General features: G+C 46.1%; 1 protein-coding gene and 1 non-coding gene across 3 annotated transcripts; both read left to right on the top strand.

Moving 5' to 3' along the window:
* Positions 1-4,330: 4,330 nt before the first annotated feature.
* Positions 4,331-37,416, top strand: LOC144509339 (prolyl endopeptidase-like). Of its 2 annotated transcripts, none has more exons than XM_078238020.1 (15): positions 4,331-4,451; positions 6,969-7,043; positions 7,893-8,026; positions 10,209-10,339; positions 12,715-12,924; positions 14,391-14,512; positions 16,269-16,374; positions 17,992-18,183; positions 18,271-18,468; positions 25,912-26,015; positions 27,541-27,677; positions 29,495-29,589; positions 33,105-33,236; positions 34,389-34,545; positions 35,459-37,416. In XM_078238020.1, exons 1-15 carry the CDS (start codon positions 4,410-4,412, stop codon positions 35,748-35,750), a joined length of 2,127 nt encoding a protein of 708 aa, XP_078094146.1. In that variant the 5' UTR covers positions 4,331-4,409; the 3' UTR covers positions 35,751-37,416. The 2 variants fall into 2 exon arrangements, with proteins under 2 accessions (XP_078094146.1, XP_078094147.1); XM_078238021.1 differs by lacking the exon at positions 4,331-4,451 and adding an exon at positions 5,864-6,265.
* On the top strand, positions 16,901-17,099 carry LOC144509601 (U2 spliceosomal RNA). Its single transcript, XR_013500511.1, has one exon. It is a non-coding gene; the product is annotated as a U2 spliceosomal RNA (small nuclear RNA).
* Positions 37,417-72,089: the final 34,673 nt, after the last annotated feature.

Consider the following 72,089-nt stretch of genomic DNA (forward strand, 5'->3'; position numbering starts at 1 on the left):
ATCGCGCATCAGTCATCAAAGGTTGTTACAACTCACAGCGAAGGTGAAACATTAAATGGAGCGATCGTAGAGAGCGAGACCAAACGTGTATTTACCATTGTGTCTGCAGCGTGATTGTAAGCTGCAATATTCGAATAGACTGTTGTAATGCAACTTTTGACCACTTGATGTCACCATGGTCTTGGGGATTGCAGGCAGCCTGGCGAATGGCATGGTTACTATCCTCACAGGGTGCTGGATACTTTACCAGCTTCATCCCCCTCATCTCCATCACATGGTGCCTCAGTTAATCTCTGGTATCTTTGAGGTCAGGACTGTGACTCGTTATCCAAACCAACAATTCGATGCAGTTAGAAGCAAGTGTTGAGAGGTGGCACCTTTCACTGTTAAACTGAGACCCTGTGTGACTGTTTCTGGAATTCAGGTAATGTATAATATCCCATGTTGCTTTTCCTGGAGCAGGGGTCAGATACACAGTTAAAGCTCCCTCTAACTGTCCATCAAACTCTCTCAGAGAAGGTAAGGTAACAGTAAAGTCATCATAGTCCCAGATGACCATAGGTTGCTGGTGATCTAACCTGAGGATCACCACACTTCAGGCAAGGGGTAAGATTGAGACCTTCATGACAGGAATTAATCTTGGAATCATTGAATTCCTACAGTGCAGAAGGAGGCTGTTCGGCCCATCGAGCCTGCACCGACAACAATCCCACTCAGGCCCTATCCCTGTCACCCCATGTATTTACCCTGCTATTCCCCTGACACTAAGGGGTAATTTAGCATGGCTATTCCACCTAACATAGACATCTTTGAACTGTGTGAGGAAACGGGAGCACTTGGAGGAAACCCACACAGACACGGGGAGAATGCGCAATCTCCATACAGACACCCAAGGCCGGAATTGAACCCGGGTCCCTGGCACTATGAGGCAGCACTGCTAACCAATGTGCCACTCCACGCTGTTGGCATCAATCTGCATCACAAACCAGCCGTCCAGACAACTGAACTAAACCAACTCCCACCCTCAGAGAAGGTACAGCACAGGTTTGATAGAGAGTAAAGCTCTCTCCTCACTCTCCATCACATTCTCTCAGTGAAGATACAGCACGGGGTTAGAGAGTAAAGCTCTCTCTACATTGTCCATTAACCCTCTCAGTGAAAGTACAGCACAGGGTTAGATACACAGTTAAAGCTTCCTATACATCAGTGGTGTACAACCAGTGGCCTATCCTGTGAAACAATTTTTTAAAACGCATCCCTCAACCAAAGTCACGCAGATTATCGGATCATTATCACAAAGTGTGTGGGATCTTGCTGTGCATAAATCAGTTAACGTGGGGTCCACATGCAGCCCATCTGGGTTCTGAGCGCGGCCCATGAGACATTTTGTTGACCAATGCCCGCACACAAGCTTTCCACATTCCACTGATTTCCATCCAGGTAGTTTTTTTCCTGACGTTATGGATGAATTGATACGCAATTAAAGGCAAGACAAGTGAAGTGTGGTGACACAACATTGACTGTGAGAGCCGTGCGCTCCATCTGTATCCAAAATGTAAATATTTCTTTTGTTTTTATCATTTGAAATTGATGATAGTTGCGGCAACAGTGGCCCCTTTAAGGAGATGATCCTTTCCGGGGTCAGACCCTATGGAGAAGCCGCGTGGGAAGCCAAGCCAATCAGGGGCAAGGCTGTGCATCCTGCGATGGGGAGGAACCTCAGTTGGAGCCAGGGCGGAGAAGAGGGTAGAACTGTGTACTCCAGTTCTGTCAGACCCGTGATTATATATTATTAATAAACCTATTATTACTTGAAGCCACAATGAGTCATTTGTTACTTTGCTACAATAGTTTTATTAATATATGAATGATTAAGTATTTTCTATAACTCATTATGTAACAACATATTTAACCTTATTCATGGGGTCATGGTTAGTGAACAAGCCTGGTTTCAATCTTGTGGGCTACTGAGATGAAGGAGGGCCACTCATGCGGCTCACTCACCAGCCAAGGTTGCCCACCACCGCTTCAAACTGTCCCATCAAACACTGTAAGAGTTTTAACAACACCAGGTTAAAGTCCAACAGATTTATTTGGTAGCAAATACCATTAGCTTTCGGAGCGCTGCTCCTTCATCAGATGGAGTGACCATCAAACACCCCCAGGGCAGGTACAGAACAGGGTTAGATAGAGAATAAAGTTCCCTCTACACAGTCCCATCAAACACTCCCATGACAGGTACAGCACAGGGTTCGATACAGAGTAAAGCTCCCTCTGCACTGTCCCCAGGACAGCTACAGCACGGGGTAAGATACAGAGTAAAGCTCCCTCTGCACTGTCCCCAGGACAGCTACAGCACGGGGTAAGATACAGAGTAAAGCTCCCTCTGCACTGTCCCCAGGGCAGCTACAGCACGGGGAGATTTCATCACGTGATTTACCCCCACACTCCAGCCAATCATTGGGCCACACTGCCACCCTCGTGACACACTGCCTTCCTATACCAATCGCAAAGCAAAAAGACTCACTACCTGATTGGGTGACGACTGTCAGCCAATAACCTTTTCCTCCCGTTTTCAATATTTATATAGAGAAAAGTTCAAAGAAAATGACAACAAAAAGTATATTTTTAATGTCCCGATGATTTTTCTCCCAGTCGCTAACGGCAATGTCCTGGGGATTGATATTCAATTTCTGGAGACTCCAGGCCAATCCTGGAGGGTTGGCAACACTGCTTCACCCTGATAATAAAGATGCAGTGTGATTGAAGGGGCAATGGCCAGAGGGCAGTGCGGGGGGTAGGGAGAGAGAGGGCAGTGTGGGGGCCAGGGGGAGAGAGGACAGTGCGGGGGGCCGGGGGAGACAGGACAGTGCAGGGGGCAGGGGGAGACAGGACAGTGCGGGGGGCCAGGGGGAGAGAGGACAGTGCGGGGGGCAGGGGGAGAGAGGACAGTGCAGGGGGCAGGGGGAGACAGGACAGTGCGGGGGGCCAGGGGGAGAGAGGACAGTACAGGGGGCCGGGGAAGAGAGGACAGTGCGGGGGGCAGGGGGAGACAGGACAGTGCGGGGGGCCAGGGGGAGAGAGGGCAGTGCAGGGGGCAGTGGGAGAGAGGACAGTGCGGGGGGCAGGCGGAGAGAGGACAGTGCGGGGAGCAGGGGAGAGATGACAGCGCAGGGGCAAGGGGAGAGATGACAGCGCGGGGGCAAGGGGAGAGAGGACAGTGCAGGGGGCAGGGGGAGAGAGGGCAGTGCAGGGGGCAGGGGGAGAGAGGGCAGTGCAGGGGGCAGGGGGAGAGAGGGCAGTGCAGGGGGCAGGGGGAGAGAGGGCAGTGCAGGGGGCAGGGGGAGAGAGGACAGTGCAGGGGGCTGGGGAAGAGAGGACAGTGCAGGGGGCAGGGGGAGAGACGGCAGTGCAGGGGGCAGGGGAAGAGAGGGCAGTGCAGGGGGCAGGGGGAGGGCAGTGCAGGGGGCAGGGGGAGGGCAGTGCAGGGGGCAGGGGGAGGGCAGTGCAGGGGGCAGGGGGAGGGCTGTGCAGGGGGCAGGGGGAGAGAGGGCGGGGCGGGGGAGAGAGGACAGTGCAGGGGGCTAGGGGAGAGAGGGAAGTACACAGGGTAGGGGAAAGAGAGAAGGGTCTGGAGATTCTGTCTGACGTGTCTGGGCTCTGTTGCTACCGACTTTGAGACTGTATGGAGTCTCTGACTCCGTGGTTTAGATCTGGGTCTTGTCTCAGTCTCTGGGGATCTTGTCTCTGTGTTTGTTATTTCTGGGGTCTTGTCTCTCTCTGAGGGTCTGTCTCTGGGGTCTTGTCTCTGTGTCTGGGGGGTCTGTCTCTGAGGTCTTGTCTCTGTGTCTGGGGGGCTGTCTCTGGGATCTTGTCCCTGTGTCTGGGGGTCTGTCTCTGGGGTCTTGTCCCTGTGTCTGGAGGTCTGTCTCTGGGATCTTGTCCCTGTGTCTGTGGGTCTGTCTCTGGGGTCTTGTCTGTGTCTGGGGGGCTGTCTCTGGGATCTTGTCCCTGTCTCTGGGGTCTTGTCTCTGTGTCTGGGGAGCTGTCTCTGGGATCTTGTCCCTGTGTCTGGGGGTCTGTCTCTGGGGTCTTGTCCCTATGTTTGGGGGTTTGGTCTCTATCTGGCTGTCTCTGGGTTCCTGATGTGGAGATGCCGGCGTTGGACTGGGGTAAACGCAGTAAGAGTTTTAACAACACCAGGTTAAAGTCCAATAGGTTTATTTGGTAGTTTGCTACCAAAAAAACCTGTTGGACTTTAACCTGGCGTTGTTAAAATTCTTTCTTGGTTCCTGCACAGGCAGTCGCGGGCGGGTCTGTCACCCGGAAGAGGCGGCAGTAACGGGACACGAGGCGGAGTGGGACCGGCACCAGCACCCGGAGCTTGGACTGATTCCCAATCAGAAGCGATGGAGTTCAAATACCCAGAGCCGGAGAGAGAGCTGAGCAGGGTGAGGGGGCATGGGGGAGGGGTGAGGGGGGCATGGGGGAGGGGTGAGGGGGGCATGGGGGAGGGGGCGAGTGATGGGGGGCGGGGGCGGAATTGGGTGCAAAATGTGAGAAGTTCAGAAATGAAACTGAAAGTTGGGCAAGTTTCACTTTCTATTCATTGCACAGACTCAGGGAGCCGGAAAAACTGTTACAAAATTAAACTGTAAATCTAAAACAAAATAAAGAGTAAATGCTGGAAACATTCAGGAGATTGGTCAGTGTTTGGGTGTAAATCCCACCCCAGAAGCTGATGTGAAAGCTCGAACCCCAACCTCTCAGAGTTGTCTCGAAGTTGCTGAAGCGTCTGTGTCTGAGCTGCAGGGTGTGTCTGTGTCTGAGCTGCGGGAGGTGTCTGTGTCTGAGCTGCAGGGTGTGTCTGTGTCTGAGCTGGGGGAGGTGTCTGTGTCTGAGCTGGGGGAGGTGTCTGTGTCTGAGCTGGGAGAGGTGTCTGTGTCTGAGCTGGGGGAGGTGTCTGTCTGAGCTGCGGGAGGTGTCTGAGCTGCGGGAGGTGTCTGTGTCTGAGCTGCGGGAGGTGTCTGTGTCTGAGCTGGGGGAGGTGTCTGTGTCTGAGCTGCGGGAGGTGTCTGTGTCTGAGCTGCGGGAGGTGTCTGTGTCTGAGCTGCGGGAGGTGTCTGTGTCTGAGCTGCGGGAGGTGTCTGTGCCTGAGCTGCGGGAGGGGTCTGTGTCTGAGCTGCTGTCGGTGTCTGTGTCTGAGTTGCTGGAAGTGTCTGTGTCTGAGTTGCTGGAAGTGTCTGTGTCTGAGCTGCGGGAGGTGTCTGTGTCTGAGCTGGGGGAGGTGTCTGTGTCTGAGCTGGGGGAGGTGTCTGTGTCTGAGCTGCGGGAGGTGTCTGTGTCTGAGCTGCGGGAGGTGTCTGTGTCTGAGCTGCGGGAGGTGTCTGTGTCTGGGCTGCAGAGGTGTCTGTGTCTGGGCTGCAGAGGTGTCTGTGTCCGAGCTGCGGGAGGTGTCTGTGTCTGAGCTGCGGAGGTGTCTGTGTCCGGGCTACGGAGGTGTCTGTGTCTGAGCTGCAGGAGGTAGCTGCGTCTGAGCTGCTGGAGGTGTGTGTCCGTGTTGCTGGATGTATCTGTGTCTGAGCTGCTGCAGGTGTCTGTGGCTGAGCTGCTGCAGGTGTCTGTGTCTGAGCTGCTGGAGGTGTCTGTGTCTGAGCTGCTGGAGGTGTCTGCGTCTGAGCTGCTGGTGGTGTCTGTCTGAGCTGCAGGAGGTGTCTGCATCTGAGCTGTGGGAGGTGTCTGTGTCTGAGCTGCAGGAGGTGTCTGTGTCTGAGCTGCTGTAAGTGTCTGTGTCTGAGTTGCTGGAAGTGTCTGTCTGAGCTGCTGGAGGTGCCTGTCTGAGCTGCGGGAGGTGCCTGTCTGAGCTGCGGGAGGTGTCTGTGTCTGAGCTGCTGAAGGTGTCTGTGCCTGAGCTGCGGGAGGTGTCTGTGTCTGAGCTGCTGTCAGTGTCTGTGTTTGAGTTGCTGGAAGTGTCTGTGTCTGAGTTGTTGGAAGTGTCTGTGTCTGAGCTGCGGGAGGTGTCTGTGTCTGAGCTGCGGGAGATGTCTGTGTCTGAGCTGCTGGAGGTGTCTGTGTCTGAGCTGCGGGAGCTGTCTGTGTCTGAGCTGCTGGAAGTGTCTGTGTCCAGTTCCTGAGCTGAATGACATAAAGACATTGTGAAGTTTTTCACCATCAGGAAATGCGTGTGATTCCCAACTGGGTCTGTGCAATCCAAGTTTAATATTAGACTGATAGAGTTTTGTTAGGTGAAGTTTACAGAACCAAGGTGAGTAGATCATAGAATTCCTACAGTGCAGAAGGAGGCTGTCTGGCCCATCGAATCTAATCAACAGTCCTAAAGAGCATCTCACCCAGGCTCACCCTGCCCCATCCTATCCCCATAACCCTGTATATTTACCATGGCTAATCCATCTATCCTACACATCTTTGGAGTGTGGGAGGAAAGTGGAGCACCTGGAGGAAACCCACGCAGACACGGGAAGAACGTGCAAACTCCACACAGACAGTGACGGACCCAGGCCAGAATGAACCCAATTCCCTGGCGCTGTGAGGCAGCAGTGCCACTGCGCTGCCCAGATTAGAGCCATGATCTGATTGAATGATGGATCAGGCGTCAGAGGCTGAATGACTTCCTCCTGTTCCTGTTCTTGCTCCTTCTCTTTCTTGCATGCGTAAAACTTTCCCTTAAATACATCGATACTATTTGTTTTATCCATTCCATTTGACAGCAAGTTTCACCTTCTCACTGCTCTCTGAGCAAATAAATTCATCCAAAATTCTTTATTTAATTATATTAACGCCCCTTCTTCTGGACTGTCCCACAGGTCAAAACAATTTCTCCACATCCATCCCATCTTGGAACCCTCATTTCATCACTCTATCAGATTTCCTCCCTTGATGTCTTATCCCAGTTAGTGCGTTAAATGTTTTTTGTAAATGACCAAGATCCCTATTCCTGATTGTTCCAGGTGGATGATTACCATGGGATTAAAGTTCCTGATCCTTATGCCTGGCTTGAGGATCCCAACAGTGAGCAGACCAAGGTGAGAGCTTACCCAATCCATACTCTCTCTCAGCTATCTTTATCAATCCTCTTGTGCAGGTGATATTTGCACATCTGTAGACTGTACAGGATGTACATGATGTTTTGAATATATATTATCTGTGAGCACAAATGGTGTGTAGAGTATCTGATGTGTATTGTATATGTGGTGTGTAGAGCACATAAAGTCAGTATAGTATATTTGGTGCAGAGGGTATTTATGATGCCTACTTATCTTTTCTTTGGCCTGGTCCAGAAGCTGGTTTAATGTAGAAGCCTCTACATTTGCCCAGCAACATGCCTCTGACCAGCCTCAAGTGTCATAGAGATGTACAGCATGGAAACAGGTCCTTCGGCCCAACTTCTCCATGCCGACCAAGTTTCCTAAACTGAACTAGCCCCATTTGCCTGCATTTGGCCCATATCCCTCTAAACCTTTCCCTATCTATGTACTTGTCCAAATGTATTTTAAATGTTGTAATTATACCCTCCTCTACCACCTCCTTTGGCAGCTCATCTCATATCCGCACCACCCTCTGTGTGAAAAAGTTGCCCCTCAGGCTCCTTTTAAGTCTTTCCCCACTCACCTTAAATCTATGTCCTCTAGTTTTGGACTCCCCTACTCTGGGGAAAAGCTCTTGGCTATTCACCTTGTCGATGCCCCTCATGGTTTTATAAACCTCTATAAGAATCACCCCCTCATCCTCCTCCGCTCCAGGGAAAAAAGTCCCAGCCTATCCAGTCTCTCCTTATAATTCAAACCTTCCAGTCCCGGCAACATCCTTGTGTCATTCTATTTCTCACATCAGTCAGATTTTGTTTTTGTGATCTGCTCCTCTCTGCTTTTCAGGCATTTGTCGAAGCCCAGAACAAGCTAACGATGCCATTCCTGGAACAGTGTAGAGTCAGGGACAGACTCAAGGAGCGGATGACCGAGCTGTTTGACTACCCCAAGTATAGCTGTCCTTGCAGAAAAGGCAAACGGTGAGTGTCCTACCGAGGGCTCGTCAGCCCTGGAGGTGATTGAATTGGCAACACTTTTACTTCCTTGGTCAACCTGAGGATTGTAAGCAATGCTGGAGCGAGCACCCGATGGGTTCTGATAGTGTAGTGGTTGTGTTACTGAGCTTGTAATCCAGAAAATATGAGTTCAAGTCCCAGCACTGGCAGCTTACACATTTGATTTGATTTGATTTATTATTGTCACATGTATTAGTATACAGTGAAAAGTATTGTTTTTTGCGCACTATACAAACAAAACACACCGTTCATAGAGAAGGAAACGAGAGAGTGCAGAATGTAGTGTTACAGTCATAGCTAGGGTGTAGAGAAAGATCAACTTAGTGCAAGGTAGGTCCATTCAAAAGTCTGATGGCAGCAGGGAAGAAGCTATTCTTGAGTCAGTTGGTACGTGACCTCAGACTTTTGTATCTTTTTCCTGGCGGAAGAAGGTGGAAGAGAGAGTGTCCGGGGTGTGTGGGGTCCTTGGTTACGCTGGCAGCTTCAGCTGAATTCAACTTTTAAAAATCTCAGCTGTAGAAGTGATACATGAAACTGTCAGGTTGATGTTTAAAAACCAAACTAGTTCTTCAATGTCCTTCAAGAAAGGAAACCTGCTGTTCTTACCCAGTCTGTACCTGTATGTAACTCTGTCCCAAGCTAACATCATTTTCTCTTAACTGTCTTCTGAATTGGCCGAGTAAGAGGTGGTCGTATCAAACTATATAAATGATTGCAGTGGTTTGAACAGAAGGTTCAAAGGGCGGCACGGTAGCACAGTGGCTAGCACTGCTCCCTCACAGCACCAGGGACCCGGGTTCAATTCCAGCCTCGGGTGACTGTCTGTGTGGGCTTCCTCCGGGTGCCCCGGTTTCCTCCCACAGTCCGAAAGACGTGCTGGTTAGGTGCATTGGCCATGCTAAATTGCCCCTTAGTGTCAGGGGGACTAGCAAGGTAAATGCGTAGGTGCTACGGGGATAGGGCCTAGGTGGGATAGTTGTCGGTGCAGGCTCGATGGGCCAAATGGCCTCCTGCATTGTAGGGATTCTATGATTCTGTTCTAAAATTCAGCACCATCCTTTTAGGGAGATTAGAGATGGGCAATAAATGCTGACTTTGGACAGCAATGTCCACATCTTTAGAAACAATTAAAAATAATACATTTGGCAGTGGACATTGTAAGCAGGTTAATGGTGCCAATCTCTGTGATTTAACAAAGAACAAAGAACAATACAGCACAGGAACAGGCCCTTCAGCCCTCCAAGCCCGTGCCACTCCCTGGTCCAAACTAGACCATTCTTTTGTATCCCTCCATTCCCACTCCGTTCATGTGGCTATCTAGATAAGTCTTATTAAACGTTCCCAGTGTGTCCGCCTCCACCACCTTGCCCGGCAGCGCATTCCAGGCCCCCACCACCCTCTGTGTAAAATACGTCCTTCTGATATCCATGTTTAAACCCCCCCCCCCCCCTCACCTTGAACCTATGACCCCTCGTGAACGTCACCACCGACCTGGGAAAAAGCTTCCCACCGTTCACCCTATCTATGCCTTTCATAATTTTATACACCTCTAATAGGTCTCCCCTCATCCTCCATCTTTCCAGTGAGAACAACCCCAGTTTACCCAATCTCTCCTCATAATTAAGCCCTTCCGTACCAAGCAACATCCTGGTATGGAAGGGCTTTTCTGAAAAAAAGCACGTGGTTACCTGTTGTATTCCTCCCCCAACGTTGTACCACAGTGTCAGCCTAGATTGCGTGTTTAATTACATAGACTTGTAGAAAGACTTACAGCACAGAGAGAGGCCATTTGGCCCGTCTGTCCATGTTGACTGAGAAAGAGTTATCCGACCTAATCTGACTCTCCAGCCCCACGTGTGCATGTCCCAGTGTTGTATGGAATGGAACTTGAACTCGCATCTTATGGACGCAGAGGACAGACCGTGACCCATTGAGCCACAGCTGACAACTAAGATGAGTTAAGGACAGGACCAAGCTCCGCTGACATGTCCTATGCAACCAAAGAGCGTATCCAGTCCTGTGCTCTCGGTTCATAGGTAATGAATGAACCTGGGTGCGGGGCAGAAGCAAAGACGGAAAATTAACAGGTAAGATTGTTCTCGAGATGTAGTCAGGCCTTGCTGAGTGTCAAGTTGCTGTTTTTCAGGTATTTTTACTTCCACAACTCTGGGCTGCAGAACCAGTCCGTGTTGTATGTCCAGGATTCCCTGGATGGAGAGGCTCACGTGTTTCTGGATCCCAACAAGCTATCTGAGGATGGGACCGTGGCCTTGAAGAGTAGGTGGAATTATAGTCCTACCGCGGAATTTTGTTCTCCTTCGGGACCAGGGGATCAATATTTTAAATCAAACTTCAAATTTGCTAGGTTAGGTGGATTGGCCATGCTAAATTGCCCCCTGCTGTCCCAGGATGTGTGGGTTTGGGTGGATTAGTGGGGTAAATATGTGGGGTTACGCGGACCTGGGTAGGATGTTCTGTCGAAGAGTCGGTGCAGACTCAATGGGCCGAATGGCCGTCTTCTCCACTGTAGGGATTCTGTGATTGAATATTGGTGGTTGGTGGGAGTTGGGAGTGTAATCATGATTTTTCGAAGCTGCATTGGCAACAGTCACTCACCAGGTAGAGTGCTGATTTCAGCTCTGGGCACTGAGGATATCTTCACCTTGGAGGAGTTGAAAACGAGGGCACATTCTTAAGAATGGAATCAGGGTATTCAGGGTTAAAACCAGGAAGTGCTTGTTCACAAAAAGGGTAGTGAAAATTCAAAACTTGCTTCCTTCCCCCAAAAGGATGTGGAAGCTGGGTGTCAATTAGAACTTTCCAAACTGACCAGTGGATACTTGTTGGGTAAAAATATCAAGAGATACGGAGCAAAGGCAGCCACATTGTTGAGGTGAGGCCTGGTGGCTGAAAGACTTCCTCCACTTCCTGTTCTCTGGATGTAGTTGACATTGGTTGAAGATTTGAGGTGTTAATGAGGTGAGGAATTTACGATCTGTATTGGCTGCACTTGAAGCCTTGTCTCCAGCACAGAGCCTGGCAAATTCCACCACTCTTGAAGGGTCCACATTCACTTTGGACTTTTGTACAAAACTCCCTTTGAGGTCAATGGGAAAGAAAGGCATGCTGGGTGTAAACTGGAATGCCCACTAACCGCTGCGTGTTTCCCATGATTGGCCAACACCAGTTTATTCTCTTTGTGGCAGCTGGGAGGTCATAACCTGTGGTTTTGAAATGATGTCAATCCAGTATATTTTCATTGAAAGAATTGTCATTTAGTGGGGCAGAAAGGGTTAAGGGGTTACGTAATTGGGGTGTTCAGTTTTGAGGGGTTTAGCTGGAGCAAGCAGGGAGATACAGTTAACCTAGCATGAGGGTCAGTAACCAGGGGCGATAGATTTTAAAGTAGAGAGGAACTGAGGAGAAATCTCTTCACTTAAAGTGCTATTCGGATCTGGAACGCACTATTCGGATCTGGAACGCACTATTCGGATCTGGAACGCACTATTCGGATCTGGAACGCACTATTCAGATCTGGAACGCACTATTCGGATCTGGAACACACTATTCGGATCTGGAACGCACTATTCGGATCTGGAACGCACTATTCGGATCTGGAACGCACTATTCGGATCTGGAACGCACTATTCGGATCTGATTTGACTTTGATTTGATTTATTATTGTCACGTGTTAGTGTACAGTAAAAAGTATTGTTTCTTGCGCACTATACAGATAAAGCATACCGTTCATAGAGAAGGAAAGGAGAGAGTGCAGAATGTAGTGTTACAGTCATAGTTAGGGTGTAGAGAAAGATCAGCTTCATGCAAGGTAAGTCCATTCAAAAGTCTGATGGCAGCAGGGAAGAAGCTGTTCTTGAGTCGGTTGGTACGTGACCTCAGACTTTTGAATCTTTTTCCAGGTGAAAGAAGGTTGAAGACAGAATGTCCGGGGTCCATGGGGTCCTTAATTATGCTGGCTGCTTTGCCGAGGCAGCGGGAAGTGTAGACAGAGTCAATGGATGGGAGGCTGGTTTGCGCGATGGATTGGGCTACATTCATGACCTTTTGTAGTTTCTTGCGGTCTTGGACAGAGCAGGAGCCATGCCAAGCTGTGATACAACCAGAAAGAATGCTTTCTATGGTGCATCTGTAAAAGTTGGTGAGAGTCGTAGCGGACATGCCAGATATCTGGAAGGCACTATCTGAACAGGTGTTGGAATCTAATTCCAAAAAATTTCAAAAGGCAATAATTGGAAATGTATTTAAAGAAAATTATTTGGCAGGATTATAGGGAAAAGACTGAGACTAAATTGAACAGCTCTTTCAAAGAGTTAGCACAGGCATGATGGGCTAAATGGCCTCCTTCAGCACTGTAAGATTCTACAATTTTACCCCATATTTAGTTAACCTGAGATTTATAAATTTTGCTCAGGAAGGGTGTTAAGGATCACAGAACCAACAAATGATGTTAAGGTTTACGTCAGCCATGATCTAATGGACTGACAGAACAGGCTGGAGGGGCTGAATGGCCTACTCCTTTTCCTATGATGAAGTGAAACCCTGTTGCCCCAGGGAGATGAGTAATTTTCCAAAACTCTTGATAGTATTTAGACCAATCAACAGCAGGCCTGACCTCTGGTTTGTTCACCTAGTGTTGGCATTCTCTGATGACGATGAGTACTTGGCGTACGGACTCAGTAAGAGTGGTTCCGACTGGATCACGATCAAATTCCTGAAGGTCGAGGGTCCTGAAGATCTGCCAGACACCCTGGAAAAGGTGAAGTTCAGCTGCCTGTCCTGGACCCACGATGGGAAAGGTGTCTTCTATAACCGCTACCCAGAGCAAGAGGGCAGCACGGACGGTATGGAACGGGGTTGGGGTTGTGGGGAAAATGTGCGATGGTTACCCAATGAAACTCCGGTATAACAAACAATGATAACCTGCATTTACATGGTACCTTTAATGCTGTAAAATGTCCCAGTGTATTTCACAAGGGCCATTATCGAACTTGAAACTCAACAGCCAATTTGCAAACAATAGACACTGGAGAACTCCCCTATTCTTCAGGAGACATTGGGCATCAATTTAATATCTTAGGCGACGCACCCTCAGTACTGCAGTGAAGTGTCAGCACAGATTTTGAACTTGAAGCCCTGATTTAAATGACCAACCTAAAGATATAAGGAGACAGAGCCTTTTAACACAGCATTTAGCTATGAACCTTGATATATCTTTACATGGTTCAGTGTTCAATTTTCTTTCCTTGTTCCTGTGCAGCATTTAGGGAGAATTGGACTATGTTACAGGCACTATATAAATGCAACTTGCGAAGACTACATGTGGCGGTAGTCACCATATGCCCCAGCAACACTGACTGCACCATGACATCAACAAATAGTAAACAGCACCTTTCTCAGAGAAAAATTACCCACATGAAAATGGCTTTTCACATTTCTCAGGTGAAATGTTAAACCAAGGCTCCGTGTGTCCTGTCAGGTGGATGTAAAAGATCCACGGCACTATTCGAAGAAAAGAGGGGAAGTTATCCTTGATGTCCTGGCCAATATTTATTCCTCAATCGACATCACAAACACAAATGGTCTGGCCATTATCACGTTTCTGTTATCATTCTCAAATTGGTTGCCATGTTTCTGACATTACAACAATGACTAGGGCAGCACAGTGGTACAGTGGTTAGCACTGCTGCCTCACAGCGCCAGGGACCCAGGTTCAATTCCCAGCTTGGGTCACTGTCTGTGCAGAGTCTGAATGTTCTCCCCGTGTCCGCATGGGTTTCCACCGGGTGCTCCAGTTTCCTCCCGCAGTCCGAAAGACGTGCTAGTTAGGCGCATTAGCCATGCTAAATTCTCCCTCAGTGTACCCAAACAGGCGCTGGAGTGTGGCAACTAGGGGATTTTCACAGTAATTCATTGCAGTGTTAATGTAAGCCTACTTGTGACTAATAAATAAACTTTATACTTCTAAAATACTTCATCATTGGCTGTAAGGTGCTTTTGGACACGCTGAAGTCATGAAAGGTGCTTTATAAATCCAAACACTTTCTGTTTTTAATCCTTGTTACTCATTATTATTTTCTTCATGCCTGTTTCCTGCACCATTCCTGCTCTTTCCTTTCAATCTTTGTAAATCTCCCAACTCTGTTGTATTTGTTTTTATTCTATCTTATCTTTCCTTCCGATCAGCCTTCACACATCTCTAAGCTAAGGAGATCCATATGAATCTTTCCTCAATGCATCTTGTTCTCCGCCCTGCACAGTGTTTGAGTTGAGTTCAATGTGCGACTTACGAAAGATGCATCTTTTCCAGGCACTGAAACGACAACTAACCTCCACCAGAAACTCTACTACCATGTGCTTGGCACTGAGCAGTCGCAGGATATCCTGTGTGCAGAATTCCCAGATAATCCCAAGTGGACAAGTGGAGCCAAGGTAAGTTATTGATGTTGCCAATATGTCAGCTTGGCTCATAGAGTTAAAGAGATATACAGCATGGAAACAGGCCCTTCGGCCCAACTCATCTATGTCGACCAGGTTTCCTAAACTGAAATAGTCCCATTTGCCTGTGTTTAGCCCATATCCCTCCAAACTGTTCCTATCCACGTACCTGTCCAAATGTCTTTTTAAATGTTGTAATTGTACCCGCCTCTACCACCTCCTCTGGCAGCACATTCCATATAAGCACCACCCTCTGTGTGAAAAAGTTGTCCCTCTCTATCCCCTCTCACCTTAAACCTATTCCCTCTAGTTTTGGACTCCCCTACCCTGGGGAAAAGACCTTGGCTATTCACCTTATCTATGCCCCCCATGATTTTATAAACCTCTATAAGGTCACCCTTCATTCTCCTGCACTCCCGGGAAGAAAGTCCCAGCCTATCCAGCCTTTCCTTACGATTCAAACTTTCCAGTCCTGGTAACATCCTTATAAGTCTTTTATTTCACCCTTTCCCGTTAAATAACATCCTTTCCATAGCAGGACAACCAGAATTGTATGCAATACCCCAAATGTGGCCTTACCAATGTCTTGTACAATTGCAACATAACGTCCCAACTCAATGCTCTGACCAATGAGGGCAAGTGTGCCAGACACCTTCTTCACCATCCTGCCCACCTGTGACGCCGCTTTCCAGGAACTATGTACCTGCATCTCTAGGTCTCTCTGTTCGACAATGCTCCCCAAGGCCTGATCTTTAACTGAGTAAGTCCAGGCCTGGTTTGTCTTACCAAAATGCAACACCTCGCATTTATCTGAATTAAACTCCATCTGCCATACCTCGGCCCTGTTAATCAAGATCCCATTGTAGTCTTAGATAACCTTCCTCATTTTCCACTCCACCACCAATTTTGGTGTCATCCGCAAACTTACTAACCACGCCTCCTAAATTCTCATCTAAATTATTGATATAGATGACAAACAACAGTGAACCCAGCACCAATTCCTGCGGCACACTGCTGGTCACAGGCCTCCAGTCTGAAAAACAGCCCAACTGCCGACTACCGTCACCCTCTGTCTCCTACCAGCAAGCCAATTTTGTATCCAACTGACTAGTTCTCCCTGGATCCCGTGTGATCCAGCCTTACTGACCAGTTTACCATGTGGTACCCTTGTCGAAGGCTTTGCTGAAGTTTTTCCTTTATACTGTCACTGCTCAGGACTCTCAATATAAGATATTCACAAATGAATTCCAACAGTGCTGCCTTTACCCAGAGAGTGATTAGAATATGGAACTCGCTGCTACATTAAGTGGTTGAGGTGAGTTGCTTTGATACAGTTGAGGGGAAACAAGATGTTGTACCTGAGGGGGAGAGAGGAGAGGCCGAAATGAAGAGGTTTGTCAGCAATATGAATCCTAGCGCACCTGTTTGGCTGAATGACCTGTTTCTGAGCTGTACATTCAGTGTAATTATTTACCGAATTATTGTGGGATGTTGCTGTGAGCAAATTGGCTGCCATTAAATTATTCTGAATTGTTTGGTTTGGGCCCCAAACGTTCCTCCCTACTCCAGGGGAACGGTTAGGAAATCCCTGGACAATTTCAAAGGAGGTATTACGGGATGCCATCCATTTCCCCTCCGTGTTACAGCCAGAGGACTAGGAATGTTCAGTCTGCTCCAATGGACTCTGATTATTTCCTGTTGGAACAGTTGACTCCTCGAACAGTTTTTAACTCTGTTTCTTTTTGTGTAGGTTTCTGATGATGGTCGATATGTAGGCTTGTATATTTGTGAAGGCTGTCAGCCCAAGAACCGGGTCTGGTACTGTGATCTACATCAGCTGCCAAATGGCATAACCGGTAAGTACCTGCTATTGCCAGACACTGGCCAGGCTACCGAGCCATCAAAGAGCGAAAGTCAGCTGATGCAGCGAAATCCCATCTGTGCCGCACTGACTTCTGCCCTCATTGCAACAGTTGGTTCTCCACTATTGTGAAAATTCAGGCCCTAGTGGTGTTCAAATCCCTCCTGACCTCAGTCCTCCTTACCTCTGTAACCTCCTCCAGCTCGACCACCCTCCAAGATAACTGCGCCCTCCAAATTCTGGCATCTCGTACATCCCTGAGCTTCATTGCCTCACAATTGGTAGCCATAATCTTCAGCTGTTTAGGCCCAATGTTCTGGAATCCTCCCTCATCCTTTCCGCCTCACAACCTTGATTTGATATGATTTATTATTGTCATGTGTATTGGAATACAGTGAAAAGTATTGTTTCTTGTACGCTATACAGACAAAACATACCATTCATAGAGTACATAGGGGAGAAGGAAAGGAGAGGGTGCAGAATGTAGTGTTACAGTCATAGCTAGGGTATAGAGAAAGATGATCGCTTCTTGGCCTTTTGGCTAAGATCAAGTGTAGTATCGACATGCTGTGTCTGGTTTAAGTCATTAGGTTACATTTTAGCTTCATTTGAAGCAATTTTTAAAAGCGGCATCTCGGCCTTTTGGCTAAGATGCAAATGAGATCAAGCCTTGGAGGAGGAGCTCTGCCTACTCCAATCAGCTTGGATCATGTAGATCAAGCCCAAGACAGGAGGTGAGAGCCCTGTTTTGTCAGCTTGGACCGGGAATGTCTCAACTTGTTGAGATTCTGAATTTGATTTGATTTGATTGAATTGGAATAAAAACAAAAAAAAAAGGTGGAAGAGAGTATGTCCAGGGTGCGTGGAGCAATTGATTATGCTGGCTGCTTTTCCGAGGTAGTGGGAAGTGTAGACAGAGTCAATGGATGGGAGGCTGGTTTGCGTGACGGACTGGGCTATGTTCACAACCCTTTGTCATTTCTTGCGGTCTTGGACAGAGCACGAGCCTTTACAAAGCTCTGATACAACCAGAAAGAATGCTTTCTATGGTGCAAGTTGGTAAGAGTTGTAGCAAACATGCCAAATTTCCTTAGCCTCTCTCCTCTCCTTGAAGATGCTCCTTAAAACCTATATCTTTGATCAAGGTTTTGGACGCCTATCCTAATATTTTCTCCTTTGATTTACTGTCAAGTTCTGATTAATAATACTCCTATAAAATGCCTTGGGATGTTTTGTTTTGTGGGAGGTGGGATAGCTGCTTAAAAATAATGGGTCACCCATTTAAAACTGAGATGAGGTGAATTCTTTTCACTCAGAAAGTTTTGAATCTTTGGAACTCTCCTCCTGAAAAGGTGGTGGAAGGAGAGTCTATGAATATTTTGAAGGTGGGGGTGAATAGATTGTTGGTAAGCAAGGGGGGGGGGAGGTGGTGATAGGTTATCGGGGGATAGGTGAAGTGTAGATTGGAGGTTCCTTTCAGATCAGCCTTGATCTTATTAAATGGCAGGACAGGCTCGAGGGGCTGAATGGCCTACTCCTGCTCCTTGCTTGATGGTTGCTGTTGTTTATTATAATTTGATTGTTTTCACACCTCCTGGCATAATTTTGACAGGCCTCTTGCCCTGGGTTAAACTGATTGATAACTTTGACGCTGAGTACAACTACATCACGAATGAAGGACCTGTGTTCTCATTCCGAACTAACTTGGATGCCCCTCGCTACCAAGTCCTCAACATCAACCTGGAGCAGCCGGATCCTTCACAATGGAAACAGCTGATTCCCCAGCACCCAAAAGATGTCTTGGGTAAGACAATTCCCATCACCTTTCCACAGCAGTACGTATTGGTTGAACCTTTGTAACCTTATCAAATGGCGTGTCTCTGCATTTCAGATTGGGCAACCTGTGTCAATTATAAATTCCTGGTCATGAATTACTTAAAGGACGTGAAGGACGTCCTCCAGCTGTACGACCTCGCCACCGGAACCTTCCTCAAGGACCTTCCGCTGGATGTTGGCAGCATCGGTGGATGTAGCGGACGGAAGAAGAACACAGAAATCTTCTACCAGTTCACCTCCTACTTAACCCCAGGTACAATTCACAAAGAGGTTGATTGTACAGAGATACACAAAATAGTAAAAGTAATATCATAGAACATTACAGTGCAGTACAGGCCCTTCGGCCCTCGATGTTGCGCCAACCAGTGGTACCAATCTAAAGCCCCTCTAATCTACACTATTCCAATATCATCCATATGTTTATCCAATAACCACTTGAACGCTCTCAACGTTGACGAGTCCACCACTGCTGCAGGCAGGGCATTCCATGCCCTTACTACTCTCTGAGTAAAGAACCTACCTCTAACATCTGTCCTATATCTCGCACCCCTCAATTTAAAGCTATGTCCCCTCGTGCTAGCCAACACCATCCGAGGAAAAAGGCTCTCACTATCCACCCTATCTAATCCTTTGATCATCTTGTATGCCTCTATTAAGTCACCTCTTTACCTTCTTCTCTCTAACGAAAACAACCTCAAGCCCCTCAGCCTTTCCTCATACGATTTTCCCACCATACCAGGCAACATCCTGGTAAATCTCCTCTGCACCCTTTCCAACACTTCCACATCTTTCCTATAATGCGGCGACCAGAACTGTACGCAATACTCCAAATGCGGCCGCACCAGAGTTTTGTACAGTTGCAGCATGACCTCCTGGCTCCGAAACTCAATCCCTCTACCAATAAAAGCTAACACATCGTACACCTTCTTAACAACCCTATCAGCCTGGGTGCCAACTTTCAGGGATCTATGCACATGGACACCCAGATCCCTCTGTTCATCCACACTACCAAGTATCTTACCATTAGCCCAGTACTCTGTATTCCTGTTACTCCTTCCAAAGTGAATCACCTCACATTTTTCCACATTAAACTCCATTTGCCACCTCTCAGCCCAGCTCTGCAGCTTACCTATGTCCCTCTGTAACCTGCCACTTCCCTCTGCACTGTCTACAACTCCACCGACTTTAGTGTCATCCGCAAATTTCCTAATCCATCCTTCCACGCCCTCATCCAAGTCATTAATAAAAATGACAAACAGCAGTGGCCCTAAAACAGATCCTTGCGGTACACCACTAGTAACTGAACTCCAGGATGAATATTTCCCATCAACCACCACCCTTTGTTTTCTTACAGCTAGCCAATTCCTGATCCAAACCACTAAATCACCCTCAATCCCATGTGTCCGTATTTTCTGCAAAAGCTTACCATGGGGAACCTTATCAAACGCTTTGCTGAAATCCATATACACCACATCAACCGCTTTACCCTCATCCACCTCTTTGGTCACCTTCTGAAAGAACTCAATAAGGTTTGTGAGGCACGACCTACCCTTCACAAAACCGTGCTGACTATCCCGAATCAAATTATTCCTTTCCAGGTGATTATAAATCCTATCTCTTATAATCCTTTCCAATACTTTGCCCACAACAGAAGTAAGGCTCACTGGTCTATAATTACCAGGGTTGTCTCTACTCCCCTTCTTGAACAAGGGGACAACATTTGCTATCCTCCAGTCTTCTGGCACTGTTCCTGTAGACAATGACGACACAAAGATCAAAGCCAAAGGCTCTTCAATCTCCTCTCTAGCCTCCCAGAGAATCCTAGGATAAATCCTATCAGGCCCAGGGGACTTATCTATTTTTACCCTTTCCAGAATTGCTAACACCTCCTCCTTATGAACATCAATCCCATCCAGTCCAACAGCCTGCATCTCGGTACTCTCCTCAACAACACTGTCCCTCTCCAGTGTGAATACCGACGAAAAAATATTCATTTAGTGCCTCTCCTATCTCTTCAGACTCCACGCACAACTTCCCACTCCTGTCCTTGACTGGCCCTAATCTTACCCGAGTCATTCTTTTACTCCTGACATACCTATAGAAAGCTTTAGGGTTTTCCTTGATCCTACCCGCCAAAGACTTCTCATGTCCCCTCCTGGCTCTTCTTAACTCTTTCTTTAGGTCCTTCCTGGCTAACTTGTAACTCTCAAGCGCCCTAACTGAGCCTTCACGTCTCATCTTAACATAAGTCTCCTTCTTCCTCTTCACAAGAGATTCAACCTCCTTCGTAAAGCACGGTTCCCTCACACGTCTGCTTCCTCCCTGCCTGACAGGTACATATCATGGGCTCTTAAGGCCACTAAATAAAAGAAAACCATGTCTAGAAGAATAGAATTGAAATTAATCTTGAATTGGTTCATGGTTAGACCTCACTTGTCGCACTGGGCACAGTTTTGTAAAATGAATACAGAAGCGTTGATAAAAGTACAAAATAAATGACCAGGATAATGCCAGACCCCAGAGATTGTAACTATCCGAAACAATTGAACAAGCTGAGACTCTTCTCTCAAAGAGAGAAGACCAAGAGATGATCTGAAAGAGGTCCTTAAGGTTATGAAAGGGTAAACATAGAGAAGGTATTTCCACTTGTGGGAGAAATCAAATCTCGGGGCCAAAGGTATAAAATAGTCACTAATAAGTCCAGCAGGGGGTTCTGGAGAAATATATTTATTCAGATAGTGGTGAGAATGTGGAACTTGATACCAGAAGATGTAAATGAGGTGAATGGGGAGATGGTGGAGTAATGCTGGTAATGTCACTGGACTAGTAATCCAGAGGCCTAGGCTAATGCTCTGGGACATGGGTTCAAATCCCACCACGGCAGCTGGTGGAATTTAAATTCATTAAATAAATCTGGAATATAAAGCCTGTCTCAGTAATGCTGATGTGGAGATGCCGGCGTTGGACTGGGGTAAACACAGTAAGAAGTCTCACAACACCAGGTTAAAGTCCAACAGGTTTATTTGGTAGCACAAGCCACTAGCTTTCGGAGCGCTGCTCCTTCGTCAGGTGAGTGGGAGTTCTGTTCACAAACAGCGCATATAAAGACACAAACTCAATTTACAAAATAATGGTTGGAATGCGAGTCTTTACAGGTAATCAAGTCTCAAAGGTACAGACAATGTGAGTGGAGAGAGCGTTAAGCAGAGGTTAAAGAGATGTGTATTGTCTCCAGACAGGACAGTTAGTGAGATTTTGCAAGCCCAGGCAAGTCATGGGGGGTTATAGATAGTGTGACTTGAACCCAAGATCCCGGTTGAGGCCAGCCTCATGTTTGCGGAACTTAGCTATCAGTCTCTGCTCAGCGACTCTGCGCTGTCGTGTGTCGTGAAGGCTGCCATGGAGAACACTTACCCGAAGATCAGAGGCCGAATGCCCGTGACCGCTGAAGTGCTCCCCAACAGGAAGAGAACACTCTTGCCTGGTGATTGTCGAGCGGTGTTCATTCATCCGCTGTCGTAGCGTCTGCATGGTGTCCCCAATGTACCATGCCTCGGGACATCCTTTCCTGCAGCGTATCAGGTAGACAATGTTGGCCGAGTTGCAAGAGTATGTACCGTGTACCTGGTGGATGGTGTTCTCACGTGAGATGATGGCATCCGTGTCGATGATCCGGCACGTCTTGCAGAGGTTGCTGTGGCAGGGTTGTGTGGTGTCGTAGTCCTGAAGGCTGGGTAGTTTGCTGCGGACAATGGTCTGTTTGAGGTTGTGCGGTTGTTTGAAGGCAAGAAATGGGGATGTGGGGATGGCCTTGGCGAGATGTTCGTCTTCATCAATGACATGTTGAAGGCTCCGGAGAAGATGTCGTAGCTTCTCCACTCCGGAGAAGTACTGGACGACGAAGGGTACTCTGTCCGCCGTCTCCCGTGTTTGTCTTCTGAGGAGGTCGCTGCGGTTTTTCGCTGTGGCGCGTCGGAACTGTCGATCGATGAGTTGAGCGCCGTATCCTGTTCTTATGAGGGCACCTTTCAGCATCTGGAGGTGTCTGTTGCGACCCTCCTCATCTGAGCAGATCCTGTGTATATGGAGGGCTTGTCCATAGGGGATGGCTTCTTTAACGTGTTTAGGGTGGAAGCTGGAGAAGTAGAGCATCGTGAGGTTATCCGTGGGCTTGCGATACAGTGAAGTGCTGAGGTGACCGTCCTTGATCGAGATGCGTGTGTCGAAGAATGCAACCAATTCCGGAGAGTAGTCCATGGTGAGTCTGATGGTGGGATGTAACTTGTTGATGTCATCATATAGTTGAGTCGCTGAGCAGAGACTGATAGCCAAGTTCCGCACACATGAGGACGGCCTCAACCGGGATCTTGGGTTCATGTCACACTATCTGTAATCCCCACAACTTGCCTGGGCTTGCAAAATCTCACTAACTGTCCTGTCTGGAGACAATACACCTCTCTTTAATCTGTGCTTAACGCCCTCTCCACTCACATTGTCTGTACCTTTGAAACTTGATTACCTGTAAAGACTCGCATTCCAACCATTATTTGTAAATTGAGTTTGTGTCTTTATATGCCCTGTTTGTGAACAGAACTCCCGCTCACCTGACGAAGGGGCAGCAAGCGCTCCGAAAGCTAGTGGCTTTTGCGACCAAATAAACCTGTTGGACAATAATCTGGTGTTTTGAGACTTCTTACTCAGTAATGCTGATCATGGCAACTATCATTGATTGCCATGAAAACTAATACCCTTGAGGGAAGGAAATCTGCTATCCTTATCCAGTGTTGCGAAGAATTAAACTTTGTAGAGGAGCCTCTGCCTTGCTCACGAACCTGTTGCACTAGCTTCAGCCACACCTGCTCCCAACCACCTTCCCCTCTCCCACCCTGTCCAGGACAACAGGAAAACATCCTGTCGATGCTCTAGGGACCCAATGTGAATATTTATAGAAGAACCCCACCGACTTCAAAAGGACAACACTGCTGTGTACAAGTTAACATTGCAGTTAGCAGGAACGGGCGGGGGGGTGGTGTCAGGCTCCCACTCCATTTTAATATTTCTGACATTTAATACCCCCCCCCCCCCCCCCCTCCCCGGAGCATATCCCAATTTTAGAATCCATAGAATCCCTACAGTGCAGAAGGAGGCCATTCAGCCCATCACATCTGCACCGACCACAATCCCACCCAGGCCCTATTTCCGTAACCCCACATATTTACCCTGCTAATCCCCCTGACAGTAGAGTCAATTTACCATGGCCAATCAACTTAACCCGCACATCTTTGGACTGCGGGAGGAAACCGGAGCACCCTGAGGAAACCCACGCAGACACGGGGACAACGTGCAAACTCCACACAGACAGTGACCCAAGCCTAGGATTGAATATGGGACCCTGGCGCTGTGAGGCAGCAGTGCTAACCACTGTACTAACCGCTTAGGTCAGGGAGGATGGATTTTGAAGCCTGTTGCCCGGGCTGACATTGGACAGTAATGCTCCAAAAATCCCTGGCAAAATCTAACCATTCCATCCTGTCCCATCATCACTCTGACCCTGATAATCCTCCCTCACAGCTATTTAAAGTACAGGGTCTTCTAATGTACGTCACTATATTGTCATTTTAACTGAGTGAATAAGGACTCTCATTTCTGCAGTAATTTCCATTACCTCAGGGCGCCCCCAAAGCACTTGGTAACTCAGAAAATCCTTTTGAAGCACAGCCATTGATGTAATGTAGGAAATGCATAGAATAATATAGCACAGAAGGAGGCCATTTGGCCCATCAAGTCTGCACCTGCTCTTTCTAAGAGCAATCCAGTTAGTCCCACTCAGTCGCTCGTTCCCCATTTCCCTGCATTCTCTTTCTCCTTCAAGTATTTATCCAATTCCTTTTGGAAGGATATATCTGAATCTTTATCCAAATTCTAACCGTTTGTTACATTAAAAAGTTGTTCCCCATGTTGCCTCTGGGTCTTTTGCCTATCACCTTAACTCTCTGCCTTCTGGCTATTGACTGTTCAACCACTGTCTTTATCAACTACCTCTTAATGATCTGTGGAGCAGCACGGTGGCACAGTAGTCAGCACTGTTGCCTCAAAGCGCCAGGGACCCGGGTTCAATTCTGACCTCGGGTCACTGTCTGTGAGGAGTTTGCACATTCTCCCCATGTCTGCGTGGGTTTCCTCCGGGTGCTCTGGTTTCCTCACACAGTCCGAAAGATATGCAGGTTAGGTTGATTGGCCATGGTAAATTGCCCCTTAGTTTCGGGGGATTAGCAGGGTAAATATGTGGGGTTACGGGGACAGGACCTAAGTGGGATTGTTGTCAGTACAGGCTCGATATGGTCTCCTCCTGCAGGGATTCTGTGATTCTATGATATCTACAATCCTCCATTCCGGCCATTCTTTATTTTAGTCACTTCTTCATTGGTGCCTACATGGATTGCTTTGCTCAGATTAAGAGCTTTGTGCTTTCAATATAAAACTTAATGTAAAATTTTGCCATATATAGCTACTCTTTACTACAAACCTATTAATTAACCCTTTCTCATTGCACAAGACTAGTTCTAAAATAATTCCATACAGCAGCAGCAACATCCCAGAAACAGTAATACAGTAAATGGCCTATTAAGTTGATGTTGGTTGAAGGGTGAATATTGGCCAGGACACTAGGAAATGGTCTTCAAATTGTGCCACGGGATATATTACATCCACCTGATAGGGCGGATGGGACCTCATCCAAATAATGGTACCTCCAACAGTGCAGTTCTCCCTCTTCACTACGCTGGAAATGTCAGCCTAGAATTTGTTCTCAAGTTTCCAGAGCGGGATTCGAACCCACAACTTTCTGACTCAGGGGGAACTTGCTGCTCACTGCTGCAGCAGTGTTTGTCTTTGTGGGTTTGGGAGAAGCCAGAGAATCATCGATGACCACATAGCATCCCTACTGTGCAGAAAGAGGCCATTCGGCCCATCTGTGCCGGCCACAATCGCACCCAGGCCCTATCCCCATAACCCTACTTATTTACCCTGCTAACCCCCTGACACTAAGGGGCAATTTACTATGGCCGATCAACCTAACCTGCATATCTTTGGACTGTGGGAGGAAACCGGAGCACCCGGAAGAAAGCCACGCAGACACAAAGAGAATGTGCAAACTCCACGCAAACAGTTACCCAAGCTGGGAATCAAACCTGGGCCCCTGGCACTGTGAGGCAGCAGTGCTAACCACTGTGCACCCCGAAAACAAATATTCATAAAAGCAAAAGTGAATTTGATTTGATTTATTATTGTCACATATATTGGGATACAGTGAAAAGTATTGTTTCTTGCGAGCTATACAGACAAAGCATCCTGTTCATAGAGTACATAGGGGAGAAGGAAAGGAGAGGGTGCAGAATATAGTGTTGCACTCACAGGGTGTAGAGAAAGATCAGCTTAATATATGGTCAGTCCATTCAAACGTCTGATGGCAGCAGGGGAGAAGCTGTTCTATAGTTGGTTGGTATATGTTCTTTTTCCTTATGGAAGAAGGTGGAAGAGAGAATGTCCAAGATGCGAGGGGTCCTTGGTTAATCTAGGTACTTTTCCGAGACAGCGGGAAGTGTAGACGGAGTTGATGGACAAAATGGGTGACCAAGCAGGTTGTGAAACAAGGACTGTGATACTTGTTCACACTTGATTTTGCATTCTCTCCCAGGAATCATCTACCACTGTGACCTGTCTAAAGAGACCCTGGAACCCAAGGTCTTCAGGGAGGTGGAGATCAAAGGATTCAACTTTTCTGACTATCAGATCGTTCAGGTGAGACACTAACATAAGGAGATTGAAAAAAAGAACAGGGTACCTGAGATAAGAAGGGAAGATGTTGTCTGGGTAAAGCAGGTCTGTTTGCGTTGAGTGGGCTAACCAGGGTGCAGCCTGATGAAGGGGTTCCAGTTTAAAAAGCAGCCTTCAGATAGCCACAAACCTGCTGAAATTCTTCAGCAATTGCATTTGTAAATATTGATAGCATTGATAAGTTTGAATTGAATTCATTCTTCTAAGTTTTGTGGGTGTCCAGTTTGTATCAAGGAGCTAGCTTCTATAGGGAGTCTTTCACATCACAAAGACATGCTCATAGGGTAGAAAGGATTTGAATTTATATAGCGCCTTTCACAATCAAGATGTTCCAAAGTGCTTTATGACCAATGATGTATTGAAGTGTAGCCACTGTTGTCATGCAGGAAATGTCGCAGCCAATGTACACACAGCAAGCTCCAACAAACAACAATGCGATAGCGACTGGGTCCATCTGTTTTTTGTGATATTGATTGAGAGATAACCATTGGCCAGTGCACTGGGGAGAGTTTGCCTTCAGAGATCAGTATGTGATTTATCCTTTGAAACACATTGTCACAACTTAGAGCCAATGAACACAGCGGTTTCATGGCAGACCCAGACTCGGGAATTCTCTCACTGATATGATAGCCAAGGGACTCACCTGGCCCGAGGAACTAATTCAGAGAAACCCCTTCAGCTCAATCCTTAAGCAGCTTAATGATTTGATTCACTTTCTACCCCACTGTCATGGCAGCAATGGGACTCAGTGTCCCTGGGTCAGGAAGGGATAGAATCAGCCAGGTTTCCTGTTTCTGCTCACTGGCCATTAGTCTCCTCGGGGGGAGGAATGAGCTGGGTGAAGACAGGTTTGAGCTCAGCCATGATTCCCCCTGTCAGCGGGGGTGGGGGGGCATTTTGATGAGAATGTAAAGCTGGTGATATCAGAGAGGCAGTGCTCCCCAACTTCCTGTTCATTTGAGTGGGTTTGCATCCAAAGGATGATCAAGAGTAGCACGGTGGCGCAGCGGTTAGCATTGCTGCCTCACAGCGCCAGGGACCTGGGTTCAATTCCGGCCTTGGGTCACTCTCTGTGTAGAGTCTGCTCGTTCTCCCCATGCCTGCGTGGATTTCCTCCGGGCGCTCTGGTTTCCTCCCACACTCCAAAGATGTGCAGGTTAGGTGGATTGGCTATGCTAAATTACCCCATAGTTTGGTTAGAGGGATTAGTGGAGTAAATCCATAGGGTTACGGGACTAGGTAGGATGCTCTGTTGGAGGGTCGGTGCAGACTAAATGGGCCAAATGGCCTCCTTCTGCACTGTAGCGATTCTATGACAGTGTGGGAAAGACTGTGCCTACTGTTGAACTGTCATGGTGCTAGATTTAGAACCTTCGGAAGAAGAAGCGCAAGACAGTTACTGGAAATGAGTTACATTGACCTTCTTCACCGTTTCTGATTGGTTTATATGTGTTTGCTTCGTCACTGATGTTACATTTTTGCCTCAAAGGTTTTTTATCCGAGTAAAGATGGGACTAAGATCCCAATGTTTATTGTCCACAAGAAAGGAATCAAACGAGATGGTTCCCACCCAGTATTCCTGCATGGCTATGGAGGATTCAACCATTCTCAAACTCCATATTACAAGTAAGTTACTGGCAGTGTTGAGTGTTGAGCTGTTTTGCAGCTAGGCTTGTCGTAGGGACAGCTTCCAGGCCCCCTTTTCAACATAAGAACATCTGTCGGGCAGGTACTTCAGTTACCGTCCCTATAAGAGACTGAGGATTCATTTGGATCCTCAAGAAACTGTGCCGGGGATTGTAAATCTGTGGCCATTGGTTTTTACATGAAAAAAAATAAAGAAACAGGTATTCTGTTCTTAGCCTTGGAGTGAATAGTGTGCAGATTCATACCGGGTTTTAAAGGATTAAATTATGAGGATAAGTTTCATAAACTAGGAGTGTATTCCCTTGGGTTTAGAACTCTGAGGGATGAGATAATTGAGATGCTTAACATCATTAAGGAATTCAGTAGGTTATTGAGAGAAACTATTTCCTCTTGTGGGAAAATTCAGAATAAGGGGACGTACCGTTAACATTGGAACTAGGCCATTCAGAATTAAAATCAGTATTTTTTTCCCCACTTAAGTTAGTAGAAATCTGGGATCGTCTCCCCAGAGATCTGAGATCATCTTCCCAGAGATCTGGGATCGTCTCCCCTGAAATCTGGGAGCGTCTCCCCTGAAAGGTTGTGGATGCTGATGATCAATTGGAGCTTTCAGGTTGATATTGACAGAGGTTGTTGGGTAAATGCATCAAGGGATACGGATCAAAGTCAGTTCATTGGAGTTCAAATACAGATCAGCGATGATCTATTTGAATGACGGGACAGACTCAAGGGGCTGAATAGTCCACTGCTGTTCCAATGGTGTTGGCCCAATTTCTTTTCCTTTTTATTTCTTAACGAGATGTGGGCATCGCTGGCTGGGCCAGCATTTGTTACCCATCCCTAATTGCCGTCCATTTCACTGGGCTTTGAGTCAACCACATTGCTGTGGCTCTGGAGTCACATGTAGGCCAGATCAGGTAAGGATGGCAGATTTCCTTTCCTAAAGGACATTAGTGAACTAGATAGGTTTTTATAACAATCGGCAATGGTTTCTTGGTCATCATTAGACTTTTAATTCGCGCATTCTTCCTCATGAACCTGGGCGTGGGGGAAAGAGGTCGAGACCAGCGAATCCAAACTGGAACCCTGACCGCTTTCTCACCTTCCTTCCTGAGGGGCTCTGAGGTCAGTTGTGGAACCCTATCAGTGCACTATTCAGAGAAGAGCGAGGGAGTTTTTCCCGCTGTTCTGGCAAAGATTTATCCCTCAACCAACATTGCAGAAACTGACTATCTGGTCATTTATCTCATTGCTGTTTGTGGGAGTTTGCTGCGCAAACACATGACGTTTTACTGTGTTAAACGTGCTATATAAATGCAAGTTGTTGTTGCATGTGAACACTTTGGATATTCTACTCATTTGAATAAATCAAAGAGACTTCCATACCCATGTATGAATCTCTTTGCCTAATCCCCTCCTTGCCTGCGAACAAATTGGCCGCCGTGTTTCCTGGTTTACATCTGTGATTATATTCGAGTAGTAACGCATTTGGCTGTGAAATGCTCTGGCGCTCCCTGAGCTGGTGAAAGTGGAAATAGGAATGCAAGTCCTTATTTCAAGTCACTGATTAAGGCGTCACCACTTGAAGTGATTCCATCAGCAAATGATATTAGGCCTCAGTCGTGGTTACTGGCACGCGCAGCACTTCAAATCCTGAGCGAGTTCCTTCCATCTGAAAGTCTAGGCCTGTGTTCAAACTTGCCTCAGTTCATAATAGACCACTGTTATGGATTGTAGAATAATTGTATTGTGTTTAATCATCTCACACTTTCTTACTTCCCCTGCTATGTTTCCAGCGTTGCGTACCTCATTTTTGTCAGGCACCTGGGTGGAATCCTTGCCGTGGCCAATATACGAGGAGGAGGAGAGTATGGAGAAACCTGGCACCAAGGTAAGAGGTTCCTGACAATCTGTCCTTCACCTTGGATTCACTTCACTTAATTCTGAACATTCAACTAGGTACAGTGGTGTTATGGTTGTGTTACTGCAATCATAACTAGCCTAGCAGACCTGCACTGATAATTCAAAGAGCTTGTGTTCGAATCCAACCATAACGGTGTGAGAATTTGAATGCCGATGGTACCAATAAAGTCAACAGGAATGATGTAAAAACCCAACTGGTTCACTGCTGTTCCTTGAGGAAGGCAACCTGCTATTATTATCTCGTCTGGACCCATGTGTTATTTCTGTCTCTCAGCAACATGGCTGGCCCTTAACACCCCATTCTGAAACCAAATTGCTGAAGCCATTCAATTGATATTCCGTGGATTTCTCTCACTATTCCCCCCCCTCCCAAATGATTATCATATGAGAGTTTCTGAACTCCACACTCAAAAGGACACACTTTGAAATCCTCTTTCAAACAATGCTTTCCAACAACTGCTTGCATTAATAATCCATTTCGGTTTTCTAGCTATCTCTTCAAACAAAGCTTTCACTCCACTTTTTAACAAGGAATCCAGCACCAGGTTTTCAGCCTCCCCTTCAGGCTTCCTTTGTCTTAAATGCTTTTACACAAATTCAGTTACTCTGCCCCCAGCAGAATACTTCAAACACCAGAAATCAGTATGCTTATTTCTGATTGCTTCAGATATGTGGCTTGTCTGTAGCCAACCTCATCAGTTCTTCTTTTCCCATGTCTGACTTTAACTTCCATAAACAATATCCTGGCCCCAAACACAGTTCCTCTTTGTTCTTTTAACTCCAGACTTCTTGGAAACTTATCTTCTTTCCTCTAGTTTCCTTAACTAGCTGTTCTTTAAGTTTCCTGCACTTGTTTTCTTAACCATTACTCCATTGTATGACTTTTTTTCTAGCAAATCTGAGAAATGTTCCATCTTTTACCTTCTACAACCAACTGCTCTGAAATCAGTTAAAAACACAATCACTAAAGCCTTTCTACTTTAAAGGTGCTCCTGGTTGCTAAGCAACAACTTATTACATCTCCAAGCTTTTATTTACTTTTCATGCCGTAACGTCTCTTAAGTACAACCGAAGCAGTTTTAGCTGACCAAACCCCCACACATACAAACACCCTTATCTAACCTGAATCTAACTATGTTTATCTTTCTCACACAACACTAAATTAAACCCACTTAAAACTATACCTTATTTCTAATATTAAACAATATAAATATAAATCCCTTCAAACTACCTCTGTTTTCCTGACAATTTCCATCTTTAAAATTGTGAACCACAAGCTCTGTAATACTCCTAGTCATAAAGGAATGAATGCTGGGATTGTAATGTGAAGCTATCTTCGCACCTCCCAGTCTGGTTATCTTGGGAACCTCTGGACAGGTCAGAAAAAAAGGAAATAGGCTGGTCCACAAAAGGACCTTGGTTAATAACTCACTGTCTGAGTGTTCCACAGGTGAACACCAGCACCTTGCCCCAGTCATTTTTGCTTATTTGCACTCGAGTTGTGAGGGTCAGTGGCAGGAACAACGTTTATGACCTATCCTCTGTCATCCCATGAAGTTGGTGATGTGCCCTCTCATTGAACCACTGCAGTCCTGGTGGCAATGTAGTTCCCATAATGCCATAAGGTGGGAATTCCAGGATTTAGCCCAGTGACGGTGAGGGACTGACCAATGTGTGTCACGCTGGGGTGAGCTCTGATTTGGAGGGACAATACTGCTCTTACCCCACTCTACCACAGAGCCCACCAGGGAGATATCCCAAAAATCCATCCATTCTGCCCTTGGGGCTAGTCCCAGCCAAGTGTCACACACGAGATTCTTGAGCCATTTACAAAGGAACAATTTCTGAGGTGGTTTCACAGGGACTTCCTGAGTACCTTTCCTTAGGTTGGGTTGCAGCCAAGGATAAAGAGCCTACCTAAACTTTCCGATAGGGGACACGGGGGTTAGAATACATTCACACCAGTCGGACACAAGTTTCCCCGGGGGACCTCAATCCAGCATTCAGAGTTGGCACTCCAGTCTCTACTCGCTGAGGCAGCCTGGAGGGACCCAACCCTTCAGACTCAAGAGGCAATAGTACTACCCTTCACTTGCTGATCATTCTGACCTAACCCCTCACAAAATGTCAACCCAATATTTAAAGAGGAAACTCTAGCCTCCACAATTTGGGACTGGCTGGACTGTGGGCTTGAACCCCTCACCCTATGACACATAAGTGGGAACAGTATCACTCGGCAATATTTAATGGAGGTTACAGAGGTTCCACCCGCCAAGCTGGAGAGCTGGCAAGAGCCCCACATCGTCTCTAGGGAAGTCTCAGTGAACCTAATTAGATTGCACTGGGCAGAAGTCTTGCCCGTTGAGAGCTGCTGTCCAATCAGAGGCTGACAACTGTACAGAATGGCAGGGGAGACAGTGGCCGGAATTCTCCCATCCTGCCCACCACTGGAATTTTAGCGAGCTGGTTGCGGAGAATGTGAAACGCATTGACAGTCGGGCGGGAATTTCCAGCTTTTAGACCAGTGCGGCTGGAGAATTCCGCCCAGTGTCTGCTGTCAGTAATCCACCCAAGATCTAGGATCATCGCTGGATCCCAGGCCACAGTTGAGTCATGGCAGGGGAGGGGCGTGGGTTGTGGAATCGGGGTCGGTGGGAGTCGGGGGCTGGCTCTTAGTGCACCTGTCCCCCCAACACCCCACCGCCCCAATGCCAGGTCTGTCAATCAGGCATTAAGTTCCTTTTCTCGAATATGTGAATTAGGAGTAGGCCACTCGGCCCCTCCAGCCTGCTGCGCCATTCAGTAAGGTCATGGCTGATAAGATTGTGACCTCTATCCCACATTCCTGTCGACCCCTGAAACTTTTCACCTGTTTGTTAATTAAAAATCGATCTGGCCGATCTAGCTTTGTCTTAAAAACATTTGAAGATTCCGCTGCCACCGCCTTCTGAGGAAGAGAATCCAAAGACTCGTGACCCTCTTGAGAGAAAAAGGCCGGAATGTTACCACCGTTCACTCCAAGGGGATTTTCCCATCCCGCTGCAGTGAACGGAGATTTGGCTGGCTGTCAAATTCTCTGGCCTCGCTGTAGCAGGAGCGTGGCGTGAATGGCCAGTAAGATCGCACCCACTGTCTCTCATCTCTGTCTTAAACGGGCGAGCCCTTATTTTTAAAAAATGGCCCCCGTTTCTAAATCATTTAAGCAATGGAGCCCTGGGAGCCCACAAGTAAACCTGCATGAATTTATTTGTCCTGTCCCCCTCATGACGAGCCGTCGAGCTACTGCGGGGTTAATTGACCACGACGCAAGAAGGCCATCGATGGAGTTAAACAGAGTGGGGCGGGAAGGAGCTGCTCTCCCACCCAATTAAGTACCCCAACGACCACAACTCATCACGTGGGGGGAGGGAGGGTATTAAATTCTACCCACTGTGTTTCACTCCCATCTTGTGTGTGACCTGCTTCTGTTTTAATTTTCTGCAGCTGGGATTCTGGGTCAGAAACAGAACTGTTTTGATGATTTCCAGAGTGCAGCCGAGTACCTGATCCAGGAGGGATTCACCTGCAAGGAGAAACTCACCATCAATGGAGGCTCCAACGGGGGCCTGCTGGTCGGTAGGGAACCTCAGACAGACCTTGGCTGAGTAAGGTCAACCCTGATGATATATAATATGGAGGGTCACTTTGTACAAGGCCCAAGGGAAGTCCCCAACCCCCAACTAAACAAACTGTCCTGGAACTGAACCATTCAGCCCAGACGTGATCACGGACCAATCCTAGTCAATGCAGCAGACTGCAGTTCATGGCAGATACTGTTATCAGCTTTGGCAAATCCAGGTGCGTGCGACGGGACAGGAAAATCAGTTCCAGATTGCCATCTATTGGCTCCTATTGGAAAGTGCGTTTGTAAGGATTTTGGCAGGATCAGGATTGAGATCTGTTGCCAGATCCAGTAGATTTATGTCGAATGCTGTCTGATGCTCTATGGTACTGGAATTAGTATTACATTTAACTCCAGCAAGGCAAAAGCCAAGCCCTGCACATAATGCAGCGAAGAGGCACAAACTAATCCCTATTATCAATGGGCACAGTAATGGAGGGAAAGTGAGAGAAACTTTTTATCCTAAGGGCCACGATAGAGTTGTATGGAAGACCAAGCAGAGTAGAGAATGTTAATCCTGAGCATTATTTCAAGTTAAGTACAAGGAAGGCATACTTACAGACTGGCGAAAGGCAAGTTCAACAAGGATTTCAGAAGTATCTCACATGAAGTGTAATTATTTCCTGGAATAGTCTTGGGTCAGGAATGAAAAAAAGATCTGGAGTCATACAATGCAGGAGGTCATTCAACCCATCAAGTCTGCACTGACTCTCTCTGACAGAGCACCCTTTCCCCAACCCTATCCCTGTAACCTCTACATTTACCATGGCTAATCCATCTAAGGGGCAATTTAGCATGGCCAATCAACCTAACCCACACATCTTTGGACTGTGGGAGGAAATCCGGAGGAAACCCACGCACACACGGGGAGAAGGTGCAAATTCCACACAGTCACCCGAGGCCGAAATTGAACTCAGAAGCCAGGCGCTGTGAGGCAGCAGTGCTAACCACTGTGCCAACATGCCGCTTAGAGGAGAGACAATTAGGAGTCGTGATGGGCGAACAGTAGGCTTCTATGGAAGGTAGAGCTAAATGGGCCAAATGACCTCCCTCGATTATATTCGGTGATATCTAAGCACTTTTTCATTGCAGTATCTCTCCGGCAGGTGCATGCGTGAACCAGCGGCCTGACCTGTTCGGCTGTGCGGTTGTTGAAGTTGGCGTGATGGACATGCTCAAATTCCACAAGTTCACCATCGGCCACGCCTGGACCTCCGACTTTGGCTGTTCCGATAAAAAGGAGCAGTTTGACTGGCTCTTCAAGTGAGTGAGCTCTGGGGATGGCTTGTATCATTGCCCTGGTGCCTCAGATATCATTAGGCATGGAGCTGGTGCCAAGAACACATTTCGTAAACATGTGCTATCCATTGTGGGGAACTATCTGAAACTCTAATAATGTGACGGAGCCCCTCAGTTGAATTTCAGGGGAGTACAACTCCATGGCTACTGATTGTCACTGGGGTACTATTGCTGGGGTTCAGTTCCATGGCTGGACTGTCCTCTGGTTACCTTACCCAATGGGTGACTTTGGAGCACAAGATTCAAAGACTGGAAGGCGTGTGGTCACAGCTAATCTAATCCCATTCCCACCCCACAACTCCCACCTCTGCACCTTTGCATATGTACATTTTCCAATAAGGACCCTGGCTGACTTTTTAACCATATTTCTCGCCCACTTGACGATGAGGTCAATTTCGGAGCCATTACCAAACAACAAGAAGGCTCACAACACCAGGTTAAAGTCCAACAGGTTTATTTGGTATCACAAGCTTTTGGAGCACTGTTCCTTCCTCAGGCGAGTCACTCACCTGACGAAGGAGCAGCGCTCCGAAAGCTCGTGAAACCAGATAAACCTGTTGAACTTTAATAAAAGCAAATTACTGCGGATGCGGGAATCTGAAACCAAAAAAGAAAATGCTGGAAAATCTCAGCAGGTCTAACAGCATCTGTAAAGGGAGAAAAGAGAAAACAGGTCATCTGGACTTGAAAGGTCAGACCTGCTGAGATTTTCCAGCATTTTCTCTCTCTGTTGGACTTTAACCTGGTGTTGTGAGACTTCTTACTGTGCCCCCCAGTCCAACACCGGCTTCTCCACATCATGGCTACCAAACAAAGAGGTGGAAGGGGAAGCGGGAATCTTTTAACAATAAGGATTATTGATTCTTTCTCTCACCAGGTATTCTCCACTCCACAACATCAAGGCACCGGAGGGAGGTGTCCAGTACCCAGCCATGCTGCTGCTCACTGCTGACCATGATGACCGGGTGGTGCCTCTCCACTCTCTGAAGTTTATCGCTACCGTGCAGCACGTAGTGGGGCGCAGTCCCCATCAGAAAAACCCTCTCCTCATCAGGATCGACACCAAATCCGGGCACGGGGCTGGAAAACCCACCATCAAGGTGATTGAAGAAGAGACGGACATCTTTGCCTTCATTGCCGAAACTTTGAAGCTGGACTGGGGCGAGTGAGGGAAGCTTGAAGTCAAATCAGACCACTGGTTTGAAGCAGACTGATACACTTGATTGTTCTAATTCATAATCTCCCCATTCTTTCTTTTTTGTGCTTTGTGTCTTGGCGTGTGTTCCCATTACCTGATGGGGGGTCAGAGAGTTTTTTCCTGCTGTTGATCATGGATTTTTTTTGCCTCTTCCAAGAAATTAACGGCCACTGGGGTAAGGCGTCAAGCCTCAATGCTTTGGCAATTTACTTTTATTTGTGCTGGGGATGCAAGTGCTGTTGGTGATTTCCTCCCCCGAAGGGCATTAGTGAACCAGATGGGTTTTTAGCGACACTCCAGTAGTTTCCTGATGAGTACTGATGGGACTAGCACTTTATTCCAGATTTTAATAATTAATCGAATTAAAATTCCCTCAATTGCTGTAAGTGGGATTCAAACCCGTGTCTCCAGAGCCTCAGCCTAGGCCTCTGGATTACTAGACCAGTAACTTTACCCCTCCGCTATTCCACTTATGAGTGTGGGGTAGGCTTGTTGGATTAGCTGCATTATCCCTGCCCACCATTTGTATGTTCACACACTGGTTGAGAAGACAGGTGCAACTCCAATGTTGCTATTCGAACCTGCAACCTGCCCACCGCTCCACCCTCAATAGCGTACCCCTGAGGCACTCTGAAATTCTATTTCCAAATCACTTGCCATCCCCGCACCCCCAATTTTGCTAACTTTCTGTCCTCCTTCAAAAAAAACCTCCTTAAAATGTGGCTCTTTGACCTACTTTAAATTGTCTCCTGCCCGATGTTTGCTGCTCACCCAGAGTGGAGCAGGTAGTTTGGAACATTCACATCTGTACAGGATGATATATAAACGTGTGTTTTGCAGTCAGTTCCACTGATTTTTGCTGGATTCAGAGAAACTATGTTCAATCAAAATGTTAAGCTGATTGATTCCTCGTCTAAAACATGCCGCAGTCCCATATCCACTCTCGTGGGAATGGAGAGATACAAAAGAATGGTCTAGTTTGGACCAGGGAGTGGCGCGGGTTTGGAGAGCCGAAGGGCCTGTTCCTGTGCTGTATTGTTCTTTGTTAGATGTTAAAGATCCCATAACGCTTTGAAGGGCAGAGGAGTTCTACCCGGTCTCCAGGCCAGCGATTCTCCCTCACTCAGCATCGTTACAACAGGTGATCTTCTCACTTAACTTCATTGCTGTTAATGGGAGCTTGCTGTGCAAGAATAGCTGTCACGCTTCCTACGTTGCAACCGTGGTTACTGGAAATTCTGGAACTCCCTCCCTAACAGCACCGTGGGTGGACCTACATCTCCAGGACTGCAGCGGTTCAAGAAGGCAGTTCGCTACCACCTTCTCGAGGGCAACTGGAGATGGGCAATAAATGCTGGCCTAGCCAGCAACACCCACATCCCATGAATGAATTTTTAAAAAACATCAAAAAGTACTTCATCGGCAATGAGGTGTTTGGGATATTCTGAGGTTATGAAAGACTCTATATAAATGTAAATCTTTTTGTCTTGACTGGGGCATTCACTCTAACACTGAGTTATATATTCTTGAACCATTGCTAACACTTGTAATAGTGATGCTGAATCCAATAATTTGTGCGCTGCATTTGTCTGAGATTGTGTCTGACCAAACAATGAAATAAATAATCACATTGCGTCAACTTTTCTTTTTAAAATAATTATGAATGATGGAAATCTGAAGTAAGTAGGGAGTGTGGTGAAAATACACAATAGGTCGTCCAAGGACGCACAGGAGATGGAGATAATGTCAGTCGTGTGTAGAGGGAACTCGATGGCTATATGGCAAGATAAAGGGATAGATGGGTATGAGAAGGGGAGCCAAGTCTGATACTTTTCAATCTTCAGGTCTGGCCCGGTGGCTGTCCCAAAACTATTTGAACAAGAGCAGGGGGAGTTCTGGTGTCCAGGCCAATATTGATCATTTAACCAACAGAATCATCTAAAGAGAGGCTATCTGACTTTTTAAAAATTCATTCTTGGAATGTGGGCATTGCTGGCTGGCCAGCATTTATTGCCCATCCCTAGTTGCCCGAGGGCAGTTGAGAGTCAACCACATTGCTGTGGCTCTGGAGTCGCATGTAGGCCTGACTGGGTAAGGATAGCAGATTTCCTTCCCTAAAGGACATTAGTGAACCAGATGGGTTTTTCCTGACAATTGACAATGGTTTCATGGTCATCAGCAGATTCTTAATTCCAGATTTTTTAAAATTGAATTCATTTTCCACCACCTGCCGAGGTAGGATTCAAATCCAGGCCCCCAGAACATTAGCTTAATTTCTGGATTAATATTCTAGCGATAATACCATTAGGCCATTGCCTACCCCTCATTATCTCATTTCTGTTTGTGGGAACTGGCTCTGTGCAACTTTTGGTTACGTTGTAACAGTGGCTACACAAAAAGTCCTCCTTTGGCCGTAAGGCACTTGAGACAGCCTAAGGCTGTGAAAGGTGCTATCTAAATGCAAATTATTTCTCTCACTGCACCATTAATGCCACACAAGGTTTTGTTTTTAAAAGTTTACAGCCACGGGATTTGGGAAAAAAAACGACAAGAAAATGTACACAAAACACAATCTTTTTTTAATCCAATTTTCATTTCAAGTCATGTCATAATTCACTTATTGAAAATGTGTTACAGTTCTGGATTGTTCCCTGGCGCTCAATGGGCCCCCTCACACAGCCTTAGCGTAACATGGCCACAACAGCAGTTGTAACCCATTGGGGCTGCATTGCTTTGGTTACTAGCAGTAAACGATGCTACATTCTCCTGTCACTTCCTGTACAATCTCAATTACATCCTTTGGTTTATCCATTGATCTGTAAACAATGTCTTAAAAATGTGTTCAAAAAAAAAGGTAAACACGGTATATATAAATATCACATTTTTAGAAGAATAAGTAACAAATTCTACTGGGTGTCTATGTAACTCTACTGATACATACAAGACAAGCACAAAAAAAAGTTCACATCTGTCTTATTCACAGGAGCAACTAGAAAGAGGTTGGGGGGAAACTCAAGGAAATTGTATATTCCTTCTGTGAGTTCCACTCTTTAGTCACAGTAACATATTAAACCTATTCTGAGGTAGCTCTGTATAGTTATTCAAAATGAAAAGTGTGCACGATTAGCACACACTCTTGTCACTTCACTACATAAATGGCATGAAACATTCGCTTTCTGGAGCACAGCCTGTGACTGAGGGAGACAAATGAGTACTAAAAGAGTTCAAATGTTTCATGCCTTTCTATCACACCTACACTAAACACATTTCTACTTATTGCATAATATAGCAGTGTTTACATCCACAATGGACACTGTAGACAGACACGAGGGGAGTGCAATAGTGGCCGGACTGGAGAACCCCACCCCCACTCCCCTAATGAGGAAAGGGATGATTCTAGTTGTCCCAGACATCTGCAGCGTGATCCACATCTGTCGCCAAACTGGACAGGTTACTGGTCATTATAGATTCCCATTTATTCCCATTGATTCTCTTTATTTCTTCCTCTATGCCTTTGCGTGGCTAGTACGATATTCTTGGGATTGTTGGCTTTATCTGATAGGCATTTTGGAAACATAAGAAAAAATTTGGACCTTAGCTTTCTGAAGGTGCCATGTTGTCCTACAAATCTTAGTTCGAAATCCAATAGATCTTGACCAGCTTTATGATCTACAGATCATGGATAGCTTTATATCCTATAGATTGTGGCTAGCTCTGTATTGAATAACCTTGGCTAGTTTTGTATCTGATTGATGGAGGGAGCTCTTTGTTCAAAGATCTTGGGCTAATTTTGTATCTGATAGTCTCTTGTCTACTTCTGTACATGATAGATTCTTAGTTAATAGCACATTCTCTGGCTTATTCTCTGGCCTCTCACTGTTAGCAGCTTCAGGTTTTGGCGTTTTAAGTTTCCCTGTGAATTTTACTCTATAGCAGCAAAGTATGACATCATTAAGACAAACGTGGCTGTGTGCACTAAGGGGGGAAGCATTCAATTTTCTAACCAGCCCCTATCATGGAAGAGGCATTGTTTTTCTCAGCATATCAACAGGCTGAACTCTTTACCCCAAGACTGGAGGGACTGTTCCCTTCATTGCTGGCAGTTAGCCACACAGTTCACAGGCAGAAGCCTACATAACATAGAAACATAGAAACACTACAGTGCAGAAGGAGGCCATTCGGCCCATCGAGTCTGCACCGACCACAATCCCACCCCCCACATATTTTACCCGCTAATCCCTCTAACCTACGCATCCCAGAACTCTAAGGGACAATTTTTAACCTGGCCAATCAACCTAACCCGCACATCTTTGGACTGTGGGAGGAAACCGGAGCACCCGGAGGAAACCCACGCAGACACGAGGAGAATGTGCAAACTCCACACAGACAGTGACCCGAGCCGGGAATCGAACCCGGGATCCTGGAGCTGTGAAGCAGCAGTGCTAACCACTGTGCTACCGTGCCGCCCCACATAGAGGATACCTGCCTCCCTGCACCATTCTCTTCCCCCCACAAGATGGTCAATAATGTGGGACACCCAATTAACGAAAAGAATCATTAAAAAAATGCAATGGGGAATGTTGATTCTTCAACCCCTCCTGCACTGTATTCTCGGGATTGTTGTCCGTGTATCTGTTTTTCAAAAACATAAGTAACATGTGGATCATAGACCTTTGTATTCTATAGGCACATGGCTGGTTGTACATCATATAGGCCATTGGCTAGCTACATATCCAACAGATCTTGGCTATTTACATTCTTTAGGTCTCAGCTATGCAATCATAGAATAGAATCCGACAGTGGAGAAGGAGGCCATTTGGCCCATTGAGTCTGCACCGACCACAATCCCACCCAGACCCTATTCCCATAACTCCATGCATTTACTCTAGCTAGTCCCCCTTACACTAAGGGGAATTTAGCATGGCCAATCCACCGAGCCCGCACATCTTTGGACTGCGGGAGGAAACCGGAGCACCCGGAGGAAACTCACGCAGACATGGGGAGAACGTGGAGACTCCACACAGACAGTGACCCAAGCTGGGAATTGAACCCGGATCCCTGGCACTGTGAGGCAGCAGTGCTAACCACTGTGCCACTGTACCGCCCCATATCTTAATCCCCTATCTCCGTATCTTGGTACAGTATGTGTCCTGGTTACCTCTACAGCCTTCAGATTCAGACTGGCTTCACAATCCTAAAGATCTCGGCTAGTTGTATGTTCTATAGGTTTCAGCTGGCTCAATATTCTGTAGATTGTGTTTAACTCTGTATCCTATAGATCTCGTGCATCATTCCTGATTGACCCATCAATCATCCAACTCGCCTCTCAAAGCATTATTATCAAATGTCTTGCATTTACACGCATTCTCATTGTAAACAGTATGAGCCTGTCCAAATTAATTTTACTTTGGATTCTTACAGGAAACAGACGGAGAGCACGCACATCCTATCAGCCTGTCTTGGCACCATTCAAACCCTCTTCATCGGGGTAAATATTTAAATCCAAGGGAAAATACCCAAAGCAGTTATCTCCATTTGGAGGGCCTGTAAAAGGTAATTGGCTGGAGAGTCTAGAACCATGGGGCAAGTTGTAGGATGTGGGTTTGATCATTTAGGACTAGGATGAGAAGCAATTTCTTCATTACTTCGGAATCCTGTACCCTCGGGGATTGTGGATTCTCACTTACCGAGTATAATCAAAACTGTGATTGATAGATTTTAAGGGAATCAGGGGATGGGGCATGAAAGCAGAGTTGAAGTAGAAGATCAGCTGTGATCTTATTGAATGTTCGAAGAACCATATTCCCTACTCCTTCTCCTATCTCTTCTGTTCTTAAGTTCTTGCCAAAGTTTCAGACAAAGCAACTATCAAAGCAGGGAATGTAAAGTTGCAGCATAAAATCCTGACCATGGGAAGTGGGTAAATTAGCCTTTTCAGATATACCAAGGACCAAAAGAATACAGCATCTCAAAATGGAACAGTGTTACAGCTGTTCTTTATCACAATAGTTAATTAACTTTGAATCCATACATTTTAACCATTATGCAATTAACTTGTGATTTGAGCCAATTTCACCTTGCTCTTTAATCCCAGAATTTGCATCGTCTTTCTGGAGGAAATCAAACTAGTTCAGATTGCAGGAGACCGCAGGCGAGTTTTGTTTGGCACATGAGTTGGGGGATTGATAACGGGGAACCAGACTCGCATTGTTTTGGCTGATTCCCCCACCTGGATCAATACTTGTCCTCTGTTGACCCACTGCAGGAATGCCCACGGCCATTGCACTCCCTCTAAATACAGGACCACTCAACACAATGAGATCAACATTATTTTTTTCAAAACAAATGGTCATTAATCACTTTGGAGCAGTTACAGACCAACAGATAGATATAGAGCTACGTCTGGTCTGAAAGACTATCAGAGAAAACTACCATTGTATAAAAAATACTGAGAGGTAGGTCCAGTTTTCACCAGAATTGTACCATTGCAGTTTGATTATACATCAAAACACTAGACTACCAAAATGAAACAGCTTCATACAGTCCCTGAGTAGAGCTTTTCATCCTGAGTTACTTGATTGCAGGTATACATTACAATATATAAAAATACAAAAACAATATATTAAAACATAGTCTGCCAGCACTGTATGAGCGCACACCGATATCAGCATACAGACTTAAACATTACTTCTTTTTAAAACGCGATTTGCCAGTTTTCACAGCCATTCTCTCTTGCCCTTTTCTGCCTTTGATCCAGGCATGTTGTTCATGTGTGTTCGCAGGTTTCCAGACATTCACGGCCTGAAAACATGGCTTAGTGTTGATTCCATGCTTGCCTGTGTCTTACAGTACGATGGAATTTTAGTTATGCTTAACAGTGAAATAGCAACAGTTCTCCCCCCCCCCCCCCCTCCCCCTCCCCCAAGCTGTCTGGTTGTGTCAGAGAATTGGCTGTTTCTGGCTCAGGTACTGATTTTACAATTATTTCATCAGATGGCGAAATTTCTAAAATAAAACTCTTTAACAGAAGACAGAATACATCAATTTGATTGGCATTGCGTTCCATGGGCACCATATTCCATTGGGACTGAATTCCATTGGCACTAGGTTTCATTGGCATAATGTTCCATTGGCACAGCACTTCATTGGCACGAGGTTCCACTGGGACTGAGTCGCATTGGACTGAGTTCCACTGGGACTGAGTTACATTGGGACTGAGTTACATTGGCATTAGGTTCCATTGGGACTGAGTCACATTGATACTAGGTTCCATTGGGACTGAGTTTCATTGGCAAAATGTTCCATTGGGACTGAGTTCCATTGGGACTGATTTCCATTGGAACCGAGTTCCATTAGAACTGAGATCCATGGGCATAATGTTCCATTGGGATTGAGTCATATTGGCACTAAGTTCCATTGGGACTGAATTCCATGGGCACAAGACTCCACTGGCACTGGGTCCATTGGAACTGAGTTCCATGGGCACTAGACTCCATTGGCACTGGGTTCCATTGGGGCTGAGTTCCATGGGCACTAAACTCCATTGGCACTAGGTTTCATTGGCAAGGGGTTCCAAGGCTGCCCAACAAGTCAACACATTGTGAGTGTGAAAGGTGTGACAAAAGGAAAGGATTCAGCTTTCACAAACCACGTGATATGTGGCTGATAAGGCTTTTTACTCCCTTCTGGGGGTGTTGATGAGTCCTCTCCACCCACACCCCCGAAACCCCCCCACCCCTTCCTCCACCCAACGTTTTCATACAGACCTTGTGAAACTGCAACGTTGTTCTGGTCAGGTCCTGGCTTGCTCCACTGACATTGTGCACCTGCAGCAACGTAACATGGACTGCAAACCACACACAGGTTTACTTTGAACATTTGGTCATCTCTAACTTGGTCCATTTCTAACACGCTCGATGGTTTTTATCATCAGGGCACATGTGGCAATAAGACTAAACCAGGAGATCTGGGCCTTTGATTGACAGGTCTTCCTTCAATTCCACAACATGAAGGTGCGCATGTAACTGGAATTGAAAATCAACTGTACAACTTTGTTATCGAGAAATGGAAATCATTCCGTTTGTAAAGGAATTGGGCCAGTGTTGAATGACATTGTCCTTCTGCCCCTATTTCGGTGGGACTAGTGTGCAGGACTATTGAGGGGAGGACTTTCTGGATGAGGTGGTATTTATTAGGTTGGGAAGGCAATCGCTGGACAGGGGGGTGTTCAGTGGGTCAAGGGAGTATTTGATGGGTGAGGGTAGTTTGGTGGAGTTGCGGGGGGGGGACAGGGGAGGGCACTCACTAAGTGACCCTACAACTGATGGAGTGAAGAACAAGAGTAGGAATCTGTCAGAGTGGGAGTTTTCTCAGAGGTAACAGTTGGATACATTTTGGTACGTTCTTGCATTCAATGTAGACCTAACTTCAACTTTCTAAATAAACTCCACCCTTACACAAGCACACGTTGCTGACAAGATTATGAACAAGAGTTCCGATTCTAACTCCATGGTCAAGACTACAGCAGATGTCAAGGGTGCACTACAGGGGATATTGACCTCTGAATGAGTGGATGGAACTCTTACTCTAGACCCTGCTCTCCTACAGTAGTTGAAACTATAACTTGCCGCTAGTTGGTAACAGGATTCCTTGAATTATGACTGTCCTTAGTCTGTGTTTGGAAGCCACTGTCATAGTTATCAGTTTGTAAACTCTATCTGATGTATCAATGCAAGAAGATACTTCTACATTGACAAGAGGGACAACTCAATCCCTCTCCCAATCACAATTTGGTGAAAATCCGGCTATAATTTAGTTGCAAAAAAGCTTTTATTGGGCTCAAGTAAAATATTCAGAAAGTGGACAACGAGGAACTTCTGTGTCGCCTCAATTCGAGGAGCTGCCAGTCTGAGGAGCTCAGTTCCAGGTAAAACAAAACTAATTTGAGATGAGGCAGTTCGAGCAATTGATACAAATGTTTCCTGACGTGGGCCACAAAAGGCTGAAATCCACAAGCAAGCCTTGTTTATAGCTGGTCTTATGGTCCATTAGCTGACAGCAGTTTAGGTGCTACAAGCCCTTCAGTGCTCTGGTTAGGAACAGCAACACTGGCTTGTTCTTCCCCCCAACCCCTTCCTTCCTCGCCCGGGTTGACAGCAGCCAGCTGTTGTTCCATTACAGCTGTCCAGCTGCAATCTAAGTCACCACTTCATAGATATTTTCTAATCGGATTAGTTGCCTGCTGTTTCTTGAAATCCCTCAGATCAAAATTTCCTTGGGAGAAAGTACAATTTATTTAAATAGAGGCAGTCTGAAACTTATTGATATCTATGAAGTAGCTTTCAATTTCCCTCCCATTCCTACCATGCTAAAATGTAGAGTACTATAGAATCTCTGCAGTGCAAAAGGAGGCCATTCGGCCCATTGAGGAGGCACCGACTCTCTGAAAGCGCATCTTAGCCAGGCCCCCCCCCCCCCGCCCTATTCCTGTAATCCCCACACATTTACCATGGTTAATCCACTAACCTTCACATCTTGGGACATTAAGGGGCAATTTAACATGGCCAATCCACCTAACCTGCACATCCTTGGACTGTGGGAGGAAACCCACAGACACAGGGAGAACGTGTAAACTCCACACAGTCACCCGAGGCCAGAAATGAACCCGGGTCCCTGGCGCTGTGAGGCAGCAGTGCTAACCACTGTGCCACCGCGCTACCCACAGGTCAAGATCAAATGTGTCATTTAAATTTGGTTGAAAGTCAGCAAATGGAATCTTAATAACAAAATGAGCCTTTGCAGCATTTAGAAATGGAAAAGAGAGGAGCTGCGACGATTAAATATCAGGAAAGATGTGAGGTAATAACCATGGCGGGTCCCCAGTGGCTCAGAGACTGACTACATAGTGCAGTATGATAAGTTAGAGACAAGGTCAGTTACTGGCTCACGTCCATGCTGAGCTACATTCGAGCCCCATCAACTCCGCCAGTCTCCTAGTATTGGACAGAATCTCCAAGACCAATGACAACAAGTAAGGGAATGGGCAATAGGAAGATCTCATCCTGCACTGGGGGCTTAGCACAAGCATTACAGTGAGCATTTTAGCTATGGGATATGAGAGCAGGGAAATTTACAGTAAAGAGTATGTAAGCAGGACAAATATGCTCAAGCTGTATCTGAAGGTAACCCTCAGACAGCGTATTGCTATAGTTCTAATCACATTACAGAAAGGATATGATTGCACTAGAGAGGCTACAGAGGAGATTTATGAGAGTGTTGCCAGAAATGGGGAATTCTAACCATGAGGGAAGATTGGATAGGCTGGGATTGTTTTCTTTGAAACAGAAGGGGCTAAGAGGAGATTTAACTGAGGTATCTAAAATTATGAGAGACCCAAAGAGGATAGGAAGCAGCTTTCTCCATTAGTGGAGAGATCAATAACCAGGGCGCATAGATTTAAAGTAATAGGCAAAATGATTAGAAGGGAGTTAAGTATGATATTTTTTGGTTGGGATCTGGAACTCACTGCCTGAAAGAGTGGGAGCGGAAAAATAAAATCCCTCATTGCATTTAAAAAATACTTGGATATACGCTTGAGGTGCTGCAGGGCTACAGGCCAAAAGTGGGAAAACGGGATTAAGCTGGTTGGCTGGACACATAGGATGAGAAAAGGCCTCTTTCTGTGCCATTCATTTTCTATGTGCTATTTAACTGGACTTGTTATCCAGTAGAATGAGTTCAAATCCCACCATGGCAGTTAGAAAGTTTGAATTCAAATGGAGTAAATTTAAATTGAATAAATAGCTGACATCATGTGACCATGAAATTGTTGAATTGTCCTTAAAAACCCAACTGGTTTACTCCTGTGCCTTTAAGGAAGGAAATCTGTCATTCTTACTCAGTCTGAGCCAAAATATAACTTGACTCTCCATGCAACATGGTTGAGTCTCAATTGCCCTCCGAAACCACTTCTCAGGGCAACGAGTCATGGGCAATAAAGGAATAAAACAACAATAAAACATTGAATGTATTCAAGAGGCGGCTGGATATAGCAGTTGGGGCAAATGGGATCAAAGGTCATGGGGAGAAAGCAGGATTAGGCTATCGAGTTGGACGATCAGCCATGATCGTAATGAATGGTGGAGCAGGCTCGAAGGGCCAAATGGCCTCCTCCTGCTCCTATCTTCTATGTTTCTATGATTGAATTAAAAAACAAATTGTGAGACTTGAGCATTTCTATTGATTGCCATGGCCGGCGTGACAGGCACCGGGTGGGATTCATTTGGCAATTAATTGGTCATAATATCAAACATTCTGATGTGATGATGAAGCAGGGCAGTGCTTTTTGTTAAATTTACAAAATCCTAACACTGGTGTTTTCTTCAATTTTATCTTTTCAATGAAGATAATTCCTCGCACCGTGAACAAGGACGGTGCTGATTATTCGTGAACATTCCACAGACAGGAAGCTGTCAGACAGAGGCCTTTGGTTTCTGTGTTAAACAGCTATACATCTCAGAGCAAAAGGACAAAACTGATTCCAAATCATTGTGGTCAGGACTTTTATCCCGGATGTGTATGGAAACTCTTCTGACCATTTGGGGACGGCATGTTGGCACAGCGGTTAGCATTGCTACCTCACAGCTCCAGGGACCCGGGTTCAATTCCCGGCTTGAGTCACTGTCTGTGTGGAGTTTGCACATTCTCCCCGTGTTTGCGTGGGTTTCCTCTGGGTGCTCCGGTTTCCTCCCACAGTCCAAAGATGTGCAGATTAGGTGGACTGGGCCATGCTAAATTGCCCCTTAGTGTCAGGGGGATTAGCAGGGTAAATGCATGGGGTTATGGGGATAGGGCCTGGGTGGGATTGTCATCGGTGCAGGCTTGATGAACTGAATAGCCTCATTCTGCACTGTAGGGATTCTATGGTTCTATTATGTAAAATAAACACGCCAGAACCTTTGCTGGCAAAACAATTCCATACCAATCCATTTACATTTTCACCATTCACGTTCATCTTCAGTATGAATCCATGGTTGATTGTGGGAAAAGTGTACCTTCCTACCAATGGTCAGGTTATTTTTCAACTGTAGCATGATGGGGGTGGTGTTTGGATCATGCCCACCACCGAGCACCAGGTTTGGGTGTTCATGTTATATCTGCCAAAGGCCAGTCATTATAAACCACCTCCCTTCCCAATCAGCAATTCTTCATCTCAATGCAGGCTCAGGAAGCACAGTGCTTCTGAGGAACATGAGAAGAGGTGAATCAAAGTGGGATGGCAAGATGCAATCCTGAGGGCGAGAGCAGTAGCTCGGGCAGTTGAACTAGAAAGCTTGTAAGATCAATTGGCTGAGCAATCTTTACGGTAAAATGGGACATTTGGTTTTGATAGGATCTTAGGAAGTCAAGACTAGATGGACTGTGGTCTCACCCAGCATTGAGATTGTCTCTATTTCTATGTAAACCTAATCTAATGTAGATTATAATATCTCATCAGGGCAGGTATATGGACACATGAAATACTGCAGCTTTGGTGGGAAGTTATCCAAATCTGTCATCACCTGGTGGCATAGCGTAGATCCTGTGACATTATTATATCCATCTTTAGACTCAGAGCTTTGGATGTGCTACACAGTTGTTGAGTTCAGTAGGACTCGTCAACAGAAGGAAGGTAGATCTTTCAGACATTGGGGGGTGGGTGGGTGGGGGGTGGGAGGGGAGTGAAACCTTGGCAACCTGATGAGATGACATCAGTAACCTCCAGCTAGTTAGAAGGGAAAATGATTGTCCCAGATGCGAGTCCTGTCAATCTTTGGGGATCGTAGCTACATAGTCAAGGTGTTTAAGGGCACATCACTGATTCTTCATCATCTTACCTGGTGTTTGGTAAATTAAAAGGTGGAATTGTATCGGGGGGGAAGGTTGCTAGATTGTGTAAGCCATGGACCAGGCCTTTAATTCCTTTGCTGGGTGGTCAATGTTCAGAATTCAATGCAAACCAGCCTTCAAAGCAGTCAATGCAGTAGTTCTCAAGCCATTGTTGATGATACAGAGAAGGAAGAGAAGTTGACAGGGGGCAAGGTAAAGAGGAAAGGTAAAAGCTCTCACTCTCGGTTCTTTGGGAAAATAGACAAAATCCAGTCTTGACACTATTACAGGAGCTAAGTTGGGCCTGTGGAGGTTTTGGTGCTGAAAGGGATGTTGGAAGAGTTGTGGGTGTTGTCACAGAGGAGTCTGTTGTCTAAAAAGGTTTCAGTGTGCCTCATTTTGCTGAAGATTTATCCAAATCCTATTCATCATCAGAATGAGTAGAAGTTGGATTCATGATGAAGTCTTTCGATTGTTTTGGAGATTTGCTGGATCTTGACCTCGGCAGCGTCGGTGAACCTGAGGTAGTTTTGTATCCTGAGTTGGTTCCTGGCACTGACAGACGTCAGGTCTTTTTTCTCTTCTGCAAACTCGAGCCTTGCCTGCTTGGCTCCTCGGCGAACTCTTGCAGGGCGCTGTCGTAACTTTCCGGAAGCAGCTTTTCCAAGTGCTCCCCCGTCTCCTCCAGGAGCAGGGCCGTGCTGTGCTCTCCTCCCACCTCTTGGGGTGTGGTGGGTGAGGGGGAGGATGTCAAGGCCCCTGACGTTGGTTTGCTCTCCTGCTTTCCCTGAGAACTGGTGGATTGCTGTTGCTGGGCAGCTTTGATTGTGCAGTTGGCCACCATGTGGCCGATGCTTTGGCAATAATGGCACTTCTTAGGCTGGGGGGCCAGTTTACATTCCTTGGCATGATGATCCAAACCACCACAGTTGTAGCATCTAAAACAAATCAAAAACATGGGAATTAATGCATCCATGGAGTTTCCACTCGATTACTCCGGTTTATCCAGCACAATTCGCCTGAGATCGACCAAACAATCGCAGAAGCCCACACTGAATTACTACAATTAAAAAATGTTGCATAAAAGCTAACCCTGCCCACAAAACTGTCCATGTCCCCAGACTGATTAAAGTTTATTTATTATGTCACAAGTAGGCTTACATTAACACTGCAAAGATTTATCACCAAGGGGAGATCCCACTAGTCACATGCGTTTGCAGATTCTCAGAAGGCTCTTAAATTAAGCTGGTTCTTCTGAACCATTTTAAAAGCTTTTGAGTTTTAGTGTTTTTATAAATTTATTATAAAGCTGCCCAAAGTCAAAAGCAAGTGTCCCGTGTAGTTATTCAAAACCATTTCTAAGTATCTGAAATTGGATTGCTCACTGGTGATGGGTTGCCATTGTGACTAAAATTCTTATTTTTATTTGACAAATCCACTTTCAGTTGTATTAATCAAACTGCACCAAGTTACTTCGATAGATAAAGGAACATGTTTCCAAGCATTTCACATTCTAAGAGGTTGCCTGATCACACCCATTCATGGAAGCTTTTATGTTTGGCAATGTGAACATGAATTTGAGTGGCACGTTGAGTGGCATGTTGGGATCCTATACATCAACCAGAGAGGGTAAAGGCTCGCTTTAAAGTCTCATCCAAAAGAAGTCCCTCCCACGGTCCAGCCCCTCCCACAGTGCAGCCCCTCCCATGGCACAGCCCCGCCCACGACAGCCCCGCCCATGGCGCAGCCCCGCCCACAGTGCAGCCCCGCCCACAGTGCAGCCCCGCCCACAGTGCAGCATTCCCTCAGAACTGACCCTCTGACAGTACAGCACTCCCTCATTATTGCCCCTCCCACAGTGCAACACACCCTCAATACTGCCCCTCTCATAGTGCATCACTCCTTCAGTCCTGACGCTCTTACAGTGCAACACACCCTCAGTACTGCCCCTCTCACAGTGCAGAACTCCCTCAGTACTGACCTTCTGACAGTGCGGCACTCCCTCAGTACTGTCCCTCCCACAGTGCAACGCTCCCACAGTAGTGCCCCTCTCACAGTGCAACACACCCTCAATACTGCCCCTCTCATAGTGCATCACTCCTTCAGTCCTGACGCTCTTACAGTGCAACACACCCTCAGTACTGCCCCTCTCACAGTGCAGAACTCCCTCAGTACTGACCTTCTGACAGTACATCACTCCTTCAGTACTGACCCTCTGACAGTGCGGCACTCCCTCAGTACTGTCCCTCCCACAGTGCAACGCTCCCACAGTGCAACGCTCCCACAGTGCAACGCTCCCACAGTGCAACGCTCCCTCAGTACTGATTCTCCCACAGTGCAACACTCCCTCAGTACTGCCCCTCCCACAGTGCAGCACTCCCACAATGCATCACTCCCTCAGTGTTGACCCTCCCATAATGCATCACTCCCTCAGTACCACCCCTCCCACTGTGCAGCACTCCTTCAGTATTGACCCTCTCACAGTGCATCACTCTCTCAGTACTGCCCCTTCCTCAGTGCAACACTCCCTCAGTACTGATCCTTCCACGGTGCATTACTCCCTCAATACTGACCCTCCGACAGTACAACATTCCCTCAGTACTGACCCTCCCACAATTCATCACTCCCTCAATACTGCCCATCCCACAGTGCAATACTCCTCAGTATCTTGCATTCAAAAGTGCAGCGTTCTTTTAATACTCTCCTGCCAACAGTACAGGACTCCCTCAGTAAAAATACTCTGGTAGCAAAGAGCCAGCAACAAAAATGCTTAGCCCTTCATTTCGAATTCTGATCTTAAAAATTCATGCAGAAATGCAGAGAACTGCATTAGGGCCAGGAAGTCATAAAGCTCATTATAAAATGAATACAAGTTCATTCATACAGCAGGCCATGCAAGCATCCTCACCAATCTGCATTATCATTGAAAGGACATTAACAGTAGGGGGCAACATCCCACCATTAATAACACGGCCATTAAAGAGCCTCTTTACGTTCTTCCATACCCGACCCTTGCTTCTATTTTCTTTTACTGCCGAAATTTGTGGCTGTTACTAGGCATTACACTAACTGCTTCGTATTATGTACAAAGCACCAACACGGAGTACGCACTCTGCCAACCCTATACACAACAGGGGTGTTGGTTGCAGCTTGTCACTCACATTTAGACTCGTGCTTACACTCATTCATCTATCAAATAGGCATGTTCTATTCCAGATTGTACTGCCAGTGCAGTTACACTCTTTCCAGATAATCCCCAATGCACCCACATATCTACACACGCATGCAACTGTGGCTCACTTATTGGCACTCCAGCCTATCAACCTGAAGGTGCTGGGTCCCAAAGTCCAACTCCAAGACTTGAGCCTAAAGATCGAGGCCAGCACTCCAGTGTAGTAGCGAGTAAGTGCTGCACTTAAATCAAAAAAGGGTGGAAGATTTTTAAAAAGCATGTAACTATAGGCCAGTTAGCTTAAAATCCACCATTGGGAAAATGGTAAGAGTCCATTATAAAGGATGCAATGGCAGAGCATTTGGAAATGCATAATATAATCAGAGTCAGCATGGTTTCATGAAGGGGGGACAAATTTGGAAGGATTAGAGGGGAGTTAAGGAGGAAAGTTTTACCCACTGGAGTGTGGGGGATCTGGAGCTCACTGCCTGAAATAAGAGTGGGAGGGACAGAACCCCTCATTTCATTTATAAAAACACTTGCATATGCCCTTGAGATGATGTAACCTACAGCAGTACAGGCAGAGAGCTGGAAGGTGGATTGGACAAGACAAATCTTTCTGGGCTAGTACAGACACTACGGGCCAAATAGCCTCCTCTAAGACATAAATTTTATACGTTTCTGTATTTCAAAAAATGCAGATCTGTTTTTCCGCTACACACACAGTCGTGTATTCACAAAGATATGTTCACATATATTTATATATATTCACCAGATTAGTAATGTGGAGAGCCAGGATAATGCTCTGGGAATCTGGGTTCAAACGCCACCATGACAGACGGCGAAATTTGAGTTTAATATAAGTTGGAGTTGACAGTGTAATGATGATACTTACCTGCTGTGGCCTACATGTGACTCCAAACCCACATGTGATTGATTCGTAAATGCCCTCTGAGTTGGCCTAGGGAGCCACTCAGTTGACCTATATAGATGCATGTACACAACTGCCCATGGACACGCATGTGCACATGCGCACACACACGTGCACGCGCACACACATACACACACGTGCACATGCGCGCGCGCACACACACACACACACACATGCATGTGCACATGCGCGCACACATACCCTCCTGAGTCAGCCAAGGAAATAACTACTGGCCCAAAGCTGAATTCTGGGACGAATAAAACATGCAATCAAACATAAACCAGTCCAAAGATGTGCGGGTTAGGTTGATTGGCCATGCTAAAATTGCCCCTTAGTGTCCTGAGATGCATAGGTTAGTGGGATTAGTGGGTAAATATGTAGGGATATGGGGGTAGGGCCTGGGTGGGATTGTGGTCGGTGCAGACTCAATGGGCCGAATGGCCTCTTTCTGCACTGTAGGGTTTCTATGATTTCTATGATTTTTTTTCACTGGAACAGATTTTGAAATCATTCTCGGCCATTACACATCATGTTGTGAACCAAAATTATTTAATGAAGAGGAAAGTGTACTTTAAAGAAAATCAGACCCTATAAAGATTGTTTGCAGAATGATATCTGACTTGTTGAAAGGGTTAACAGCTCTGTGGAGTGCATTGATTTTGTCTTTTGAATGTTGAGTGCATGTTACTTCTTGAATCTGAATTGCAACATTACTGTTGTTTACTTTGTGTGATTCTGTGGCTTGATGTTATTGGGGAAAATGGTCTCATTATATCCACATTAGTCACCAAAGGACGGCAACCCTGCCTAAACCATTAACTGCAGGCCCCAGGCTAGGAAGGAGAATAGGCCTTGCTTCCTGTTCCAAGTCACTATTGACTGCTGGTCAGTATGGGTGTTTGGACTTTGGGTGTAGAAAGGTTTTACCTGGGCTCAGGCATCCTCAGTCTTCAGTCTGTCTGAGTTCGTACATGGAGAACGCAGGTAGGATTAGGAATACAGGAACAGAGGGAGGCTTTTTAGCCCCTCAAAGCCCGTTCTGCCATTCTATTAGATCATGGCTGATCTGTGCCTCAACTTGGTATATTGGTCCATGTTACTTGGTCCCTTACACAACAAAGATTATGAAAAAGAAACCTCAAAACAGAATGGACGACAGAGAGAGGAAGCAAAGCAGCCACAAAATGGCATTCCAGAATGAGCATCTGATATTAACCATCACCTCCTGACCCTTGAAGGCAACAAAATAAGTGATGCAGAATAAATAATTCATGAGGCTCAATTGGTAAATAAACACAATGGTGGTTCAGGCTCAATTAATCAATGTCATTGGTCTCAATCACCATGGAAATATTAAATGAAAATCAATCACATTGATAACGAGGGAATAAGGTCACGAGGGCTCTTCCCTAACTAACTGTACACCCTCAGGGACTACACACTCCCATCACTACACACTTTCCTCACCCACTCACTACCTTATTTTTGCTGAGCCCTCAAGTTATCATAGAATCCCTACAATGCAGAAGGAGGCCATTTGGCCCATCGAGTCTGCACCAACCACAATCCCACCCTGGCCCTATCCCCATAACCCCATGCATTTACCCTCCTGACACTAACGGGCAATTTAGCATGGCGAATCCATCTAACTCGCACATCTTTGGACTGTGGGAGGAAACCAGAGCACCCGGAGGAAACCCACGCAGACACGGGGAGAATGTGCAAACTCCACACAGACAGTGACCCAAGCCGGGAATCTGAGGCAGCACTGCTAACCACTGTGCCACCGTACCACCCCAGTTATTGCAACTCCCCCTCCCTCAGTCTCTCTCATTCCCTCTCTGTTTATCTTTCTTCCTCTCTCTGCCTCCCTCTGTCAACAATAACAACTTTCATTTATATAGCAACTTTGACAAAGATACGAAAAAGGAGCAGGAGTAGGCCAATCAGCTCCTCAAGCTGCTCCACCATTTAATAAGATCACGACTGGTCTGAAAGTAACCTCAAATCTGCATCCCGCCTACCCCCGGTTAACCTATCACCCCCTTGTTTACCAAGAATCTATCCACTTCTGCCTTTAAAATATTCAAAGGCCAGAATCCAATCACCATTCACGCCGATGGGATTTTCCCATCCCACTGCAGTGAACGAAGATTTGGCTGGCCACCAAATTCTCCGACCTCGCTGCAGCTGGAGCGTGGCATGAACGACAAGTAAGATTGTGCCCAAGGACTCTGAGTGGGATTTTCCAGCCCCCCGCAGCGTGTTATAGGGCAGCAGAGGCAGCTCAGCATTGGCCACCGACAGAATCTTCCAGTCTCATCGATGTCTACAGCCCTCTGCGTTGTTTGCCCATCCTGCTATCAGACGGGGTTTTGGGGGGGGAGGGGGAGGGCGGGGTGGGGGGGGGGGGTTAGAGAGACTTGCCTTCAGCAGGACTGGAAGATCTCCTGGTGGAAAGGGCTGTAAAATCCCACCCTCTGCTCCCATCACCTTTTCAGGAAGAGAATTACAAAGACTCATGGCCCTCTGAGTGAAAAAAGCCCGTCAGTTTTATGTGAGCGACCCTTTCTTTTTAAACAATGACTCCTAGTTTTAGATTCTCCCACAGAGGAAACATTCTCTCCACATCCACCCTTGTCAAGACCCCTCAGAATCTTATATGTTTCAATCAAGTTGCTGCTTACTCTTCTAAACTCCAGCAAATATAAGCCTAGTCTGGCCAACCTTTCCTCATAGGACAACACACCCATGCCAGGTATTATTCTGGTAAACATTCTCTGAACTACTTCCAACATTTACATCCTTCCTTAATTAAGGTGACTAATACTGCACACAGTGCTTGAAATGTGGTCTCACTAGCACCTGAACAACTGAAGCATAATCTCCCTATTTTTGTATTCAATTTCCCTCACAACAAATGCTAAAATTCTATTAGCTTCCTAAATTACTTGCTGTACATGCATACTGGTCTTTTGTGATTCATGCAATAGGGCATCCAGATTCCTCTGCATCTCAGAGCTCTGCAATCGCTCAACATTTAGACAATGTGCTTATTCTTCTTCCTGCCAAAATGAGCAATTTCACATTTTCCCCTTCCACTTGATTTGTCAGATCTTTGCCAACTCACTAGATCTTTTTGCAGCCTCCTTCTGTCCTCTTCGCAACTTACTTTCCTACCTATCTTTGTGTCGTCAGCAAATTTAGCAACTCTCGGATTTGTGCAACATTTAAACATTAGTACGTTACCAGTTAAGTAATCTTAACACATTTATCTCTTTTCTGCAAACAAATTCCTTCATTCTCTGGATGTGCTATTCAGGCCAGGAAAATTGCAACTTTAATCACTTGTCCTATTCATCCTTCACCCAACTGATTTATATAAATTGTGAACAGTTGAGGTCCCAACACTAGTCCCTGTGGCACACCACTCATCACAACTTGCCAACTTGAAAAAGACCCATTTATGCCTACTCTCTGCTTCCTGTTAGCCAGCCAATGGTCTACCCATATGTTATCCTCTATTCTACACCATGAGCTTTCGTTTTCCATAATGACCTATGATCTTGCGCCTTATCAAATGCCTTCTGAAAATCTAAATACAGTGCATCCACCAGTTCCCCTTTATCAACAGTACCTGTTACTTACTCAAAAAATTCCAATAAATTGGTTAAACATGATTTCCCTTTGTCAAAACCACATTGACCCTGTCTAATTACCTTCAGTTTATCCAAGTGCCCTGCTCTAACTTAATTAACATTTTCCATATGACAGATGTTAAGCTAACTGCCTGTAGCTACCTGTCTTTTGTCTCCCGCCCTTTTTGAACAATGGAGTTACATTTGCTGTCTTCCAATCTAATCTTCCCCTTCCTACCTTGGTAATCTCTTTCATCCCCATAATCCTCCGAGATTGTTACCTTCTTCCCATTCTGACCTCTTGCACATCTCCACATTTAATCACTCCACCAAATGTAATGAACACATGAATGAGAATTTCAGCAGCAAAGACGTGGAGGCAGTGGTCAAGTCAGGTGATGTTACGGAGGACTTAATGGGGGCATAGATATGCGGTTGGAATTTCAATTTGGGATTAAACGCAACACCAAAGTTGCAGACAGTTTGGTTCAGCTGCAGACAGTTGCCAAGGCGAGGGATGGAGTCAGTGGCTAGGGAATGGAGTTTGTGGTGACTGAAGACAATGGTTTCAGTATCGGTAATAATTCTTGCTCACCAGTTAAGGGAAAAACAACCACAACGTTTGTTTACAGGTAAAGGCTGTACAGACGCTTCTCCCGAGAAGGATCTAGCACAGCAAGCCCTGTTTAGCAAGGTGATCCCCCACCCTGCTCCCCGATTGGTTCTCCGGGTTATGTGACCCTTACTCTGCAGATTGATCCTTAAAGGGACAATCACCACATTATCGCTTTCTCTCCCTGTGTGTGTGTCTCCATATCACTCTCTGTCTATAGCTCTTTAACTCTGTTTCCCTGCGTGTGTGTGTCTCTATATCACTCTCTTTAACTGTTTCTCTCCATGATTCTCTCTCTTTCTATCTCTCTCTCCAGTATTTGTCATTGACCCAGGTTGTTGCAATATTTAACATCTCGTTTACACTCAGCTAGTGTCAGCGACAGTCACAACTCTCTCATCCCCTTTTTGTGCTGTAGTGCGAGTTTCAGTTACCCTTGTGGATTTAACATCAGAGACACCAGCTGAGACTTCAGATAATGTCCCGACGTCAGTCTTTATTTTCACATATTACAGCTTCATGATGTTTAACACTTCAGCCTCTGTAATACCCTGTAGGCCACATCCTCCAACCGCTGTAATCTTGTAACAGACTCTAAGCTTTACGTTTACCCGAGGTCCTGTCTGCTATCTCAGACGGATGTAGAAAGGTCCTGAAATTCTCTGACCCACTCTGGGGTTGGGCATCATTCAGGTGTCTTTGGAGCACATGATATTGCCCCCTTGCAGAAATAGTGTACAATGGAAACCAATTTCTCTTCACTCTGCACCCCACTCTCTTTCAGTCTTTTCCCCATTTGGGATGTTTAACAATGTTAAAGGCACTATCTAAATACAAGTTGCTATTTGTCATTAGCTAACTCTCTGTAGACACACGTTGTAAAGTAATGTTGTTTAAGGACCAGAGGTTGAATTCCAACTTGTTACTGCCAAGAAACCCTCCCCATTCCCACCTCACCTGTCTCCCTTGGGCCTTCGCTTTTGCACGTTCTTCCCTTTAGGCCTCCTTTCACTCCCGATGCAGGAGGTGCCACCCGGGCCAGTTACCCGTATCGATTCCAGACCTTTGGAGGATTTCTTAAACGTAAACTCCACCGGCTCTCCCTCTTTCAAACTGCGAAAGCCGTCCATATGTAGCTTGCTCTGAAAAACATTGCCCGGAGAAAATGTAGAGAAATTGGAGTTAAATCAAAAGCACCAAATCTCCCAATGGTTTTAGTTCATCCCAAAGCAATTCCCAAATTATCCTTGATTGAAAACAGTAAGGAGTGCGGTAATGGCAAGAGTGGAACACAATCCCAGCAGAATCCCACTTGCATGATGTGAGCCAGTCAGTTGTTCTGGTCTCTGAGCTTTGTCAGCAGGATGTCTATGTCCAGTTCAGTTTGCAATGGTAGATACAAGCTTCAGCAAACATCCCAAATCCTGATGTACAAAATAGCCAAGTATAAAAGTGTGCGCATTAAAGTAAATATCAAATCCATAGCACCAACAATGATGTACTAAATTAGAAAAATACCAGAATTGCCAGACCATAAATGCACCCAACTATAAGGTACACCACAATTTTAAACTGAAATTTTTTTGGAAATACTTGGCCATAACCACAAGTTGCTTGGCAATTTTCAGTGACTTTTTACTTCAGAAGAAGATTATGTTTTATAGTCCAGCAATTTCCAATACGTTAAATGTCCCAGTCACACCACGTTTCATGGGATGGCACGGTGGCAGAGTGGTTAGCACTATTGCCTCAAAGCGCCAGGGCCCCGGGTTCAATTCCGGCCTCGGGTCACTGGCTGTGTGGAGTTTGCACATTCTCCCTGTGTCTGCGCAGGTTTCCTCCGGGTGCTCCGGTTTCCTCCCACAGTGCAAAGATGTGCGGGTTATGTTGATTAGCCATGCTAAATTGCCCCTAGTGTCGGGGGATTAGCAGGATAAATATGTGGGGTTACGGGAATGGGGCCTGGGTGGGATTGTGGTGCAGAGTCGATGGGCCGAATGGCCTCCTTCTGCACTGTAGGGATTCTATAATTGAAAAGTGAACAGCCTCTTCTTAACCTGATTGGATGATGTCAGTCAGACTGTCTTTTCTCTCCATTTCCAATATCGGAATAACTAATTATCAAAAGTGTTCAAAAAATATGCTGTCCCTCTGATATTACTCCTGTGCTTGTAGTGCCTGGGAGATTATCTTGAATCCCTAGAGATCCCAGGAGAGTCTGGAAGGTTGGAAGCTTCATCCATACAAAGTCAAACAAATACAGAGAGAGTAGCGCCTACTCACCTACCCCAACTAGTAGCGAGGTTAAAGCAACCCTGCCAATCATGTTCCCATCCCCCTGACCCAGCATCTCCCTCTCTGGTTTATTCCAGTGGTTCAGAGCCAGTGGCTGCAAAACATCACCCAACAATGGGTTAGCCGTGATGGTAAGTCTTGGCAAAACCACAGAAAGTGCTTTAACCGGGTTTGGTCATTTCCTCACGGAGCATCAACAGGCACATGCACATTACACATGTGTGCCACACATGTACATTTTCCACCAAGGAAGTTTGTCTGGTTCAGATCATCGTACACTTCCCTTTGGGGAGTGGTGAGGAGGTGCTGGAAGGATTAGCAGGATTATCAACCTCCTTGAGTCAGGTCATGATCCCTCCTTCCATGGCCAACAAGTCCTCGAGTGAGACCTGAAGCCAGAGCTTGTGGTTCAGAGGCAGGATGCTACCCACAAGAACACCATCCAGGACAAGTACATCTGACCCAGTTTTCTCATGACTACCAAGGAAGGTTGGGGTCAACTGGAGGAAGCCCCTACCTTCCCCTCCTGCCTCACTTGAGATGTGCTAACTCAGCAAAGACGCTGGACAGGGTGTCTGGGAGGAGTGTTGTTCACCATTCTATCCTAAGCCAGTTGTTGCATTTATCCACTGATTAATCCAATGGACACATCTGACATTAGAAAAAGAGATGGAACAAATCAGAGGATCGTATGTGTGGCTATCAGCTGAACATAATGGGCTGACCATCTGTGCTGCAAGATTCCGTGAAATTAGGCAGAGTAGATCTCTGTAGATTGTATAATGCAGTAGCTGTCCTGTGCAGTGGGGAGGAGTGAGAACCTGTTTCAAATGGTCTTACAAACAATGGCAGACAGAAATTGGCAGCATTAAACTGGACTTTTGACATTAGTACAGAGCGTAGGAACAAGAGACCATCCAGCCCCTCAAGTCTGTTCCCTACTCAATGAGATTATGGTTTCTCTGCACTGCAGCTCCATTTACCCACCTTTGCTCCATATTCTATAATACCCTTATCCAATAACAACCTATCAATCTCAGTGACTGATACTCAGCATCAAAGTCTTTTGGAAGAGGGGAGGCCAATATTTCCACCTTTATGTGGAAAAAGTACCTCTTGCTTTCACTCCTCAGCATTCCGGATCTAAATATCGGATTGTTCTGGGTTCCCCACCAGGGGGAATAGCTCATTCATACCCACTCCCATTGAATCCTTTTGTCATTTTAAACACCTTGATTAGATCACTTCATAAACTCCAGAGACTTAAGGACAAAATCCAAACCAACTTTTCCAATGCAGCGCATTGTTCGGGGAGCTGCCTTTTGAATGAAAAGTAAAAGTTTATTTATTCGTCACAGCTAGGCTTACATTAACAGTGCAATGAAGTTACTGTGAAAATCCCCTAGTCGCCACACTCTGGTGCCTGTTCGGGTACACTGAGGGAGAATTTAGCATGGCCAATCCAATGGTAGTCCAGTGGTTAGCACTGCTGCCTCGCAGTGCCAGGGACCCAGATTCAATTCCTGGCTTGGGTCACTATCTGTGCAGAGTTTGCACATTCTCCCCATGTCTGCGTGGGTTTCCTCCGGGTGCTCCAGTTTCCTCCCACAATCCGAAAAATGTGCTGGTTCGGTGGTGTGGCTATGCTAAATTCTCCCTCAGTGTACAATGAGATGTTGAACCAAGGCCACCCTCTGTCCTCTTAGGTGGCTCTACTCAAAGAGTATAGTGAGTGTTCCCTGGTGCCCTGGCCAATGTTATTAAACATAGACCTGGTTGGCCGTAGAGATTCGCATTCTAATCAGTATTCTGTAACTTGATTTTGTGTCTCTATATGCCCTGTTTGAGAGCAGATATCCACTCCATCAGACAAAGGAGCAGCGCTCCGAAAGCTAATGGCATTTGCTACCAAATAAACCTGTTGGACTTTAACCTGGTGTTGTTAAAGCTCTTACAATGTTATTAAAAACAGATCGTAGAGTCATTGAATCCTACAGTGCAGGAGGAGGCCATTCGGCCCATCGACGATCTGATTTTTAGTCATGTTTCTGTTTATAGAAGCTTGCTGTGCATAAATTAGCCAGCGTGTTTCCTACATTACAACAGTGGCTACTTTTCAGAAAGCACTTATTGGCTGTGACCAGCTTTACAATTGCCCTGAGGTTGTGAAAGGTGCTATATAAATGCAAGGCAGAATTCCTTGCTTTCTGTCTTTCCTCAGAGGGAAGCAGCACACCACATCCATACTGAGCTCTTGGTGTGACTGAGCTGTAGCTCAATCCTCTGTATACAGACAAAGCAAAGTTTAGTTTATTTATTAGTGTCACAAGTAGGCTTACATTAACACTGCAATGAAGTTACTGTGAAAATCCCCTAGTCGCCACACTCCCGTGCCTGTTCGGGTACACTGAGGGAGAATTTAGCATGGCCAATGCACATCTTTGGACTGTGGAAGAAAACCGGAGCACTCAGAGGAAACCCACACGGACACGGGGAGAACGTGCTAACTCCACACAGACAGTGACCCAAGCCGGGAATCGAACCTGGGTCCCTGGCGCTGTGAAGCAGCAGTGCTAACCACTGTGCCACAGTGCAGAAGAGGGTATGCCCACCCCCTGCCTCAAATCCACCATGAGGGAGGGACCATTGCTCGGAATACAGGTCACAATTTGCAGCTGTTCCCTGGTGCCTTCAGATCCATGGGGCTCAGAGTGAAAAGTGCATGGGTCAGATGCAAAACCCCCTCCCCCGCCCACGTGGGCAGCTCAAGAGCATTCCAGAACCTCTGATCCTGCAGGAGCTGAGAGTGCCATAAAGGAAAGGCTGATAATTATAGAGGGGTCCACTCTTAAAACCAGGAGAGACCATCAGTGTGTCAAATTGCACGATCACAGGATTGTATCTGAGTGAGAGGCACACCAAGAGTATAGGATATACCACCCACATACAACACACAAGGCAGCCAGCCTCCCTACTTGTCTCTTCATTTCATAATAAGAAAGAAAATTGTCCCTGGGTTTTTGTTTTTTTGTCCTTTTCTCTCTCCAATCGATAGATTGAAGAAAGAGTGAAGTAAAATAACTCAAAAGTAATGGGGAAATTTTCTTGCAAGAATTCCTATTCACCACGAGCTTTAACTGCCACTTCTCCTAGGGGGCACCTTGTCCTTGTCGATCTCTGAGCCGCTTCGGACAGTCACAATCTGCATAAAGTCCGAGGAAAAGAATAAACAAACAGGAAACAAAGGGCCAGCCTCAGGGAGCCGCAGGGAAGAGGCTACTTGTCTCCACATCTTAAACCCTGAGGCCCAATTTGTCACGCAGGGACCTCACACCCCCACACCCACTATGCCATGCTTCCACCTTCCCCGCCCCCCACACCACAGACAATTCACTGATCGCTTTAAATAAGTACATCTGGTCAATCCTGCGAGCTGACAACTGGATATTCAGGATGGGGTGGCCATTGCTGGCACTTACTTTGGGGGAGGGGGAAGAATTAAACTAAATGGTTCCAGGATTCAGGGATACAAAAGAGTGAACTTCTCTTTTGTTGGCACATTAAAGCTGTAGATTTATCCCAGAGAGACAGTTAGATAGAAAGAGAGAGATTGGGATAGTGATGGGTAAATAGAACAAATTAATGAATAACAGCTTCCAATTATGTGGCCTTTTTAACAGAATGAAACGTCCGAAAGCACTTCACAGGAGTGTAGCCAGACAAAACTGGACACTGAGTCAGAGAGAAGACATTGGGACAGATGACCAATCAAGAAGGCAAGGCCACAGAGAGATGTGAACAGAAAGAAAAGACTTTGTAAAATAGATGTGCTTATAGACCGAGATCCATTGGAGGGTAATGAGCACGGGAGGAATGGGTGGACAGACTTGATGGGAGAAAGATGAAAGCTCACGAGCTCCCTGTTGATAGCTTCAGAAAATCGTGGGCTCCCAACCTGCAATTTGCCAGGCCTGTCATGCACAGCTGGTGGGTCCTGTTCAGGCATTTGTATAACACAGGGGTAAAGTATTAGAGGGTACAGGTCTGTCACTGTGTCACATTGTGTTACAGTAATGGGGTATAGGTCTGTCACTATATAATACTGGATACAGTACTGGCGGGTAAAGGTTTGTCATTGTATAACACTGAATACAGTACTGGTGGGTACAGGTCTGTCACTGTATATCACTGGGTACAGTACTGGTGGGTACAGATTTGTCACTGTGTATCACTGGGTACAGTACTGGTGGGTACAGGTCTGTCACTGTATATCACTGGGTACAGTACTGGTGGGTACAGATTTGTCACTGTATATCACTGGGTACAGTACTGGTGGGTACAGATTGCTCATTGTAACCCAGAGGCACAGTAATGGTGGGTGCTGATCTCTCACTGTATAGCACTGGAGTAAAGAATTGATGAATTCAGCTCTGTCACAATAACATTGGGGTACAGGTTTTGCATTGGGGAATGGGGTAATTTTGAGGGGTTAAATCTAAGACAAATATAGGTTATCATAGATTAAATTGTAAACTTCTTTCCTGTAGCCTGTGGTATTCGTACACCGAAGACTGAATTGATGAGTTTCAGCAAACCTTCCTGTCAAAGTGGTTACTCGGAGTTCATCCACACATCACAGCAAATGAAAAAAATCCATGAATTAATAAACTACTTAATTGTGAAATGCTACTTCACTCCAAAGCAAGATTATGTCCAGATGTAAGCAAAGCTAGGACTGTGTCCAGATGTAAGCGAAGCTAGGATCGTGTCCAGATGTAAGCAAAGCTAGGACCATGTCCAGATGTGAGTGACCCCAGGACTGTGTCCAGATGTGAGCAAAGTGAGGACCGTGTCCAGGTGTGAGTGAAATTAGGACCGCGAACAGATGTGAGCAAGACTAGGACTGTGTCCAGATGTGTGAAGCCAGGACTGTGTCCAGATGTGAGCAAAGCTAGGACCATGTCCAGATGTGAGTGACACCCAGACTGTATCCAGATGCATGTGACCTCAGAGCCATGCCCAGATGTGACACCCAGGACCGTGTCCAGATGAGTGTGACCCTCAAACACTGTGATTGACTACAGAGCCATGACCAGAGGTGTCTGGGTGCGCATGTCTCTCGGATGACTATAAGAAGATCGATTTGCTAAAGCTACAGAAAATTAAGACAGCCTCTCAGAACAGGAAACATAACCAGCTGTCAGTTTCTCTGAGCTACTGAGTTCTGGGTTGAGGTCTCTCTCCAGGACCTGAGCACAAAAATAAAAACCATTGCTTCAGTGCAGTACTGAGGATGTGCCGCACTGTCAAAGGAGCCGTCTTTCAAATGGGACCTTAAACCAAGGCCCCATCTATCTGCGCTGGTGGATGTGAAAGGGCCCTTGGCATTATGTTGAAGAAGAGCAGCATCCTGACCAATATTTATCCCTCAATCAAAATCACAAAAACTGATTAGTTGGTCATTATCCCATTGCTCTTTGTGGGAGTTCACTATGCACAAAATTGGCTGATGTTGTTTCCTGCATTACAACAGCGACTACACTTCAGAGATCACTTCATTGGTGTAGAGCACTTTGAAATATCTGATGGTCGTGAAAAGCACTATATAAATGCAAGTCTTTCTTTTCTTCCCGCCTCAATCAGCAGAGTCCCATTTAAAAGGATGGTATACATCAGTCAGCAGTGGAGCCCATTCAACTCGGACATTTTGTTGTCCTTTAATGCTCCTCTCTCTGTGTCTTATCCTTGGTTCAGAATTATTGAAATGATATAACTCCCACACAGAGGCAAAACCCATGAAGCAGCTCAAAATGCTGCGTAACTGGATATGAAGAGAGGGAGGGGAAGGAGGGAAGGAGGGCAGGAAAACTCTGAAGAGAGGAAATGAAACAGAAGTAAAAGGTAAGAAAAGGACAGAAATAAGGAAAAACAGACAGCAGATTACGATGGGGCAGCATGGTGGCACAATGCTTAGCCATGCTGCCACACAGCACCAGGGACCCGGTTTGATTCCTGGCTTGGGTCACTGTCTGTGCGGAGTCTGCACGTTCTCCCCGTGTCTGCGTGGGTTTCCTCAGGGTGCTCCGGTTTCCTCCCACAGTCCAAAGGACATGCAGGTTAGATGCTAAATTGGCCATGCTAAATTCTCCCTCAGTGTACCCAAACAGGCGCCGGAGTGTGGCGACTAGGGGATTTTCACAGTAACTTCATTGCAGTGTTAATGTAAGCCTACCTGTGACACTAATGAATAAACTTTAAAATACTTTAAAAAGAAATGGAGGTGAAAAGGCAGAAGAAACTGCAAGACATTTGAATTTTTTATAATTCATTCATGGGACATGGACGTCGCTGGCTGGCCAGCATTTATTGCCCATCCCTAGTTGCCCGAGGGCAGTTGAGAGTCAACTAGATTGCTGTGGCTCTGGAGTCACATGTAGGCCAGACCGGGTAAGGACAGCAGATTTCATTCCCGAAAGGACATTAGTGAACCAGATGGGTTTTTCCGACAATCAACAATGGTTTCATGGTCATCAGTAGATTCTTAATTCCAGATATTTTTTATTTATGTAATTTATTTAAAATATCTACATAAATGATTATGGGGGGCAGCATGGTGGCACAATGGTTAGCACTGCTGCCTCACAGTGCCAGGGATGTGGGTTCGATTCCAGCCTTTCTGGAGTTTGCACATTTTCCCCGTAACTGCGTGGGTCTCCTCCGGGTGCTCCGGTTTCCTCCCACAGTCCAAAAATGTGCAGGTTAGGTGGGTTGGCCATGGTAACTGAGTGGGGTCATGGGGAAAGGGCCAGGTTAAAATGCTCTGCCGGAGAGTCAGTGCAGATTCAATGGGCCAAATGGCCTCCTTCTGCACTGTGGGGATTCTATGATTCAATTTCTTCTTCATTCTCAGGATGTGGGCATCACTGGCATGGGTAGCAAATATTGCCCATTCCGAACTGTTTTTTATCAATTCATCGGACATGGGCGTCACTGGCTGGCCAGTATTTATTGATGTGGAGATGCCGGCGTTGGACTGGGGTAAACACAGTAAGAGTTTTAACAACACCAGGTTAAAGTCCAACAGGTTTATTTGGTAGCAAATGCCATTAGCTTTCGGAGCACTGCTCCTTCATCAGATGGAGTGGATATCTGCACTCAAACAGGGCACAGAGACACAAAATCAAGTTACAGAATCTCTGCAGCCAACCAGGTCTTAAAGATACAGACAATGTGAGTGGCGGGAGCATTAAGCATAGGTTAAAGAAATGTGTATTGTCTCCAGACAGGACAGCCAGTGAGATTCTGCAAGTCCAGGAGGCAAGCTGTGGGGGAAGTGTGACATAAACCTAAGATCCCGGTTTAGGCCGTCCTCATGTGTGCGTAACTTGGCTATCAGTTTATTTATTGCCCATCCCTAGCTGCCCTTGAGAAGGTGGTGGTGAGCTGCCTTCTTGAATCGCTGCAGTCCATGTGCTGTGGGTTGACCCACAATGCCCTTAGGGAAGGAATTCCAGGATTTTGACCCAGCGGCTGTGAAGGAACAGCAATATATTTCTAAGTTGGGATGGTGAATGGCTTAGAGGGGAACTTACAGGTGGCAGTATTCTCATGTATCTGCTGCCCTTGTCCTTCTAGATGGAATTGGTCATGGGTTTGGAAGGTGCTGTCAAAGGATCTTTGGTGAATTGCTGCAGTGCATCTTGTAGATAGTACACACTGCTGCTACTGAGCATCAGTGATGGAAGGAGCGGATGTTTGTAGATGTGGTGCCAATCAAGCGGGCTGTGAAAAGATGGTAGTGGGCCACATTCATGAACTGATGTGTGGCAATTTCATATAACTGAGTGGCTCACGAGGCTACTTCGGAGAGACAATGTTGTGTGGGATTGGAATCACATAAAAGCCTTCAATGGGTAAGGACAGCAGCTTCCCCACGCTAAAGGGACAAGATTGAATTAGTTAGCTATTCATATTCAATTTTACCGATACCCTATTTTTTATTTCTGGAAGAAAAAGATCAATAATAATGAGAGGAAAGGGGGATTAATCAATAATCATCGATACAGGAGCGATTGATCAAAATTCAGTGACAGATTGATGAATGATCGATGAGAGAGGAAGAGGACTTGTGGTGGCAGTGGCATAGAGGTGATGTCCCAAGCTTCAGGTCCCAACGCCAGGGCTTGTTGGCCACGGAAGGAACATTCATGATGAGGTTCAAGGGATTGATAATGAGGGGGAATGTGTGCATGACGATAGGCTGGAAAAAAATGATAGAAGAGTGGGGATTGATCAGTGATAGAGAAAAGGAGATTGATAATAACAGTGGCAGAGAGGAGAGGGATTAATCAGTGAGAATTGTGGAGAGTATGCTGGAATGGTCAGTGCATCTGAATTAAATAGTAAAAGATGACAGTATCATATTTCTTATGGTTATTTTGTGTTCTAAACACAGCCAGCTAACTCATTAAAACCATAGCGAACTCCCTCCACTAATTTGGGATAAATGGACTAGATTTTTACGCTCAGAAAGATTAACATTCCCAGTAGATAAGTAGGAGAGAAAGAGGGAGAGAGTTGGAGAGTGGGAGAGTGAATAGGAATAGAGTTTGGAAATCGAGGAGACACAGAGAGAGATCCTTTTTCTTTTATTTATTAGTGTCACAAGTAGGCTTACATTAACACTACAATGAAATTACTGCGAAAATCCCCTAGTCACCACACTCCGGCGCCTGTTTGGGTACACTGAGGGAGAATTTCCACGGGGAATATCATTAGATTGCTCCCCCCCCCATTACATAAGAACTTGCTGAAGTGAAGAGGTAGGGGTTGCTTAAATTGTGTTGTGATCATTGGTGCATTCAAAATGCCTTTAATAGACCTATAGGCATTAGCATATGGCCAATGATTGAATTGTTCAGCAGCTGCTCTGCGGCCTGGGCTCCACGGCAAGCCCTCTTTCACACAACACATTAGATTGCCGTTGAAATCAATCACCTCACAATTAACTGCGCTTATTTCCTCACTATGAAAACAGCTGGATGGGACATGCAACCCAAGGGAGAACTGTGCTGCAGCAGTATAATGGGACCTGGGAATCTGGGGCAGATATGAGAGCATTATACTGGACCAGTTATATACACCAGCTTGCAATGAAGTTACTGTGAAAATCCCCTAGTCGCCACACTCCGGTGCCTGTTCGGGTACACTGAGGGAGAATTTAGCATGGCCAATGCACCTAACCAGCACATCTTTCAGACTGTGGGAGGAAACTGGAGCACCTGGAGGAAACCCATGCAGACACGGGGAGAACATGCAAACTCTGCACAATCACCCAAGACGGGAATCAAACTCGGGTCCCCGGCACTGTGAGGCAGTAGTGTTGACCACTGCGCCACTGGTATCATTAACAGAACAATCTACATACAGCTTTATAACATACAGAACCATCCATGTAACCACCTGTATAACACAGAACTACTGTCACTGATCTATTTTTTTAATGTACGGGACAATTCACATAACACAACCTGACAATATACTGTCCCATCCTTAGTTACAACTTTTACAATGTACATTTTTAATGTACATAACCACGAATATACTTCAGCTTTCTAATATACAGGACCATTCCCATATACCAGAATTGTAACCTACCAGCAACAATCTGCATTTCCATAGCACCTTTAATGTAGTTAACATGTCCCAAGTTGTTTCACAAGTGCATTCTCAAACATATTTTGAAATTGAGTCACATAAGGAGATATTAGGACAAGTCAAAGTTTGGTGAAAGAGTTGGATATTAAATGACAAGAGATTTATTGATTTATTATTGTCACATGTATTAGTATGCAGTGAAAAGTATTGTATTTCTGAATGCTATACAGACAAAGCCTAGCGTACATAGAGAAGAAAAGGAGAGAGTGCAGAATGTAGTATTACAGTCATAGTTAGGTATAGCTATGGTATAGGTATAGCTAAAGAGGTAGAGAGGCAGAGAGAGAAGTGTTCAGGCCTAGGCAGCTGAAGGCACAGCCACCAACGGTGGAGCAATTGAAATCAGGAATGTGCAAGAGTCCAGAATGGGAGGAATGCAGAGTTCCGGCAGAGTTGTAGGGTTGCATGTAGTGACAGAGTTATGGTGGAGAGGACCACTGAAGGGTTTAAAAACAAGAATGAACATTTTAGAATTGAGGTGTTGCTGCACCGGGAGCTAACATAGGTCAGCAAATACTGGGATAATGGGCGACTGGGACTTTCTGCCAGCTTTGGATGAACCTAAGTATATATTTTTTTATTTATTAGTGTCACCAGTAGGCTTACATTAACACTGAAATGAAGTTATTGTGAAAATCCCCTAGTCGCCACACTCCGGCTTGGGTACACTGAGGGAGAATTTAGCATGGCCAATGCACCTAACCAGCACGTCTTTCAGACTGTGGGAGGAAATCGGAGCACCCAGAGGAAACCCACGCAGACACGGGGAGAACGTGCAGACTCCACACAGACAGTGACCCAAGCCGGGAATTGGATCCGGGTCATAGAAATCATAGAAACCCTACAGTGCAAAAGGAGGCCATTTGGCCCATCGAGTCTGCACCGACCACAATCCCACCCAGGCCCTACCCCCACATATTTACCCGCTAATCCCTCTAACCTACACATCTCAGGACTCTAAGGGGCAATTTTTAACCTGGCCAATCAACCTAACCCGCACATCTTTGGACTGTGGGAGGAAACCGGAGCACCCGGAGGAAACCCACGCAGACACGAGGAGAATGTGCAAACTCCACACAGACAGTGACCCAAGCCGGGAATTGGATCCGGGTCCCTGGCGCTATGAGGCAGCAGTGCCAACCACTGTGCCACTGTATATGGAGAGTGGAAGACGGGGAGGTCAGCCAAGGGCATATTGGAATATTGTAAGTCTAGAGGTGACAAAGGTGTGGATGAGAGAATCAGCGAGCGATGGGCTGAGGCAAGCTGGAGTCGGGCAATGTTAAAAGAAAAAATGGAAACAGGCGGCCTTAGTGATGCCATGAATATACAAGCATATGCACATATACCATCTCTATAACTCACAGGAAAATCCACATATACCAGCTTTATAATATATTGAACCACCATTATACAGCAGCTTTATAATGTACAGGACCATTCACTGCTGTGTAATATACAGCGCCAGCAATATACGCCAGCTTGATAGTCCACTGCATCATCCATAAACACTAGCTTTATAGAATACAAGGTCACCATAGACACAAGCTTCATAGCGCAGAGTACCAGCCACATACAACATTCATAACATACAGGGGTCATCCACATACACTACATTGTATTATTATTGTATACAGGGCAATCCATACAAACTACATTTACAGCATACAGGTATGCACCAGCATTATATTGTACAGAACCAGGCTACAACTATTCATGTGGAACATAGAAACATGTGTTGGCCATTTAACCCCCTCCATCCCCCTTAATATCTCAAAAACCTCGTGCAAGTCATCCCTTAACCTTCTAAATTCCAGGAAATGCAATTTAGTTTGGTTAGTCTTTTCTTGAACTTTAACTCTCAAGAGTCCAGGTATCATTCTGGTAAACCACACTGCACTCCCTCCAATGCCAATATATGCTGCCCAAGATGTCGTGCCCAGGACGGCAAAGTATTTCAGGTGTGGATCATAGAATCTACTGTGCAGAAGGCCATTTGGCCCATCAAGCCTGCACCGACAGCAATCCCACCCAGGCCCTATCCTCGTAACCCTACATATTTACCCTCCTAATCCCCCTGGCACTAAGGGGCAATTTAGCATGGCCAATTAAACTAATCCACACATCTTTGAAATATGGGAGGAAACCGGAGCACCCGGAGGAAACCCACGCAGACACGGGGAGAACGTGTAAACTCCGCACAGTCAGTGACCCGAGGCCGGAATCAAACCAGGGTCCCTGGTGCTGTGAGGCAGCAGTGCTAACCAGTGTGCCACCGTGCTGCCCATGTGGCCCAATTAGGGCTGAAGCATGCCTTCTATCCGCTTGTATTCCATTACCCTTTTTGATTATTTTTTGTACCTGTTCATAACATTTTAATGATCCAGGTACCAGGACCCCAAGTATCCCACCTGTTTCTAGCTTTTCCACATTTAGAATGTACTCTGATTTATACATTTTAATCATACAATTATACAATCAGAATCAATGATTTCACATATAGCCAAATTGAAATGAATTTGTCACTGTTTTGTCCATTCACCTAATTTATTAATATCGCTTCATAATTTTATGCTTCCATTTACACGGTTTACAATGCTGCCTACCTTTGTGGCATCCACCAACTTGGATAAAGGGGGAGGTGGCTAGATGGGTGGAGAACTGGCTTGGTCATAGAAGACAGAGGGTGGTAGTGGAAGGGTCTTTTTCCGGCTGGAGGCCTGTGACTAGTGGTGTTCCGCAGGGCTCTGTATTGGGACCTCTGCTGTTTGTGATTTATATAAATGATCTGGAAGAAGGAGTAACTGGGGTGATCAGTAAGTTTGCGGACGACACAAAACTGGCAGGACTTGCAGATAGTGAGGAACATTGTCAGAGGCTACAGAAGGATATAGATAGGCTGGAAATTTGGGCAAAGAAATGGCAGATGGAGTTCAATCCTGATAAATGCGAAGTGATGCATTTTGGTAGGAATAATGTAGGGAGGAGCTACACGATAAATGGAAGAACCATAAAGGGTGTAGAGACGCAGAGGGACCTGGGTGTGCAAGTCCACAGATCTTTGAAGGTGACGTCAC

Source organism: Mustelus asterias, chromosome 21, assembly GCF_964213995.1.
Source record: "Mustelus asterias chromosome 21, sMusAst1.hap1.1, whole genome shotgun sequence".
NCBI lineage: Eukaryota > Metazoa > Chordata > Chondrichthyes > Carcharhiniformes > Triakidae > Mustelus > Mustelus asterias.

Bases quoted from the DNA above. Each gene is read 5' to 3' on its own strand.
- LOC144509339 (XM_078238020.1), top strand. From the start codon at position 4,410: ATGGAGTTCAAATACCCAGAGCCGGAGAGAGAGCTGAGCAGG. The intron at 10,340-12,714 runs GTAGGTGGAATT...TTGTTCACCTAG, and splicing joins TGGGACCGTGGCCTTGAAGA to TGTTGGCATTCTCTGATGAC. The intron at 27,678-29,494 runs GTAAGTTACTGG...CTATGTTTCCAG, and splicing joins TCTCAAACTCCATATTACAA to CGTTGCGTACCTCATTTTTG.